This window comes from Gouania willdenowi, chromosome 13 (assembly GCF_900634775.1).
Source record: "Gouania willdenowi chromosome 13, fGouWil2.1, whole genome shotgun sequence".
Classification (NCBI taxonomy): Eukaryota; Metazoa; Chordata; class Actinopteri; order Blenniiformes; family Gobiesocidae; genus Gouania; species Gouania willdenowi.
In genome coordinates, this window is record NC_041056.1 from 30,592,571 (window position 1) to 30,664,659 (window position 72,089).

Below are 72,089 nucleotides of genomic sequence, written 5' to 3' on the forward strand. Positions count from 1 at the left end.
GTCTATTATTCCTTATATGGAGTGGTTAGCATTAGCTCTGTGTGTCGGTGGGTTAGCTTAGCATAGTTAGCTTTAGTTGAGTTTCCAGTTTGTAATCGTTGCTACAGGTTCATCTCTGTCCCCGTGTTTGTGGAACTTTGAGTGGATCTGATGGAGGAATTTGAATCACTTCACTTTGTTGGATGGTTGTCTGGTTAAAAGCAGACCCGTGGAACACGTTTTTTGGGGGCATTCTTGGCTAAATTGAGGGACAAATGGCCCGTGGCCCTTGCTAATTTCCAACATGGGAATTTATTGTTTATATTGTGGGATGGCAAATTCTTTCCGGTGAGAATATTTCTGACGATAAATCATAAACAATAAAATATTGCACATTCCTAGTTCATAGGACAGCTGACTACCCTTTCCATTTTCCATCCATCCATTTTCAGACCATTTTGTCCTATTTCAGGGTGGCGGGGGTCTGCTGGTGCCTATCTCCAGCTCAGAAGGTACCAGTCCATCGCAGGGCAACACATAGACTAACAACCACTCACACTTACTCCTACGGGCAATTTAGAGACTCCTATCAACTTAACAGTCATGTTTGTGGATTGTGGGAGGAAGCCCACGCAGCACGGGGAGAACATGCAAACTCCACACAGAAAGTGTCCACTCCAGGGCTTGAACTTCTTGCTGTGAGGTGGACATGCTAACCACTAATCCACTGTGTGCCCCGTTTCCATTTTTTTTTTTAACATAAAAATTAAATATCCTACTGTGGTGAGCACTTGGGGACTGTTCTCTCACCCAAGTGGTCGATGGGGAGGAGGTGTGGTTTTACGCCCTATAATGTGTTGGCGCGCTTTGTATCTTGATTCGTGTGATGCTGCTGAACTGATAAAAAGCTGTTCTAGCCTCCACCGTTCCTTCATCCTGCCACACTACCACGTTTCTAAAACATCTATTACCAAATTATGAACCCATTACTTAAAATTCTCCATAAATTAAAAGAAAACTTTTATTTTAAGATATTGAATGGGATCTACCTGTCTAGTGCTCTGTTGAAGTAATGATTTGATTTTGAAACAAATAATTATATATTTTGTTGTGAAGAAACCGCTGAACATCTCTTCTAAATGCATTTTAAGAAAAGGATATTATCTTTGGTCTTATGAATAATTCACATCATGACTTCCTTAACAACAATATTACGAGCAAAATATTTTTAAAAAAATCAAACCTCATTTCACTGCCTTTCACAATTAATTTTTACAATATTTTAAATCCCTTAAAATGCTGAATAACAAATTAAGCAAAAAACTCAAACATTAAAGAATTGACATTGACAGAAAAACCATAGCACCCTTTAAATATCTTTCCTACTGTACCATTGAATTATCCCCTTTAAAAGCCCTTATGTATACAATATTTGTTTTATTTTATTTATTTTCTTTGTGTGTTTTGTTTGTTGCTTTATTCTGTTCCTCCTGTGTAGATTGAAGTTGTGGTATTGGTTTTAAAATGCTATATATTTAATGTTCTATTGATCATTGTACGTACAGTATGTATATGACATTTGCAAGTGCTTTGTTATTTATATATGTACTGTGCACTTTTACTCGATATTAAAAAAAATTATGATAACAAAATTCTGTTTCCGTTTCCTGTATTTGTTAATAAATCTAACATCTAGCACACTGTAACTAATGGATCCACTAAATGTTTTTTTTAATAAGTAAAATAATCTATATATCTATAAAGCAAGGAATCTCTGTGTGTGATCAAGCTCAGATTGCCATGAGACTTTCACAAAACAGGGCTTCGGTTTTTCTTTACCAAGGATGTGTAGCTACCTTTGTGTTTTGCTTCTTCTCACATAAGTACTATACTGTATATGTATGTTGAAGTCGGCTAAATCATGTGTTTTGTTTCTACTAATGTAGAACTTCTCAGAAAGAAGAGGAGGTTACACCTGAAGCAGAGATAGGAAATCTTACATCTCCAAGTTGTTGTTGTTTAGTCTCATGGTGTCTTGTTTAAACTAGTGACTGGTGATCGTTTCCGTTACTGATTACTCTATCATTTAAAACCTCATATAATTACACCTAAATTCCTGTTTTGGTACCCACGGTGGTGTCTGATCCAGCTATTTATTATACGATCCCAGTATTTTAGTAATTTGAAAGAGAACTGAAACAAAAACATCACAACTTCATTTAGTTAAACGCCCCTTTTTAAAAGGAGGATACTTGCAAAAAATGATAAACAGCATGTAAAGGACTAATTTCTTCACATTACATCAGTGTTTCCCAGTTTAGTGAGTTTATCTCTGCAGGAAAAGTCGGACAACAGCAGTGAAGACGAGGCTACAGGAGACACAGAAAGTACGTGAATGCACCCCTCTGCTTTAATGCATTATTTTTAGTGAAAACCTGTGGCCATACCAGCCTGTCATTACCCGATCCTGTTAGATCTCGGAAGCTAAGCAGGTCTGGGCCTGGTTAGTAGTTGACTGTTAGTAGTGACTGTCCCCCACTGTGGCACCTGGCCACAGTGGGGGACAGTCACCCCAGTGGTATCTGTCATTGTGTCCTTGGGCAAGGCACTTCATCCACATAGCCTGGCATGAACGTAGTGTGTGAGTGAATGTTGGTGGTGGTCAGAGGGGCGCAATGGCGCACTATGGCAGCCTCGCTTCCGTCAGTCTGCCCCAGGGCAGATGTGGCTACAATCATAGTTTACCACCACTAAGTGTGGAGTGAAAGAATAATCCCTTAATTCTGTAAAGCAACTTTAAGTATTGTCTATGAGAAAGCGCTATATAAAACTGATGATTTGTTAATTTTATGTGACCTTACACATGTTTTAAAGACAATCCTATATTAATTCCTACATAATATTTGTCCAACCAATCTGTATTACTCCAAATTCTTAGATACAGACAATAAATGTAATTTTTTAAATAATGAACCAGAACTTTTACACATTTACTTTATTACTGTACATTCATTCAATCAATTTTTGAGCGCAAATTGAAAATTTCTTACAGCACAGAATTACTAATATTCAATGTAATTGTAAATGTATTATTATGTACTTTGAACATAAGAAAAACAAAGCTGATTTCATTGTAAACGTGTTAATTTTATATGGTAAATTCAACAAATGTTCTACCCTGTTTGTAAGCTTTATGTGTGAATTTAAAGAATATATCAAGATTTAGTCCCTTATTCATACAAAAAAAAGCATCAAAACTGTGACAATACATTACATTTTTGATACACATTTTTGAAGTGGAATAATAACTGATTTACCCTTTTTATTTTTTATTTCAATTGTGTATGTATGTATATGTGTTTATTGCTTGCTTGTCCCCTTTATGTATCTTTTTATAGACTCAAATATCTGACACAAACATTATATTTTATTTTTTATGTGACCTGCAACACAAGTCCGACCACATAGCATACAGTGATATTTATTGTAATATTCACTTTATTTGAAAGCCTTCATCTGTCGGACAGCATAAAAAATGCTGTTTCGCTGCAATCAAATAACTTGATAATAGGATTTCTGTTGGATGTGTCTGTAGTTTCTAATCAGAAAGTTTACCTACATTTTAAACATGGTATACATTATGACTACCTGCTTCGTGTTGGTAAAGCATGTTTACACTGACAAACACTAATAATAGCTTATTCTACTCAATGACCAAAAACATCAGGGACATATATTTTAAACTAAGTAGGATCATTAAGATGCCTCCCTTATGGATTTATATGGATAAACATTTGCCTGCGTGTTATTCCAGCAGTGAGGACATCGTTATATGCAGAGTTGTAAATATTTAAGCTCATGTTTGTTCATTTCTGCCTCCTTTAGTGGACTTCCTACGCAACCTCTTCTCCAGATTTCTGGGTTTTCACCTGCTACAATGGCTGTTAGTAAATAGTAAAATGCTAACCAATTAGCGTCTTTGTTTTTTGTAACCTGCCTGTGGATGCTGCTATAATTTTACATATTTACATCAATTGCTGTCTAAGTAGATGTTCAACAAATAAATGAAGAGAAATACAGCGATTACCTATGATTATATTAAAAAGTGTTTAAAGTATGGATAAATGTTTTCATTGTTTAAATCAGTGACTTGTTGGGATAGAAGGTAACACACTGTGCATGCTTATGGTGGGAGCTTCTCCTGCTTCATGGTCAGTTGTAATTTTACTGTGTGTGACAAAAACAAGCTAACAGGTTCTGTTTGGAGTGGTTTGGCTGCCAACATTCTTTCACCAAATCAAATGAAATATATTTTAGAGCACAGTATACACATGTGTGGTCGGCTGTATTGGACGCAACTTTTTTTTTAAAGCAGAGGCTTTTTTTTCACTGAGTGTTGTTCTTAGATCACGGCAAGCTTTTGCATCATTTTTTAAACTCTACCGGTATTTCATCAAAAGATGTTCACTACTAATGCCAGTGTGACTCCAAAAACTCTGTCAAAGGGACAATTCACGGTCTTTCATGAATTGAAAGTTGTGGACAGATGTTGATATTTTGGCCTTCCACGGAGACACCCAAAACCTGAGTTACGTCATTATCATGGGGAACACGATAAACAATCAGAACAAAAATGACGTCAAGCGAATCATTATGAAAAGGTTATTTCACACATTTTGTTCAGGGGACAGGTACATCAGAGTTCAGGTTATCTAGCAAACACATGAAGACAAACACCTGCAAACTGTTTAGCTTGCAAGGAACAGGAACATTTATTTTTCAACGTTTTGTTAGATGCCTTGACACAAACACTGTGCGAGTGTTTGTCTTCGTATGGAAATCTTGCTGACCTGGCAAGAGCCAGATTAATGTGTAGCCCTCCCTCTAACTCAAGTTCTCCTCATCGATCTCGGTCTGTGTCTGGTAAATCCTTTCGGAAGCAGGGAGGGACATGAACACAATACTTGAAGCTGATTGGGTGAAGCGCCTGTCCACCATGATTTGATTTAGCCAATCACACGGTAAGAAATGATAATGGCGTCATCGGTACGAAAAAAAAGCACAAACGTCTTTAACGTCCAAAAATCCACAAAGCTCCTCTTGCTGTTGCTCTTTCAAAAAGGAAATGCTGGATTCTTTTAAAACTGAGTTTATAGCTGCTTTGACACGTTCATCCTCCTGTGTCGACATCTTTCTCTTTTGATTCAGAGCCCAGCTAGTTCCGCTCCCCGCAACTCCGCACGCGCCAGTTTTGCTTCAGCGCTAAACCACAACACTGCCTCGTGATTGGTTCGAATCGGTTCGGGTTTGAAAGGCAAAGGTGGGAACAGCACAAGATGGATTCTGGTGTTTGTGAACACCAGGAAAATCCATCTTGCTGGCAAAGTTCAAATATTGCACCCTTAAGATGAACTGTTAAGAAACACGTCCATCATCTTCAACAACTTTCATTTAACATCACTGGTTCAGAACAAGATTAGCTTCGACTTCGGCCGTCTCAGTCATTCACCTTCTTAAAACAACAGCACCCTCTTAAATTTCACGTTTTCACTTTAAGTTTCAACATGCAACACTTTATTTCTCCTACTTTTGTTTGATTTTCATTGCGTTTCACAGAAAATGATCTTGTTTTTATTTTACTAGTCACTAACAATTTTAAATAATTGTAAAACATGTAACGTGTGTGACAATTTAACTATTATGTCATATTTTAATGAAAATCCACTTAAAAATAAAATTGTAATAATCTTATCACAACCCATATACAAATTTGTGACACTTGAAAGCGTTTGGCACAATATTTCAGTGAAAATAAACATTTAAAGATGGTTCATTTAAAGGAGCATAGGGCAGAATTTAGAAATCAGACTCCATAGTGACACCACGGTGGTTAGTGTAACTGCAGCCATCAGCCAAGCCTTCGCGGGGGCACGCATCGACTGTTTTGCTCCTGGGCACAGCTGATCGTGTCGTTTGCGCGCAGCGTTCTTCCTTTCTTGCTACAGTAGCCACATCTGCTGTAGCCCTGAAGAATGCAGCAAGAGTAACAATGAGAGCAGGATTCTAATTGTGTCCCCTTCTACATGATTTTAGGCGTTTCTTTCAACACTTATGCTGCGTTCACTCCGGAAGTGTCACAAAGTGTTGGCGTGACCAGACTACAGGCAAAGTCAATGGGATAGACGGACCAAGAGGCAAATTCTTCTCCTGTGCAGCGGCGCAGCTAGAGCGTTGGCCGCAGCAGGCGTGCTCCCGATTTTTCGTGATATTCTTCATCCGCTTGAGTTGAAAATATTGAACTCTTGCGACTGTTGTTGTCAATGACGTCAGTCCGTCAACGCGGAAACCGGTCTATTCAACTATGGAGAAGAAGCTGATTGTGACGGTGTGAGACCACCTGGAGCTGTATGACACGGCCTTTTACTTTTTACTGGGAACGGTGTCGTGAACTGAGTTCACATTGTACTGAGATTGTATATGCGCATATATGCCAGCACATGCACACTACCGGAAATGTAGTTTTTGCTAAGAGAAAAATAATTTATTTTTGATTATTTTTGTTTTCAAAGTGAACAGACACGTGTTTTATTTGTTTATTTGAATAGGTTATGGTTAGGGTTAGGGTTATAATCTCAGTAAGGCGTTAAACTCAGTACGTGACACCGGACCAGGAAGGATTTGATATGGACTGGAGGTGAATCAGTGAGGAGGTGGGAGGAGCAGGTAAATGTTCTCTCTGTAGTTTTCATCTTTGAAAGTCGGCAATGAGCAAGGATAGCATGAGCTAATGATAGCATTAGCCGCTGTGTCATCGCACCTGCTTTTTTCACTAGGGGTTTATGTTTATGAGAGGAGAAAAAGGGTCATCCACGGTGAAAATACTCTACGGTCATGTCTTTCCTCGACCCCTTCGTTTCAACTAGAGAGTCGAGCAGCAACATGGTGCAGGGGGTGTTTGCTGATCAGTGCAGACATATAGAAACATATACCAGGGTAATATTCAGGCCTCTATGCACCACGAGGCTTCTTCTAGTGTCATGATTTAATGTAATGTGTTTCATATCTGGTGTTTGCTGTCACTCAGAGGTAAACAATGAAATGAGTGAGTGAGAAGGAGAGAGAGAGGGAGCAGAAGGTGAAGGTGGAGAGGATGCTGATGCTGAAGATGGTGCTGGTGATGTTGGTGCTGCAGCAGCATCTCCTGCAGGAACAAGTGCAGCCAAACCATCTGATATGAACATGACAGAAGTTGTTTTGCATTCTGTTAAAAATAAAACATATCTATAAATGCTTGGTATATTAGTGATGCCTATATTGATCATTACCTCATTTAATGTTTAATTAAAATATATCTATGAACAGTGACTTCATAAGATATTAATATATATAATGAGTTTGTTTTTTTTAAGGAAAAAGAGCAAAGAAGAGGCCCAGCCAAGGCCCTCCAAGTGAAGTGGAGCAAGTTATACTGCAGGCCCTCAGGAGACCTCCTCCTCCTCCTCCTCCTCCTCCTCCTCCTCCTCCTCCTCCAGAGCCAGCAGTGGCAGTAGTTTTTGTTTTTTTTTTTTAAATCTTTTTTTAATTTTTTTTACTGGCCCTAATCCTCTTCCGTAATAACCTCAGTTTGGCATGTAAATATAAATGTGAATGTAAATGCACGGACTGAGCTTTTGACGGACAACAACACGGAACTACGTCATCAGTTGCTCTGTGGCTGAAGGGTGTTTAAAAGGCTGAACATTTAAGAGTTTACTCGGTTATCAGTTGACCGTGGTGGTTTATCGATCACATTAGACGGATAAATGTCTGAAGCTTCAGGTGGGGTTACTGTCACATCTGTCCAGTGTCGCATAGATCACAAAACAGGGCTTCGGTTTTGTTTTGTTTTTATACCGAGGATGTGTAGCTACCTTTGCGTTTAGCTTCCTTTCACATAAGTACTATTAATGCGTGTTGAAGTCGACTAAATCATGTGTTTTGTTTCTACTGTTGTAGAACTTCCTCAGAAAGAAGAGGAGGAGGTTACACCTGAAGCAGAGGTAGGGAATCCTACGTCTCTCAGCTGTTGTTTTGTCTCGTGGTGTCTTGTTTAAACTGGTGACCATCGTAACTGGTGATCGTTTCCGTTACCGATTACTCTATCATTAAAAAGCTCATATAATTATACTAAATGGATGTATTGGTACATGTGGTGGTGTTTAGATTCAGCTATTTATTGTAAGATACAAGTCTTTTAGTAATATTAAAGTAAAGTTGTTTCATTTATTTGCAATCAGGAAGTTGGGTTGTCACTAGTGAAGACGGTCGCAACTTCAATCAGAACACGGATTTGCTAGATGCTATTGTGAAAGTTAAAAGCCACTTTTTTCAAAGAAAGATAACAGCAGAAAATGATTTAATGATTTAATGGACTCATTATTTCACATTACATCAGTGTTTCTCAGTTTAATGAGTTTATTTCTGCAGGAACAGTCGGACAACAGCAGTGAAGACGAGGCTACAGGAGACACAGAGAGTACGTGAACGCACCATTTTTAATAAAAAACTGGCTTTTATTAATTTGATATGACAAGCAAAACCAAGCACAAAGCATACAGTGATATTTATTGTAATATACTCTTTATTAGAAAGCCTTCATCTGTCGGACAGCATAAAAACTTGATTATAGGATATCTGTTTTAGGGATCGACCGATATGGATTTTTTTTAGGGCCGATGCCGATACGGATTTTTGTTTTTCCATCAGCCTTAGCTGATAACCGATACTGACCGACGATTTAATTGACCAATACTACTTTTGGTCCCTCAATTTACGTCATAAAAATTACACGATGATAACAATGATACAAGTCTCAATTTTTTTTAAAAAAGGATCATTTATTGAAATGAACAAAGGTGAGGTAGAACAAGAACAAGTAAAACATATTTAACAGATATTAAAAAAAACAACTGATGTAGAACAACTAAAAATAAATATGTCAACATAATACATTCTGAAAATAAATATTTAAGCATAAATAAAATAATGACACACACTATTGCGCATAGTAACTAAAATAATCTCTATGATCAGATCAAACTCTTGAGTCTTTACCCCACACAGCGAGATTTAAAGATATTATTGGTGTTTTAGGAAAAGAGAAATGTAACAGATCACCAAATAACTTTGTGTTTTTAAAGTAGTACTTGTGATGTTGAATGTATAAGTGAGTTTAGTCTCCTGCTGATCAGTGTAACCAAAACAGAGTTCGGTCATTTTCACACACCCCTTACTGAAAACTTAATACTCCCAGTTTAGGAGCTGCAGGTTATAGTGGAGGAAACATGTTTTTCCGTCAGCCTGTTCTTCTTTTTTTCATATATCTGGCCGACCTCGCTGAATACACTTTCTCTGGGAACAGAGGACAGTTTCTCAAAGTTTTCAAAGCTCTCCTTCAGTCAACGCAGTGCTCTCATGTGTCGCTGTGATGTGTGTGTGTCCCAGTGAGTGAGACGCAGAGAGGGAGGGAGAAACACACACACATGCGCTTTTATGGACTATTGAGATGCCTCCCCTATGGAATTATATGATGGATAGACATTTGCCTGTGGGTTATTACAGCAGTGAAGACATCATTATATACAGAGTTGTAAATATTCAAGTTGATGTTTGTTTATTTCTGCCTCCTTTAGTGGACTTCCTGCGCAACCTCTTCTCCAGATTTCTGGGTCTTGGATCAGGTGAAAAGGTTTTGGATGAGCTGACGTTGGATGGAGTGGCACAATACATGAAGAGTGGAAAATGTGAGTTTGCTTGTACTCTGCTTATCTATAATAGTGGGTGACTGTGTAAGTTAATACCAGTTATTGTTTAATTCACTTGGTTTTGTGTAAAATCACAGGTAAAAACATCCTGTGCATGGTTGGAGCAGGAATATCCACATGTGAGTATTTCAGCTGTAATATGAATGATTGTTTGTTTTTTTGGTTTTTTTTAAACTTTGTTTTTAATGTATTTCAGCCAACACAGTACAGTTAGAAAATGTAGAGTTTCTCTACTACATAGCCTTCCTTGAATCTGTCAACTTCAGGTGAAATAAAAATAAAAACAAAGCAGACAAAAACAAAGAAGCAATTTAGTGTAGCAATACATAAAACAACAATAACAACATAGTAAGCACCCAAGAGGTTAAACCAGAAAATATACCAAAATGATCAAATGTTAGCAATGGAAAATATTGTAGTTAGTCTTTAAGACGCATACAATGACATGTATATATGTCCACCATATATTGATAACATATAAATTCCCTATAGAGTCATATATAAAGATACAAGTTTAAACAAAAATCTTAAGTACCAATGACAAACAACAAAAACAGCAGAACCAAAAGGAAGTACACCACAAATCCTCTTCATCCAAAACTCAGACACATGGTGCATAGTCAGATTCCAGGAATACAGGTATAGTACATGGTGCAAACACTCAAAGCATAAGAGGAGGCATTACCAACTACAGCAGAAAAACGGGCAGAGCGGGTCTCCATCTCGCATTGAAAACATCTTAATAAGTATGTCATTTCCTACATAGATGTCTTGGACTTTTTGACTGTTTGTCCTATTTTTGACATTATTTCTGGAGTTCTAAAGAAACGAATAATCATTTTCCATTTGAATTCTCTCCACGTATTTGAGTATGACCGAGTCAGCTTCCATGCAAATATCTTCCCAGGTATCCTGTGCTATGTTTATTCAAATGTATATTCAAATCTCATTCGTTCTAATGTTTGGAATAAGTATTTCCATAATATACGATCAAAGGCTTTTTGAGCGTCTAATGAAATTATCAATGATTCCGATTTTGCGTTCTTTTGATGTGATTTTATATTTAGCAGGCGATGTAAGTTATCGCCATAATATCTATCAGTTATAAAGCCAGTTTGGTCTGGGTGAACAACTTCACCAATTAATAAATTAACTTTTTTTAGCTAAAATTGCTGTTAATATGCGCAGGTCAGCATTTAACAAGGATATTGGTCTATAGGACTGGCACTATAGTCTTATGAATCATTGTTTGAAACGGTTACATGTGTTTAAGTGTTTGAAATCGATTCAGAATGAATAATTATTTCCTCACAGCTGCTGGGATTCCAGATTTCCGATCACCAGAAACTGGCTTGTATGCAAACCTGCAAAAGTATAACCTGCCGTACCCAGAGGCCATCTTTCAGATGGATTACTTCAAGGTGGGTAAAGGATAATAGTGATTAAAGTTCCCTTTTACACCTAAAATACACAATTCCCATACTCTTACACTGTTCTTTTATTTTCTCATATGTTTAAACACCACATACTGTATTCTAAACTTTCACTCCCTCAAATATAAATTAAGTTCAAAGAAAAGGCAGTATGAAAATATCTGAGCTTGTGCATATTGTCATTTTGTGTTCATAACACAGTAACAAAATTGATCAAAAGCTAATTTCAGAGAAATAAAGTATCCAAGGTCGCCAACAATTTGTAATATACAACAAGAAAAAGGTTGGGAACCACTGGTCTAGAGCCTTTTTTTTATGATTTGGATTTGCATAAGTGAAATAAACTTCTCAGGTTTGTCTTAGAAGTGGTACATTATTGTTGCTCAGTCTGTGATATTTCCAATAAGAATATAATTTTGTATAATTTTTTCAACCATTAATGACTTTTTGTGTCACATTGCAGGAACACCCAGAGCCGTTCTTTGCTTTAGCTAAGGAGCTTTATCCTGGACAGTTTAAGGTAGGACATAATACATAATATGCTGTCCTAATGGAGGAAGGGGATCTGCTTCACTGTTGTTTCTTTTTCTCACGTTAACGACACTCAGCCAACGATCTGTCATTACTTTATGAAGCTGTTGAAGGACAAAGGCTTGTTGAGACGCTGCTACACACAGGTGGAAGAAAACATACTTTCCTCACACTGATCACAGCCAAATATATAACTGCATATATAGAAATATATATGACTATATCTGTAGTTATGTTTTCCATATTGGGACAGAATATTGACACACTGGAGCGGGTGGCTGGGCTCGAGGCAGACGACCTGATCGAAGCTCACGGGACGTTCTACACGTCTCACTGTTTTAGCTTCAGCTGCAGGAAAGAGTACAACCTGGACTGGATGAAAGGTAGCTCCGCCCCCTCATCCACTTAATTTTGGTGTTTGATTATTGATAAGAAGGCATTCTCTAACTCTGTCCCTTTCACCTGGAACAACCTACAACCAGATCTAAAATCGTCCAGTTTTATTCCATTTGGGCATTTTAAGCATTGATTTTTAAAAAACTCACTGTCAACCTGTTCCTGTTTTTAGTATTTGAATCTGTTCAACTAGAACCTGACTTTGTTTGTATTTTTTCTCCACTTACAGTGGGGCAAAAAAGTATTTAGTCAGCTGTCAATTGTGCAAGTTCTCCCACTTAAAAAGATGAGAGGCCTGTAATTTTCATCATAGGTATGTCCTCAACTATGAGAGGACAAAATGAGAAAAATATATACAGAAAATCACATTGTAGGATTTTAATGAATTTATTTGCAAATTATGATGGAAAATAAATATTTGGTCAATAACAAAAGTTAATCTCAATACTTAGTAATGTACCGTTTGTTGGCAATGACAGAGGTCAAACGTTTTCTGTACATTTTTACAAGGTTCTCACACACTGTTGCTGGTATGTTGGCCGATTCTTCTATGCAGATCTCCTCTAAAGCAGTGGTGTTCTGGGGCTGTCGTTGGTCAACACGGTCTTTCAACTCCCTCCAAAGATTTTCTATGGGGTTGAGATTTGGAGACTGGCTAGGCCACTCCAGGACCTTGAAATGCTTCTCACGAAGCCACTCCTTTGATTTACCAATTAATTCATTAGAAATCCTACAATGTGATTTTCTGGATTTTATAATCTCATTTTGTCTCTCATAGTTGAGGTATAACTATGATAAAATTACAGGCCAATCTCATCTTTTTAAGTGGAAGAACTTGCACAATTGATGACTGACTAAATACTTTTTTGCCCCACTGTATCTTGTCCAGCTGTAGCTCTTAAATGTTATGTTTTAAATCATTAATATGTTGTCTCACCTATAAATGAGACTGCGTCGTCTCAATGGGACATAACTATATAAATAAAGGTTTTAAATAATTTTTTTAAAAAAAGAATAAATAACCATAACTATATACATTTTTCCATCTTGTAGAGAAAATCTTTTCTGATGATATTCCCAAGTGTGAGAAGTGTCAGAGTGTGGTGAAACCAGGTGGGTCAGTCAGATTTTTATTGTTAGTATTATTTTAATATCTGCTTGCAGCTGATATTATTTCAAGCTCCACTACATGAAACTGCTCAGTGTTTGTATAATTTTTTTCACGCAGACATCGTCTTCTTCGGAGAGAACCTTCCTGATCGATTCTTCACATTAATGAAAACTGTGAGTGTGAGAATACCTTTGCCTATTTGCCTGTTGATGTCTGATCTGAACAAACACCATGTTGTTTTCCCTGTCAGGATTTTCCACAATGTGATCTTCTGATCATCATGGGAACATCACTGCAGGTCCAACCATTTGCGAGCCTTGTTAGCAGGTACATGTGTTCAGGATACTCCCCACATAGCGTCTGATGTAATAACTTGCAACAATAACACTGCATTTTAAAGCAGCCAGACTTTGTTGAAATGCTTTAAAACTTTCCCCTGCAGTTACAATCTTCTGATGCATGAAGACATTCATCCGTTTGTGTTTTATTTGGACTTAGGGTTTCAAAAAGCTGCCCCAGGTTGCTTATAAACATGGAGAAGGCAGGGCAGGTGAGTCTTCACACCACCAGCAGTTTGGTTTTCTCACCCTCACTTTTACTGCTCCTGTAAATGTATTTTCGCGAGGTAATTTTGTGACGTTTGTTGTTGGTTTTTGCTCTTTTTTGTAGTCTGGGATAATGGACTTTGGAGGAGGGATGGACTTTGACTCCGACAAGGCTTACAGGTGACATTAATAAACTTTCCTCTTTATTTATTATATTTACCTAAACACTATCCTACTGGAAAATCTAACACTGTGGACACTGACTGAGGTCTAAATAGCGATCAATAGATCAAAGTTGAGTAAAGGTATCCCCAATACTCTCTCCTGCGCGTATTGTCCGGTCCAGGTTCCTGACACGCCCACTCTGCGTAAGGAGACCAAAAGCGCATAGTCTGTGAATGAAGGCGGTCTGAAGCTAAGGAGGCAGACTGGGCCATGATGTCGTTTTTTGGGGACTGTCTACAAATTATGGAACATGGAGTTTTCCCAACGCTTGTAGTCCTCCCTCTCACTCTAATGTCACCAACGCTTTCGCCTTGCCACCCCCATCCTCCCCTTCACCCACCTCCACTCCACCACCCACCCAAAGGCCATTTACTCTGCATCTTCTTCTATGTCTCGCATAGTTTCCATAAGTTATCCACACCAAACATCTTCCACACTGTCTCCTCCCATCCACCGCCCTCTCACCCCCCGTACATGTCAGTTCATGAATCACTCTCGCACCTTCCGTTTCCACACTCATTCCACATATCCCACACTCAAATCTCACTCTCTCCTCAACCACTCCATGCATACGCTTCCGATGGTTGGTCAGGCCTGCCTTACTTCGGCAGACCTTCCCGCACCCCTCATACCTACACACTAAGTCAATTACTCTCCTTCTTTTCCACTCTAAATTCACTGTCACCCCACACATACTCATGTCCTTTCTGGCACTCCCATTTGTACAAATGCTCCATTCTCTCCCCCACCCTAATCTTCCAATTTTTCCTGTCACCGCACAACCACTCCACATCAGTCCAGTCAAATCCCGCCTCATTCATCATTCTCTTCCAATGCAGAACCGTTTTCTTCTTTTGCCCCTTCTTCTCGCATCCTTCCAACTTAGTATACCAACTTAACACCATTGCTTTCGTCATTCTATCTTTCCCCATTCGTATCACGACCCACTCGCTCCAGCATTCACTTCTCAATCTTCTACCTTATAGACTTCCCTCCCAGTCGCTTTCTTACATTCCACATCTTCACCCCTCTCGATTGCATTTGTCTCAACGGCGCACCATAGCTGTTTTTTTCCATACAAACCTGTAGCACTTGTTCATCCATCTCTGTAACCTATTCGTGTCTCTCACTTACCACACTCGCGCCTGACAATCATACAGCAAACTGCTCTCCACGTGCACCTCCACCACTCTCGCCTGACACCTCTTTGACATTCTCAACCCGTTCAACCATCCTTTCACTCTCCACCACAAACCACCTGCTCGCCTTATCCTCCATTCACCACCTCTTTGAATACATTCAGTTCTTCCTCATACCTCTCACTTGTCACCCTTTGTAAATGCTCTTTATATTCATTTACCATTATATACGCACTCGCCGGAGCCTTACATCCTTTACTCCCAATCTTTCTCAAGCACTTATACATCTCACCCACCCTACCAGTCTCACGCATTCACTCTCGCTTCCGCCATCTCGCCCTCCATTCTCTCCGTCACTTGTCCATCTCTCCTTGGTCTCAGCCTCCTTCTGTTATTTACCAGTTGTACCCTATCTCATTCCTCCTTCTCACCACCAATCTTATTCTCTCATTCATCACATTCAACTCCTCTTCATGTCCATTCGTCCATGGTTTTGTACCCCCTTTTCATGTAGTCCACACCCCTTTTTTCGCTACCTCCGTCATCACCTCGGAAAGTACTTCCCATTCCTTCCTTCATCTCCTTGTGCATTCACCTCTTCCATCAGTTCTTTCCTCATGCTCCTCTCCCTTCTCCTGCTGTTTCAACAACTCCCGTCAAATTTTGGTACTCCTCTTTGTCTCCCACCTGGCACTCTCCATCTCCCCCCATTCACCCTCACAGTCATCACTTTCGGTTTGTGGTCCGAACACATACTCCGAACACATACTCTTCACCCGTTCTCATTTTTCGCACCATCGAATGTCTGTCTCTCCTCCTCATAATAAAACCATCCAATTCTTACCACTTTCCATGCATCACATTGAACCGCGTTCCTCTCCTCTTATGCCTTATGTAACTGTACTGTAATTCTCTCCACATCAGACTGTCGTGAGCAGTGTTTGGAATAACAGCATTTAGAATAACAACGTTAGGTAACGGCATCATGTTTCATGGTAGCCAATCAGAGCTAGGGTTTTTACACAGGTGCCAGCATGAGGAGGTGGGTTAAAAACCAGGTGAGCGATTATGATTGGCTCAGGCGGCGTCATGTTTCATGGTAGCCAATCAGAGCCAGTGTTTTTACACATGTGCCAGCATACGTGCCACACACACAACTCCTACAGATTTGATGAAGAAGCAGAGATGGCGAGTGTGGAGCACTCCGATGAAAAGTTGGCATTTTTAAGGTGGCGATACAAACAATACTTTAAATTAATTGTGGTCAAAGGCAAGAACATGCATGTGAAGTGTACATTATATCCAGGAGTGAAGACTTTGTCGACATTCGTTGTAAGCAACTCGAATTTAATGAAGCACCTCACGGCATACGCATCTAAAAAATCTAAATTCTTTGACATATAGCAACTGTTTTTTAACAGTAACGCATATAGTTACTTTCCTTTGTAATGAGTGACTTTTATTATAGAGTAACTCAATTACTAACTCTTTTTGGAACAAGTAGTAACTATAACTAATTACTTTTTTAAAGTAACGTTTCCAACACTGGTTGTGATACAGGTTAGTTTTACCCTACTGATGATGTGTTGTTGCAATAGTAACCTTGCTTGGTGGGAAGCCAAGAGGGACTCGACCGGGCAGCTTGCTGCCTTGGTGCGAAAAAAGAGCCACCAGGGGGCAGGGGGCAATATGGGGTCAAACCGTGAGGGGAGATGCCCAGCAACCCTCCGCCCACAACAGAGGGGGAAGGAGCCAGCCGACTCAGAACCCTCTTTAAAAACCTTTCAAGGCGAGGGGCCCCCGGGGATACGCACTGGTGCATTCAGAAATGATCAGCACGCATTAATCATCATCATCATCATCATAATCATCATCTGTCATCAATGTTTCACTTATTTACTTTTGTAGTGGATGAAACTGTGGCTTTACATTGTACACAGTGTTAAAATAGTTGGACAACAGTCTGACATCTGTCAGAGATTCATTGTAACGAGCTTCTGCAGCTGAAGTGCGCACCACAGCACACAGCTGTTTAGCTCCGTGACGCACCCCTTCCAGGACAAGGAGACTTTTTCCTGTCTAGAACTGGTAAATATGAACATATTAGAAATGCTGATGGTCTATCATTTGGCGTGCTTGTGTGACTCTCCCCCCACCCCTGTGACAGTGTTACAGTGTCACTTTGGATAGATTCTTTTTGGGAGTCTCTTCTGCAATATTATAAGTCTATGTGGCTTAAATTGTAACTAAGTCCAAACTTCTAGTGCAATATAATGTTTCACCTTATCGGGGCGCTGCACTTATTCCAGGTTCAGAAGCACGTAAGAGGAAAATAACTTAAAGGAGACATATTATGGTTTTAAATCCCTCCTTTTTTACATATAAATCATACAGTTGTGGTCTATATAAAGCGGAACTGCAATGCTTGGGTCTGAATTCCTCATTATTATAGCTCCACAGGCCCCTTTTCTATCCCTTTTCTGATGTGCTTCTGAGAGCAACTCGTTTGGTGCGGACTCTTTAAATGCAAATGAGACACTTCATACCCCGCCCCCTCCTCAGGTGACACTCGGTTTCAACTCCACCCTGGTCGGCCATTTTTGTAGTTTGATAGAAGAGATAAGGCTATGTAGCGGCGCATAAACTTTTTATTCAGAGGTTATTTACAAAATGTCAACAACGGAAGAGTTGTCCATCCAGCCTTACATGTTTGAGCCAGAGTCGGACCCGGCGGAGCGAGATCCTTCTTTATTCTGGCGGAGGTTGCAGAAGCAGTCATCCTTGAAGTGCTTCGAGCACACAAAAATGACCTTACCCACAGATGTGGGTACATTCCATAAAAAATAAAAACTCAACCATGCCTACTTCGAAAAGGTTCTGATGCTGGGAGACGGTGTAATGAAGCGTGTGGGTTACTACATCCAACAACCGAACATTTTGATTAACTTCGGCATCCTTGAGCTTGGACTACAAAATCGCAGGGAGAAATAAAAATGGCGGATTGCTCGAAGTATTGGGCCTGGAGTCGATGTCCTAATTTGGCAGTTCTGCTGCAAATACTGTGATGTAATAGTTCAAAAAAACGTAATAGAGAATAGAAAAATCGAAACAGATTGAAAAAAATGACCAAAACAGAATATAAAGATATCTACGGAGCACCTGAAGCGACTAATTTGATTTTTTCTGTACTTCTAAGCACTCTAAATATACAACAAAATGCATTTAAGGGCTAAAAAAGTGGATTTAGCATGATATGTCCCCTTTAAGCCGGGAGAATGTGCGTAAGGCCAGATATGAATGAGAACGCCCACATTTCAGGGTCGCCCCACCCAGAGTGTGTAACTGGGATGGAGGCACGCAGTGACGGACTTATGTACAGGGAGAGGATAGCGCACTTCCCTGCATGACCAACTCTACATAACCAGTAAGAACATGCAAACTCAAACTGTAAGGCAGTAATGATCCTGTTACAATGGCTGTTAGTAAATAGTAAAATGCGAACCAATTAGCGTCTTTGTTTTTTGTTGCTTGACGGATGCTGCTATAATTTTACATAATTAATGTGCACTGTCTCTGTCCAATTAACAAATAATTAATAAAAAATATCTTTACCTGTGATTTTATCAGAATGTGTTTAAAGTATGAAAACTCATCTTTTAGATGAGTGTAAACATGACACAATAATGTCTATTTTAAGTTTAAGAACCATTGGAGAAAAAAAAGATGTTTTGTTTTTGTTTATAGACAACAGCTTAAAAGTGAGTTTACTGTAATATTGTTCTAAGCTATGGTACTATTCTGCCCCTCAGGGATGTAGCTTACATCAGTACATGTGACGACGGCTGCCTGGCTCTTGCTGACTTGTTGGGATGGAAGGTAACACACTGTGCATGCTTATGGTGGGAGCTTCTCCTGCTTTATGTGTCGAGCACATTATGCAACACAAGTTTATTGTGTACAAGTCAGCATCAGGTGTTTAACAAAAACAAGTTGACAGATTCTGTTTGGCTGCCAACATTCTTAGGAGGCTCTTTCACCAAATCAAATGTAACATGTTTTAGAGCACTGAATACAAAGATAAACACCTGTGTAGCGCCAGGGCTGGCCCTACACATCTTAGGGCCCTATGCGGGATACCGTTTGCACACCTCACGCTGCCAACTATGGACAGTTGAGAACCTAAAGCCGCGTACCCCGAGGGGTAAGTGAGCACATTGCATAGGGGAAAAATTAGGAATTTATTTCTAAGATGATAAAAAAACATTTTTCAGGCATTTCATAAGTCCCTCAATAAATGGCATGTGTGCGCTATGACTTGTTTTTAAAGTTTAAATGCCTGTTTAAAGGGGACATATTCAAAGAAGCTCATTTTGTGGAAAATGTCATAAAAGTTATATATAACATAGGCAGGCTAATGTTTGATTTGTATTTATTTATTTATATTACTTATTATTTATATTTATTCTTATTTTTTTATTTCAACTTTGTTATTTTTTTTTAATGTAATCATAATATATTAGTATCAATCATACAGTATTACTAATACAAACGTTCACTATAAAATCATTTCTTATATTTATCATTTTTATTGCTTTGATGGCAACATCATTTTATGTTTAATTTGCGTTAAATAAGAAGATAATGCCTGGATATTAATTGTTCAATTTAAGAAGATGAAATAAATAAGTTGAAGTGTTGAATATTCACTTGTGTTATGTTCTACTCTTAGAGAATCATTAACACGTATGAGTGAGGTGGTACGTCGTGGTATGATAAAAAGGCTCAAGGGGTACACAAGACAAGAAAGGTTGGGAACCATTGCCGTATTCTTTTATAAACCAATTTAATTGCATTTTGCTCTCTATGAACATTATGGCCATAGTTTACTAATCGCTCCTCTACTGTCTGAATGATCCTTATTGTCAAACATCAACTCTAATGATCCACTTTAACCTTGAGGGTAAAATAAATATATGTAAAGCCACTCTAATGGAAGATAAATAAATACAACAAATTAAGTAAGTACATTTTTATTTATATTGTGCTTTTCACAGATAAAATCACAAAGTGCTGTACAGAGAAAGGTGAAACTAAAACAACAGCACCAACACCACAAAAGGATGATAAAACTAAAGAGAATTTAAACAATAGGAGGAAAATCATAAAAAAGATAATACAATTAAAAGAAATTTAACCAAAAGTTTTCTGAATAGCGGCGGTCCATGAAGGGCCAACTGTGTAGGTTATTCCAGAGTCTTGGTGCTACTGCCTGGAATGCCAGATCACCCCGGGTTTTAAAATTAGTTTTTGGGATCATAAGGAGACCCTGGCCTGAGGACCAAAGGGTGCGCCCTGAAGTGTAGGGACACAACAAGTCAGTGATGTATTGAGGGGCCTGACCATGCATCGCACGGAAAGTCAGGACTAGAATTTTGAACTCATTACAAAAATTGACTGGAAGCCAATGAAGACCCAATAGAATGGGGGTGATGTGGGCTTTTCTGGGAACACCGGTCAAAAGTCTGGCAGCAGCATTTTGAACGATCTGAGTCGACTTGTGAAAACTGAATTAGAAGTAGTCAGTGCGTGATGAGATGAATGATGATATGATCATTTCGAGATCTGATATGGACAACAAATTCCTCACTTTGGAGATATTTCTCAGATGATAAAAACAGTTATTTGTCAGTATGACGACAGTGTCACTCCAAACACATTGACTTATCAAAAACAACCCCAATGTTTCTGAGACTGTGCCCAGTGCACCATGGGAGTTCTTGATCAATGGGATCTTTTTATCCAGAGCAATGATCAGAGTTTCTGTTTTGCCAGAATTTATCTGCAGATAATTTGATGTCAACCAGTTTTTGATAGAAGATACACATTCCAGGAATTCAGATAAGAAGTGAAACTCAGTCATTGAAAGAGTAATACAGCTGAATATCATCTGCATAGAAATGATGGGACACATTTTTAAAACCACGGATCATCCAACCAAGAGGCATCAGGTACAATAAAATAAAAAAGACCCCAGAATAGAGCTCTGGGCTACTCCACATGACATTAGACGTTACAGAAGGTTAAAGCCTTATTTTAAATCTATTCATAAATTATCATTTTCAAAAAGCCAATAATAATGTATTTGCATAAGGAATTCCTGCAAATACACTTTCAACTCTGAACTATTCTACTTAGCAGAAACACAAACAAGGTAAGAACTGCAAAAACACATTTTTCTTTAAAACAAATAAAGTTAAACATGAAAACAAATATAAATAGAAAAACAAAAAACACTCATTGCAACAAAATAAATATGAATAGTATTTTTAAAGTGATAAATGTAATTGTTTATATAAAAAAAGGAGCCTCAAAAGAAATGTTGAAAAAGTCTAAACATCCAAACAAAAAATAAATTAAAATATTGTTTAGAACTTAAAAGAAAAAAAAATCTAAAATGAATTCTAAAATGGCTGGGAGAAGTCTACCTGTGCCTGTTAACGAGTCTTTTTGCAGCAATACCTGCGCGATGCTCTCCAGATCCAGGCAAAAAGGGGTTACAGTATGTTAAATATATTGAAATAAACAACGAATGGGACATTACAACTTTTGAAGTGAAAGCATACCACTTAATGCAATGAGCACAGCTTGTGGTAGTCATGCTCCTGCACTGCTGGGTAAGTTTTCTTATATTATATTGTTCGTATTGATAGTAATATGGTGGTTGCTAATAACTGTACACTCCAGTCGTTGCAGACGTCGTTGCTTCCCCCCCCACCTTCACTAGGTATATGAATGTATAGTTTTGTCAAGGCACTGTTATATCTTTAACACCTCATGTAATCAAAATCAAATCAAGCATTATTGTCATTTTGATGAATATACATATTAATGACACAATGAGATAATGTTTATGTTAACATACACATCTCCCATACTACACATACACGCATACTGACATACACACATCCCTGAGATGTTTTCATAGTTAAATAGTCTACAGCAGCAGCCAGAGTGCATGTATAAAACAGCAGTTAAAGTGACCTTGTGTATACAGTAGCAGTAGACAAGGCAAGGCAAATGTATTGTATAGCGCATTTCATACACAAGGCAACTCAATGTGCTTTACATAATAAAACATTCAATTGTTTAAAATCAATAAGAACATTTAAAAACATCAGTAAAAATCAATTAAAATCATCAGTAAAGTCAATTAAAATCATCAGTAAAATCAATTAAAATCATAAGTAAAATCAATTAAAATCATCAACAAACACATTACATCAACAACATGACCAAAAATCTCTCTCTCAATCATACACAGTAGAGAAAAAAAGTGCCTTTAACTTTGATTTAAAAATGTTCACATTAGATGCTGACTTCAGCTCTGCTGCAGTTTGTTCCACTTCTTTGCAGCATAACAACTAAACGCAGCATCACCATGTTTACTGTGAGCTCTGGGCTCCACTATCTGACCTGTGTCCATAGATCTGAGAGACCTGCTGGGTTCATACCTGACTAACATGTCACTGATGTATTCTGGACCAAACCCATTCACAGATTTATACACCAGCAGCAGAACTTTAAAGTCTATTCTGAGGCTGACTGGGAGCCAGTGTAAAGACTTTAAAACTGGAGTAATGTGTTCTGACCTCTTTGTTCTGGTTAAGACCCGAGCTGCAGCATTCTGAACCAGCTGTAGCTGTTTGATGCTCTTTTGGGGGATTCCTGTCAGAAGACCATTACAATAGTCCAGTCTGCTGGAGGTAAAAGCATGGACCAGTTTCTCCTGATCTTTCTGAGTCATTAAACCTTTCACTCTGGAGATGTTCTTTAGGTGGTAGAAGGCTGTTTTTGTGATAGATTTGATCTGACTGCTGAATGTCAGATCTGAGTCAATCAGAACACCAAGGTTTTTGACTTGGTCTTTAGCTTTTAAAGATCGAGACTCAAGATAATTGCTGACAGCAGTCCTCTTTTACTTGTTACCAAAGAAAATCACCTCCATTTTGTCATGGTTTAGTTGAAGGAAGTTTTCACTCATCCAGCAGTTTACTTTTTCTAAGCAGTCACACAACACCTCAATGGGACCATAGTCATCTGGGTTCAGTGACAGATATAGTTGTGTGTCATCTGCGTAGCTCTGATAATCAACCTTACAGTTCTGTAAAATTTGTCCTAAAGGAAGCATATAAAGGCTAAACAGAAGAGGTCCAAGAACAGAGCCCTGAGGAACCCCACAGGACATTGGTAATCTGTCAGATTCAAAGTTTCCAATGCTTACAAAATACAGTAACTTCGCTCCTCCAAGTATGACTTAAACCATTGCATTACTTTTCCATTTAGTCCAACCCATGTTTGCAATCTGTGCAACAAAATTGTATGATCTACAGTGTCAAATGCAGCTCTTAGATCCAATAGAATGAGAACAGACACTTTTCTGGAACCAGTGTTCAACCTTATGTCATTGATCACTTTGATCAGAGCAGTTTCAGTGCTGTGATGAGAACGAAAACCTGACTGAAATTTATCAAATATTTTGTTGATTGTTAAGAATTGACTCAGTTGGTTGAAGACCACCTTCTCAATGATCTTGGCCATGAATGGAAGGTTGCTGATTGGTCTATAGTTAGCCAGTATAGAGGCATCCAGTGTTCTCTTTTTTAACAGAGGTTTCACAGCAGCTACTTTCAGGGATTTTGGTACGGTGCCTGATTGGAATGAGCAGTTAATTATCTGACACAAATCAGTGACAATTGACTTTACAACAGTTTTAAACAAGTTTTTGGGTTCACTGTAATAAACTCTGTAATAAGCTCTTCTACAGTCAGATTTCAATTTCTGCATTATCTCAGTCCTCCTCCAAGGTGTTTTCTGTGTGTTTGGTTTTCACTTAGTTTTGATTGGAGCCACCACATCTATGACATGACAGACTTTTGTATTAAACTCATCCAAAAGATCATCAACTGTCTCACCACTCAATGTTGGTGTCATTGCTATGGCTTTCATAAACTGTGCACTTGTGTTGTCATTTATGTACCTTTTCTTTAAACACACATAACTAGGGGGAACAGATGTTACAGTCTCTAGGTCAAAAAAGACACAGAAATGATCAGATAGAGCTAAGTCTCTTACATCAACAGCAGAGATATCAACACCTTTAGAGATAACCAGATCCAAAGTGTGACCTTTTGTGTGTGTCGGACCAGTCACATGTTGTGTAAGACCAAAAGTATTCATTAAAGCGTGCAGTTCTTTGGCAGTATTGTCCATGTTATTGTCTACATGAATATTTAAGTCACCTGTTATTATTAAAAAGTTGTATTCAGTGCATACAACTGACAGCAGTTCAGCAAACTCATCCATGAATTCTCCAGAATATTTTGGGGGTCTATAAACGACTAAAAACAGAACTCTTGAATCACCCTTCAGTAAGAATGACATATATTCAAAGGAGATAAAATCACCAAATGTTATTTCTTTGCACTGAAATATTGATTTAAAAATGGCAGCAACTCCACCACCTTTCCTGCAAGTACGACACTTATTTAAATAAATAAAATCTTGTGGTGCACTTTCATTGAGAATAGTATTACTGATACCATCATTCAACCACGTTTCATTAAGAAATAAAAAGTCCAAGTGATGTGTCAAAATAATATCATTAATTAGTAGTGACTTGTTAACAAGAGATCTAACATTAAGAAGAGCTCATTTTAAAGACTTTACTGGAGACACTGGTGGACTTTTTGGATGACATGTTATAGGAGTCAAATTTTTATCTCTATAAAGCTTTTTGTTTTTCTTTAATTTCACAATTTTACCTGTGGTACCTGTCACCACAGAAATTAAAGAAGCTGCATTAACTCCATAAGGCCCTGACTTTTTCTGGTTGTTCCTACAAATAGAGCTATTGCAGTCCGGACCCAGCACACATCAGACCTGTGTCGCTCCAATTTGAACACAGCTGGCCTGAGGAGAAGAGTGATCATCAGGAACATTACTGTCATTAGGTTGATTGACAAAAGCAACTCATACTCACTGCAAATAGCCTTTCCAAAACAAATACCTAATTCTACTTCTAATTTAAATCAGTTCACCAGGTTTTTTCTCACATATTGTGGGCCTTAAGCACACCCTGGACTTGTCCCGTGCCAGAAGTGATGACATCTCCTCCACAAGCCAGCCCCAGCAGTGGCACAAAGCCAGGGGTACAAAAATTACTGGACAACCTGTGAACAGTGTTGTGGTAGCCAAGGCAAAGTCAACCACAAGTGAAAACCCATCGTGTCAAGTTATATCCACACTAACAGAGAATTAATGTGCCAATAAAGGAACTGATCCACTGTATGAACATGTATTTATTCTATCATTTAACACAATAGAGGGATAACGGGAGCAGTCAGGCTATTCCACTTTTGTTACAAGTATTATTTGAAAAATTTTAATTTAAAATACTGTCAGTAACATGCTGTTGAGTCTTTTCTGCATCATCAGTACTGGGGGTGGGGCTGGAGGCTTCCTGCACACTTTGATTTGCATCTGTACACATTGGACATGAATTCACAGTACCTCATTTCTATTACATTGTACAGTATATGCCATTTGTCATTAACCTTTATTTAACCAGCGAGTAAGTATAAAACATAATTACAGTGTCAGCAGCGTTATGACATGTACTAACAGGTTAGTTTATTTTGAACACATAAAGAACACAAACAAATAATCATACACTATTTTGACTGATATAATTACAAAAAAGCACAAATTATTGTATTGAACACACATTGTAAACCAATCACTACATACAGTGCCTTACGAAAGTATTCGACCCCCTTGAACTTTTCGACCTTTTGCCACATTTCAGGCTTCAAACATAAAGATATAAAACTGTAATTTTGTGAAGAATCAACAACAAGTGGGACACAATCATGAAGTGAAACGAAATTTATTGGATATTTCAAACATTTTTAACAAATAAAAAACTGAAAAATTGGGCGTGCAAAATTATTCAGCCCCTTTACTTTCAGTGCAGCAAACTCTCTCCAAAAGTTCAGTGAGGATCTCTGAATAATCCAATGTTGACCTAAATGACTAATGATGTTAAATAGAATCCACCTGTGTGTAATCAAGTCTTCGTATAAATGCACCTGCTCTGTGATAGTCTCAGAGGTCAGTTTAAAGCGCAGAGAGCATCATGAAGACCAAGGAACACACCAGGCAGGTCCGAGATACTGTTGTGGAGAAGTTTAAAGCTGGATTTGGATACAAAAAGATTTCCCAAGCTTTAAACATCCCAAGGAGCACTGTGCAAGCAATAATATTGAAATGGAAGGAGTATCAGACCACTGCAAATCTACAAAGACCTGGCCGTCTCTCTAAACTTTCAGCTCATACAAGGAGAAAACTGATCAGAGATGCTGCCAAGAGACCCATGATCACTCTGGATGAACTGCAGAAATGTACAGCTGAGGTGGGAGAATCTGTCCACGGGACAACAATCAGTCGTATACTGCACAACTCTGGCCTTTATGGAAGAGTGGCAAGAAGAAAGCCATTTCTTAAAGATATCCATAAAAAGTGTCGTTTAAAGTTTGCCACAAGCCACCTGGGAGACACACCAAACATGTGGAAGAAGGTGCTCTGGTCGGACGAAACCAAAATCAAACTTTTTGGCAACAATGCAAAACGTTATGTTTGGCGTAAACGCAACACAGCTCATCACCCTGAACACACCATCCCCACTGTCAAACATGGTGGTGGCAGCATCATGGTTTGGGCCTGCTTTTCTTCAGCAGGGACAGGGAAGATGGTTAAAATTGATGGGAAGATGGATGGAGCCAAATACAGGACCATTCTGGAAGAAAACCTGATGGAGTCTGCAAAAGACCTGAGACTGGGACGGAGATTTGTCTTCCAACAAGACAATGATCCAAAACATAAAGCAAAATCTACAATGGAGTGGTTCACAAATAAACATATCCAGGTGTTAGAATGGACAAGTCAAAGTCCAGACCTGAATCCAATCGAGAATCTGTGGAAACAACTGAAAACTGCTGTTCACAAACGCTGTCCATCCAACGTCACTGAGCTAGAGCTGTTTTGCAAGGAGGAATGGGCAAATATTCCAGTCTCTCAATGTGCAAAACTGATAGAGACATACCCCAAGCGACTTACAGCAGTTATCGCAGCAAAAGGTGGCGCTACAAAGTATTAACTTGAGGGGGCTGAATAATTTTGCACGCCCAATTTTTCAGTTTTTTATTTGTTAAAAATGTTTGAAATATCCAATAAATTTCGTTTCACTTCATGATTGTGTCCCACTTGTTGTTGATTCTTCACAAAAAATTACAGTTTTATATCTTTAAGTTTAAAGGCTGAAATGTGGCAAAAGGTCGAAAAGTTCAAGGCGGCCGAATACTTTCGCAAGGCACTGTATATTTGAAAAAGAGCAGGATAAATGTATATATTCCAATTAGTTTACAATATCTATAGAAATTAATGTACCTTCCCATTGATATTTTACTATTATTATGATTATCATTATTGTTATTATTATTGGCTGTATCGTTATTATTATTATTATAAAGTATTCTAGTTACACAACAAAACACATTACAAAATACAAAGCAATAAAATACTAAATAGATAAGCATTACTCATACACAAGCAAAGATAACACAATACATAAATGTACTTGTATCATTCAAGACACTGCTTAAAGAATGGATTATTAGTCACCAAAGTTGTGATCACTAAATATGCATAAACTTAAATAAATACATTCATATATAAATAATTTATTCTTCATGCACTAGTATAAGTGTGTGTGAGTGTATCTTGTTATAGTGAACAGGCTTAGGCATTTTAATCGAGCATTTAAATAGGATGATTGTATTTGTATAATGTATGTCTGCTGTGTTTGTATTTTTTACAACACTGTCACTGTGTATTGTCATTATGTTGTAGAGTTGTGTCTGTTTAGCTTTTTATATTTTGTATCTGCTTCTACCCCGTGCACCATAGGACTACGGATGGAAATTAGCGTTCAGCTAAATTTGGTGTATTTACAACTTTGGCTGTACATTAATACACACTGTCCCACTCAAATAAACAAATAAATGAAATAAACAACAGAGAAAAAGACAAATCAGTTGAAAATAGAGCTGAATACTGTAATTAAAATCAATTGGGTGGCTTTCGACAGCCTCCGAGCTGCTCCCTATTCAGGTTCTGCACTTTTACAGCAAGCACAGGGTTGGAATACTCGGGAGTAGGCTGTCCATTCACAAAATGCCTCATAAAGATGAAAATAAAAAAGTTTAAATCACCCGTTGGAGCGCTATGTTCAACTTTAATGTAAACTGACGGTACAGTTTGACAGCTACGGCATTAGCCTAGCCTTACCTTAGAGCAGACGTATTTATGCTTGTTTACCTTTGTGATATTTAGCTAGGAGTGGGGCCTTCCACAGTTTGATCCATTGCAGACATTGCTCCAGTTGTGTTTTCGGCTTTGAGAACTGAAAGAACACGACTCCCCCAGCCAACTCTTAGGGTACCTGAGCACATCACTTCACTATTGTGCCTGCTCTGAGAATGTCAGATCCTGTTTACATAGTAACGGTTGCTCGGACGTATGATTGGACAATGGCTGTATGTGGGTGGGGTTTTGCGAAAAGTCAATTGGCATGCTGACTACAGGAATGGACAACAAACACAGGTGCATTTTATTGATGGCATTTTTAATGCACAGAAATACCGTGACAAGATCCTGAGGCCCATTGTTGTGCCATTCATCCACGACCATCACATCATGTTGCAGCATGATAATGCACAGCCCCATGTTGCAAGGATCTGTACACAATTCCTGGAAGTTGAAAACATCCCAGTTCTTGAATGGCCAGCATACTCACTGCACATGTCACCCATTGAGCATGTTTGGGATGCTCTGGATTGGCGTATACGACGGCGTATTCCAGTGTTTATATTTTTGTTTAGTGTAAATCACTCCTCTATTAATTTTAATCTTCATAGTAATTCTTTCTCATCTCAATTCTATTCCTAATGGAATATGTATATTTGTTTTTCCTTTATCTCGTTCAGGGCTTCTGAGTTCAGGAAGTGTGAAAATGCAGCCAAAGCAGAAATGTATTCATGTTTCCTGTGTGAAGGTTTTGTTGTCTGATGGTGATTGGACATTCAAAAACACGGGTCAAGTTTATTTCCTTGTATCATTGTTCACTACTTTCTCTCCACATATGCATCTGTTGCTCCACAGGCAGAGCTGGAGGAGCTGGTGAAGAAGGAGCACGCTAGGATCGACAGTGAGGACCAGGAAGAGAAAAACACTGGGAGCAAAGCAGCTGCAGCTGCAGCCGAGGCCAAAGCCGAGGAATAACTGAGTGAAAAATAGAGAGTTTTTCACATGAATCCCCTGCAGTGATGGCAGTGGTGTTGGAGCTGCTCCTTTTCTCTCAGAATGGGATGACTGTGGCTTTGGACTGGAGATGAAAATTTGACTGTCAGTCACTTTCTTTTTCTAATGCAGAAATCAAATGATCCAGAAGTTCAAAAAAACAACCAAAAATCACCTTTATTCACCAAACATTCTTCATTTATTCCAGTCCCAGCACTTTATTGACATTTGTACCATTGGTATATATTTCACATTCACTGTAACTTGCATCAATCTACTGGTTTTCAAAGATTCGCTTGTATTACTCCAGCTGCTTTGAAGGGGTTTGCATCCTTTGAGATAACATTCTGTATTTCCAAATGCAATAATGGGTTAATGTGTTACTTTGAACTAATAACGTTCATCTAATAATGTCTTTTTTTTTTAAAGCATGTTTAAACTAACATCTAAGGAACAATACAGTTGTGATATAGAAACAATCAACAGATCTCCACACTTAAAAAAAAAAAAAAAGCCCGAACGCTTCCTACATCACCTCTGTATGAATGCAGATGTTTAAGAGCTTTTACTGTTTGTTTGTATTATGTTTTGATCACGGAGCAACATCAGCATCTATTTAAAATAATCTAGAGCTACTTTAAATAGATAGAGCATTAGTAACAGTTTTTAACCCCTGATTAGATGATTAACACAGGCTTGTTTACACAAAGCAATAGCTTCAGACGTTTATTGATACATTTAACAGCAGTTTATTGCTACATATTGTCTGTCATGATTTTTGTTCTATTGTTCAATGTTTGTTTTATTGTTACTAAAAGAGCCTGTGATTATCCTATTGGATATTTCTTGTTGAAGTCATGAAAAATATCTTGGGCAAGAACTCATTGATGCAATGAAAAAAAAAAAAGTAAAATCTACAGTTGAGAAATGTGGTGCAATACCTGTTTTCTGCATTAAATGTAACCTTTGCAAATCAAATAAGATTCACTCTTGTTTTCAGTCGGTATTGGACATGGCTTACACAGATCACTGTGATATACACTATGTAAATACATATTATTTACTTGGTCGTTATTGTGATTGTTTTGTGAAAGACTGAACAGGAAATGTCTAAAGCAGAACTTGTGAAACTTACTCAGATCAGCATCAATGTTGATGCCACGGAAGTGTTGGCCAACTACCAAGGGCAGCTTTAGTGCTCTGTGTACATAAGAGTCAACCACAGAAGGGCTCCGTTCACACAACAGGACTTAATGCTCAAATCCTTTTATTTTGCCCCTGTGCGACCTGTATCTGATCTTTTAATAGCAGTCTGAACGACCCAAATTCGATTTTTTAAAATACGACCTAGGTCACTTAGATACAGTATGTAGTCCTAAATCTGATACGTATCTGATCTTTTGCAGTGTGAACAGCCAGGTCGCATTTATCCATGACCAACGTGGATTTAATGCGCGTTTGAAACGTTAACGTCATTAATAACAGCTGCAGGCTGTGCGCTGGCCTCTGCTCACCATGTATCAGAGAGGGACAGGCTTTAAGCATCCACTGTTGAATCAATCCCTTTTCTGCACTAGAACATGGATTATCCTTATATTTGATACATAGATTATATAAATAGATCCACTGTCTCTTGCACGCACTGCGCACCTGTTTGTGTTTGACATGCGCTTGTTACCCTGTGCGCTGATCTGTTCTGTTGACATTAACAGTTGTTTATTTGGTAATTGAGCATTAAGGCTTTTTGGGTTTTTTGGCCGTGCATAACAATTGAACATCTTTATTTTTAGAACATTACTGAATCATCTCTGTGAAGACATCTTGTACCTCCTGGTGATTTAAGGCTTTTTTTTTTAACGTCCCCATTGTTTCCGAGCAGAGTTCCCCAGCGTTCACACAGATGGGTTAACCACAGGCCAACTCGACGAGGAGGGGAGGCTGAAGTATAGGTGCTGTTAACCTCCACACACAAAGTGAAACTGCATTAAATAGCAGGAGGTAGTCAGACACATCACAGCTGTACAAGAAATGCCTGAGGTCTAAGAATTCAGTGCATTACACTGAGAAGCATCTGGATGACGTGACTATGAGCTTCCTTTTTCAGCCCTGATGCTGCAGGAGTGAACTTAGGTAACGGTTTATACTCGTCAAAAGGAAGAACAGCAAAGAACCCAATGAAGACGAAGATACGTGGACGTGAACTGACTTAAGAAGCAAAACTAATGTGAGTATTGCCTCTATTAAAAAAAACAGCCTATAAGAGGGGTCACTTTTCTGAAACTGAGCTACTTCAAAGGTACTGAATAATCCGAGGGGCTACCAGTTTGATATACACTTGTTAATACAAAATGTTCACGGTTTCACTTATAAATAAAGGGTAAAATAATAAGGAAAACTGGCAGTAACTTAAAAAGGTTAGAAATGTTTCAACATGCAACGATTTTTTTTCGTAATTTATGCAATTGTTTCATTTCATTACATTCCACAGGAAATCTTTATGTTTCTATTAACTAGCCACTAACTAGCAACTTTTTAACTATTTATAAAACATATAGAATTTGTTTAACATTTTTTGTAATATTTTAGGAAAATCTACTTTAAAAAAAAAAAAAAAAATATTATCACAATTTGTAGCTTCTTTAACTTCTTAAACAAAATCCTATCTGCAACACAAATTTGCTTCAATGTCTCAGTGAAAATAAACATTTAAAAATTGTAAATTTTATACAAAAGCTTATCAAGTGCAGCTTGTACTCTAGTAAAGCTCAGACTACATCTGTCACCATTATTTATCTCTGTGAGTTTGAAGCATGGTACGTAAATGAGATTTGGGACAAAGCTTATTGGTTAATAGTGGTCTTGTAGAAGAGGCCTGAGGGCACTTTTTATGGTCCATGTTGGTGACCCCTGGCCTATAGTGTGAATTTCTTTATTAGACTGTGAGTCTCTGTACTTTGATAGTTGGAACATTACAGAAGCTTAACTTGCTGAGCGTAACATCTTAGTGAAGAACACCTCACCAGTCTTAGTGTAATCTGCATGTTTGGATGTGCTTTTTCCAGGGCGGTGCACAGTCCAGTGAATGGGACAAAGTCCATCCCATGGAGGGGCAGGAGCAGGCGGAGGTTGTCTCTGGTGGAGCAGATCAGGAGCTGTCAGGAAGCCTGGTGTCCCGGCGCACCCTGGGACAGAGACAGGGCCCACGCCGCTGTTCATGGGACTGCAGCAGGGGTGAGATCATGTCTCTGATGAAAGGAGTCACCATTTGTTAAACATGCCCTGATTCAAACATTAACCATGACAAACATATATGGCCTTTATTAAAATAAGTACAAAATCATAAAAAAAAAAAGTATAGATTTCGGTAAATTTGGGTTTATTTCTCTACTCAAATACTATTCGTTGGATATCTTCTTATAGTAGCATTTTTAGAATTAAGACAATTAATTTGACCTGCTTTACTTATTTATCAAACGTCTTATCATATGGGGTGCCAAATGTAAAAACTCGGTCACTTGTTCATAGCCGACATATTTTGAATATTTAGCTCACTTTCCTCACATTTAGCTCATTTTTCTTTCATTTGAGACAGAAATTCATGCAAAATAGCATCTTCTTTATCCTTGTTAAAAAAAGAGAAGACATGAAATCTAAATCTATCATCATCATTATTATCATTATGCAATATATTATAAATAGGCAGGTTAGCGCAACATTTAGATTTGCATTTAACATTTAGATTTGCATTTAACATTTACATTAAACATTATATTTGACTTTTACATTGAGATTTACATTTAGATTTAACATTTACGTTTAGATTTATTTTTCATGTTTACATATGTTGAACAATGTAATAGAACATGCTGTTTTAAATGAATTTGTGTCTCAAAATAGAGAAGAATGAGCTAAATGTTCAAAATATGTTGCCTATGTAACAGTGACCAAGCTTTTATATTCGGCACCCCATATTATCAGTGATTTTTAATTCAGAATCAGAATCAGAAATGTTTAATGGCCAAGTACAGTTTTAAGGACTGTACAAGGAATTTGTCTTGGTAGATGGTGCACGAAACAAAAAAAAAACAAAGAAAACAAGGACAAAGAAACAACCCAGCAACAATAATAATAATAGTGATAAATATAAAGGATGAGGGATAAATAAAGGATAGATAGAGAATAAGGATAAATATATAACCGAGTCAAATTCCTCGTGTGTACAACATACACTTGGCCAATAAAGATGATTCTGATTCTGATTCTGATATATATATATACAGTGCAGCAGATAATGTCATCATGGAGGTGGTGATCGGGTGGGGGGGTTCAGTGGGTGACTGGTTGTTTTTGTGTCTGGAGGTTCTGGTCCTGATGGACTGAAACCTCCTTCCAGAGGGGAGAGATTGAAATAGTTTCTGACCGGGGTGGGAGGGGTCGGCCACAATCTTTCCTGCACGCCTCAGAATCCTGGAGGTATACAGGTCCTGGAGGGAGTGCAGATTGCAGTTAATTGATTAAAAGCATGGAGATGAAAAGATAATATTTATCCATCAAACATCAACTTCTGGTTAAAAACTTTTTGTACAGGTACATTTTGTATTATTTCATGATCTGAACACATTTAATTATTAACCAAAAAAGAAAACACCTCCAGTCCTTTCATTCTGGCAAATCTGAGAAACTTTAAATTACATTTTAAATAACCACGACCAGAGAGCGCAAACCATCAAGTGCCAAATGTCCTCGTTGCCAGATATTAGCAGTTATCTGGATCAATGATCCTGATCATTAACACTTTAAAGGTCTTATATCATGCAAATCAACTTTTTTGAGCTTTTAACCTTGTTACAATGTTAATTTCTCATCAAAAACACCCACAAAGTATTATTGGGATTCCTTCCTGCATCTTTAAGAAATCCTCAATAATCCTGCTCTCTGAGCTGCTTCTCTGCCCTCTTCTGAAAAACCAGCAGTTCAAATGCTAGTGATGTCACTAGCATTCTGAACCGCCCCCTCCTGGAAGTGCCTGCTGCCGGTGCCACGCCTCCATGGTGAACACTGCAGTGTAGGCACCCAGGGAGCAGACATCGTATCACCTGTACTGCATTCACAGGCAGTGATATCACCAAGTTTATCATTTTACCAGTTGTTAAAGCTACTATCTTTACCAGGGAGGAACTATTTGTTCCTGGTGATTGTTTTCCAGAGTTTTACTGGGTTTTTTACCGATGATTAGCTCCTATCTCAACTCCTGCTCCACGGTCCAAACTGAAACCATGCGTTATTGTCGAGCTGCTGCTTCAAAACTACAATCAAAATAAAGGTGAAAACAATTCTCATGTGTGGTGTTCTGTGTTATAGTCGACAATAAAAGGTTTGTTTGTGTTTCTCCCGATAGATGTGATACATTGTGTTCAATCAGAGCCTTCCCAACCCCCAGACCTAAAGTGGAATTATCTAAAGCGGAATAAACCAGTTTTCCATGTAAATCTCAGTTCGGGAATTACTATTACCATGTAAACACGAAGCAGAACACTTTAATACCGAATGATTTAATTCGGAATAACTACCGTATTTTTCAGACTACAAGGCGCACTATCAATGAATGGCTCTGACCGGGTCTATTTTCATACTGTACATAAGGCACACCGGACTATAAGGTGCACCGGTTTGTTGTTGTTATTATTATTATTATTATTATTATTATTATTATTATTATTATTATTATTATTATTATTATTATTATTATGATTATTAAGGCTCATCAAGCGAAACAAAATAGTCAGATAAGTCAAACTTTATTCAACTCATTAACAGTAATTCTCAACATTGTTCAGGTTTAACACATAAAATACAGAACAATACACTCACTTTTTCAGTTCAGCATGTTGAAGCACAGTACTGGTACATATCACTCCACAAGGCGCCTGACTACGGTAGCCTTGAAGCACCAAAAATACATCAAGAGGTGCAGCTTCATAGTTTACCAAAGTTGTACTAAAACATTTTGACATATTCATTTCATACATAAGGCGCACGTGATTATAAGGCGCACTGTCGATTTTTGAGAAAATTAAAGGATTTTAAGTGCGCCTTATAGTCCAAAAAATACGGTAATTTCAAATTAAAAAACATCATGTAACCGTGGCCATTGTATAGACACGCCCACTCATTCATGAATATTCATAAGCAGGCAGCAAACAGCCCGTTGGTCAGAAAGTCACTTTTTAGAGGGCTAAAACTCTGGAAAACAGGCAAGTTTGTGGGAAAAAAAACCTTAAATACTATGTTTTTGGGGTTCTTGGAACAAATGAAGATAGGAGAAAAATGCATGATATGAGACCTTTAACGAAATGTATGAACACCACCATTTTTTCAGAAAATTTTGATAAAATGTACAATGTGAATACAACCCAGACAAAACTCAGTGGAGTAATTAAGAAACCAACTCAATATAAGTGAGTCAAATTTCATAAAGATCGGTCAATTATAACTAAGATATGAATTTTTTTAATTTTGCCAAAGATGAGAGATGGGGAATTTTCCATTTTTTGAACTGACCCAGAATCAGTACATTGATCCAGATTCCTTCCAAAATGTAATGGAATATTCTATGGCATGAGGTGTATCTTTGCTAACAAACAAATAAACAAACACAGGTTAAAATGTTACCTCCTCACTTTATTTCCCTCCAGTTCTTGACTTCACCTCATGGTTTATTTGTAACTGTTCCTCCGGGTGTTAAAACCAGGTATCTAGAGCTGGGCCTCAAATGGAAATGCAGCATTGATGTTTTTGCTGCCACATTTGATCAGACAACCTGCCTCCTCTGCTGAATGCAGAAGTAGTGCTGAATAAAAAGTGTGTATCAAGGAACTGGAACACACACTGAATAGACAAGCTGTGCAGGGAGAATGTGAGTAACACACCACATTTACATTTCTGTGTTTTTATGATTGTTGGAAGACGAGCAGCAACTGATCTTCTTTTACTAAATAATTCTAAGGAGTGTTTAACATTAGGGTGTGGTTATCTGGTTGTTGTTTTAGTAAATAACATGGCTGCTGTTGAAGCTCACTGACCCACTCACTGTCTGTTATAGGGTTAAAAGTGTTGTTAAGTGCAGTCTTTCTGCACTCCGAGTCTGAAAGCCACTTCCTCTCTGAGTATTAAAAAAAGCACAAAAGTATGTGTGAGTTCCATGACTGAGACCTCAACTATAAGGTTGAACACTATATGCTCCAGTCTTAGTCTGCTCTTTTAACCTTTTTGAGTCACTGGCTGATGTAGAAATAAGCAGCTTTAAATCATGTAGCACAAAGCATAATTTAAACTTCTAAAAAGCAGTGAATATTAGGAATGTTAGTATATGAGATAAATGAAGAATAAACGACAGTATGCATAAAAAAACACCGTGAATATTTTTAAAAAATAAATAAATAAATGGAAATTAGTAAAGTGCCCGTCGAAATTATGTACTAATGTGGGAGCTTAAGTAGAGTTGTCAAATATGGCCAAATGAGTATGTGTTTGAAGGTTGGATGTACAAAGAGGTGTACACACTGTACTCTGCTGTGTTAAAAAAAAGGGTATATTTGTGGGTGCAAAGTAAAATAGCGTGTTTGATTTCCATGGTTAATTTTTCTATGAGACATGTGCATGATAAACTGATGAATAAAGTTTGTACCAACGCGGCGGTTTAGGTAGAATCTGATAAATGTGTGTGCGTGTGTGTGTGTGCGTGTGCATGCTGTATGTGTGAGAAATTATGGTTAGTGCTGTTTATGTGTTAATGTGCTGTTACAACCTTTCCTCTTTGTGGTTGTGGTACCGTCCATCTCTCCTCCGTGGGCTCAGCCTGACACACACGCACATGCACCCACTTGTCTGGGATCATGTGGTCAACACATGCTAATTGCTAATTTCTTGCCACACATAAAGCATGCATATTTAACCGGCATATTGGCAAATAAATGTATTTGTCCCCACACAAATACAATCTCATTTTTTTCCCAGAATAGTGTTTTTGTTGGTTTAGTTTTCTTACCAGTAGGAATAGGATGAACAATTATCTTTTAAACGAATAATCTAGCGATTAATTTTTTGATGCATCGATTAATTTAACAATTAATTTTTCCAGCGTCATTCGATTCAACTCGATTCGATTATCGACTATCTCCCCAATAATTCTCTAAAAACTAATTTATTCATGTTGGTTTTTTGATGCAATATATGTTTATTGCTCTTCAACTCACAACTCCAAAATAAAGTTTAAGTAAAAATATAAAAGTAGAAAATAATGCATTCAGAGTCAGAAGTAGCATTCAATAAAAAATCAGAAGGCAGTGGGAGCCAGCAGTCTGTCATGATGTCCTTCCTGAACCAACAGAATGTAAGATGTATGATGAAAACCCATAGACCTAGCTTACTGATAGAAGTGCATCTTTTAATTCTTCATTCACATGAAAATAACAACAGCTTAAAGTAATACACTCTGCCACTCACATTTTTCTTAAACTCAAAAATGTGTGCGTGCATGCGTGTGTGCGTGTGTGTGTGTGTGTCACTACCTGTCCATCTGTCCTCCGTGGGCGCATAGCCTCACACACACGCACACGCATCAGCCGCCCCCTGCACCCACTCCTCACATCAGTTTGTGTATTACGCCCAATGCGTGAGACTTGAGAGCTTTGCTAGTATATCAGTATGAGTGCGGCTGGTCAGATGCCCCTCCCCCCCTTCGGTATAACCGTCCATCTGGTGTAACCAGCGTTGATTCAAAATAAGATGAAAATAAACGTTTTGAAACGTAATCAGCAAAGTGACAGATGCACACACTCGGTCAGGTCGAACAGACACTGCGTCAGGGAGATATTTGCTCTACACAGACAGACATACAGACAGACAGACAGACAGACAGACAGACAGACAGACAGTCCTTGCTTTAATAGAAGGATAAAAATCAGTGAACAACAAAAAAGACACTCACGTCTTGTTATGCGTTCTTTCCTAAACTGGGATCCAAACACCTCTCAGGCTAGTTTCATCTGCTTTATCGTGATGTCTATGGGAGGATAAAAATATGACATTAAGTAATATTACAGTAAATCAGAATCAGAAGTACTTTGTTTATCTCAGGGCGAAATTACTTTTGTCAAAGAGGCAAAGAAAGAAAGAAAATGTACATAATTAAGTAAAAGACTGTTAATTAAATAAGGATCAAATACAAGTTCACACATCACAGTAGAAAAAATAAAATGAGATCCAAATAAAAATAATAAAAAATATATACAAATGTACAAAAAATATCAATAGCATGGAAGAATATTTAACGTTAATGTTTTCTCAAAACTAACTTTTTCTTAGTTAATCTATACCATCTGACTCCTTTTGTGATATTTTTTTAACTTTTATTTCTGGTGTTTATTTGACACCAGATCAGTGAGACTAATAATGCAGTTATGTTAAATGGAGGTCTGAGCAAAAGTGAAAATCAGCATGAAAGCCACAGCACTGACTGCACTCAGCCAACAGGCTCAACTGTATGGAAAGTTAAAAGCTGTCTCTGCTTCATTTTAGACTGGAATTAATTACGTGTTTTATTGATTAAATTGTTGTTTTTTTACTGGCTTTTATTGCCTCACCTGAGTTTGACAGCACATGACTGTTCAAAGTCAATGGAACCCATTCACATGGATAACCAGTAATCTCACAGGACGGTAGATTAATTTACTAGTAAAACATCATCAAAGCAGGTAAACTTCAACTTGTACAAATAACAGGAGGGTTTAGCAGCATTTTTTGTAGACCTCAAAGTGTTTTTAGGCAGGATCGTTTGAGAATTTAGGAAATTTTCAAGCAAAACAGAAATCTCTGGTAAACCTGGTTGAAAAAGGGGTGATGATACAATTAGAGAAATAATCCTTCATTGTCATTGAACAATAAAACTTTACAATTCAGTTGTTAACTTATTTTCAGCCGCAACTTGATCAAATAGAAGCAAAAATAAGTAAAAACAGAAGAACAATTTTAATTTTACAGATGTTTAAATACAGGGTAAAAAATAAATAATTATATATATTGAGGTTGCTTGGATATGTACCTGGAGTGCAAATGGTACAGATCTAGAGGGATGGAGGCCACAATGTGCTTGTTGAGTAGAGGTTTGGAGTTCTTTTAAACAGGTTTCTTGTGTTAGTGTTTTCACCCTCACGTGCAACATTGAATGCTTAATTGTGACGTCATAGTCTGGCACCTGGCCACTGAACGCCCAGGTGCCAAATGCACAACCTCAACCCACAGATAGAGGAAGTTCACTTAAAGCAGTCTAAATTAAACTAAAAAAGGAACTAAAACTAAACAGGATCTGACACCAAACAAGTACTAAACATGGTGGTGGTGTAATGGTTAAGGAAGCGGACTTGTAATCAGACTATGGGATCTTAAGCAACTCCCTAACTCTAACGTTGCTTTGGATAAAAGCAACTAGTAAATGAAATTATAATCTTGTATTTGTAAAAAACAGAGCCACTCCCCAGACACTGACGCTGAAGATTCAAATCGGCTATTATATTGTGTATATTGTGCCTAATATTGGCACACGTGACATACTTTTTAACTTTATTATAGGTCAGTGTTATCTATACATGTGTGGTAACTTCCTTTCCTTTCATTGATTTATTCATTTGAGCAGCATATTTCAAACTTTTTTTACATAATAACAAAACTCAAAGGAGCAGGAAGAAGTTTAAAAAAACCTACCCCTCATTTCTCATGCATCTAAATCATCACCAGACAAACTTTCAGCGTAGACTTGTGCAAACAACACATGCACGAGTCTATGCTTGTACATTTTTAACAATCGTTTATGGTCGTACAATCAAAGGAAAAAGAAAAGCACAATTTAAAGTCATGCAAATAACAAAGCACATATCATACTTCCTGTTTATGGTCGTACAAAGTGTTCAAATAAGGATTTATCATTTATAGTTATACAAAAATAAATACAATGTATCTTTACACATTCTTTTAAAGTGTCCTACTTTTTGGCTTCTTATAGTCTCTTTATCCAACTCATTCCACAGAGTTATTCCAACTTGGGAGATACACATACTTTTAAGGGTGGTGTGAACGCAATGTTTTCTCATCACAAATTCTTCACTTAAATCATAATTTCCTTCTCTACTTTTAAACATTTTTTGAATGTTTACAGGGAGAAGATTACAACTTTCTTTATAAATTACAACAAGATTTTTATTTCATTTATTTAAAGGGCCCATGTTAAGCTAAATCAACTTTTCTGAGCTTTAAACATCATAAAAGTCCTATATGGGCTTCATACACATGCCCAAAATGTTTTTTTCATTGATTCCCTCAATTGTTAGTTAGAGAGTGATTTTGATGACGCGTTCCCACTTTGATGACGAATTTGAGGCGGCACTGAGCTGGAGAAGCCGCGCCTCCAGGAAGCTCTCTGCCGTGATTGACATGTAAACAGACACGCCCACAAAAGTGAGCATTTCAGCGTCCTTTGTGCAGTGCTATGTATGTTTTTTCTGGTCTATATATGTACCGGTGAACGCCCCGCCCCCACGCTCTGTCTCATGTTTATAAAGCAGCATGAGCTCGGCTACGGAGTGGGTGGGAGGAGGGCGGGCCATCCTCTGGCCCTACGTCAACGTGCGGTGAGGAGGAAGTCAGTGTTCCGTTTATTGGCACGCCCACTCACGAGTATGCATAAGTAGGCCACAAATCAGCCTGTTTGTTTAGAGTTGATCAGAAAGTGACTTTTTAGAGTTTGGGAAAATAAACCTCAAATACTGTGTTTTTGGGGTTGTTAGAACTAATGGAGATGGGTGAAAACTAGCATGACATGGGACCTTTAACGAAATGTATGAACACCACCATTTTTTCAGAATTTTTTTATTATGTGAGATGTTAAAAACAGCACTTTTTTGGTATGATCCCTAAATCCTACATTATGAACAATTCTTATGGCTTTTTTCTGAAGTTTGTAAAGTGGATCTAAATTCATTTCATAAATAAAATAGAATATTTTTATGCTGAAGACAATAAAGGAATTTCCAAATTAGCTTTTCAGAAAAATAAGCATGGTGTGGTTTGAACATGTATTTAACATTTCTGAGCTTAAACCCTTGAGCGATGCTTCAGACGAACTTCCAACATGTTGTGTGTGTGTTTCTGCAGAGCTTCCTCATCGTGTGCGACTCGTCCACCTCTCGGCCAGGCCTGCTGTGTGTTTGCACAGGGGAGCAGGATGGGGAAGTTCTTGACTTCATGATTCGATGTACAGACACAGGTATGGACCAATGCAAACTGTGCAGTGTTGGTGTTTTTTTTTTTTAAATGAGTGTTTTTACTAATGTGTGAATGCTGTTACACAGGGATTACATGATTTACATTCAGTAACATTGGCTTGGGGTCAATCATAATTATAATCGTGTAATTGATAATTAATTACAATTATGGCATAATTGTAATTTAAAAAATCTGTTGCCGTTGCTGTCGTAATCGTAATTGAATTGTAATTTTGTTTAGATAATTGACTATTTAATTGTAATTGTCATGAAAATTTGATAAAAATTGTCAATTATAATTTAAACCAAAACTGGGGAACTGTACATAGAACTGTAACCAGTTCTATGTACAGTTCTACACATATGTAGTTAACAATTATTAAAATATGTTTCATATTAAGCTTTCCCACATTTTACCATTTACAAAAACTATAAATCTAGGTGTACACAGACACAACAAAGCCTCAGATGCCCACATTAAAAACATTAAAACCTATATTTTTATTGATTAGGAAGCCTAACAAGGCAACCAATAGATAGGAAAGAAATTAGATGATAGATATTTGTTTTTAGTGTATTTTGCAGCTGATTTAGGACCGGTTATCTATATATATATATATATATATATATATATATATAAGAAATGCTAACAGAAGAGAAAAGTTAACTTGTATTAGGGTATTTATTTCAGGCTCAGTCACTGTGATTAATTGTAATTAGGGTTGGCCATCGTTTGGATTTTAACGATTCTGATTCTAATTCCGATTCTGATTCTGTATTTTGATTCCTTTTCTAAACAATTCAGATTCTTTGAGTTGTGCAGGTCAACAGGTCACAGATTTCCCAGGATATTTTTTTTCATCTGAAAAAGCCTTTACACAGGCCATTTTTATTAATTCACTTAGTTGATACAGTTTAATTTGTTTGCTGTACTGTAAGTAGGATATTCAATTACAAAGGTCTCCAACTGTAACTGTAAAACTGAAACTTGCTGAAATAAAACTACAAACAAGTTGTCAGCAGTCTAAAAAACAAAGAGCTACAGCCCAGCTAGATGTGAAACTTAATAAAACAAACTCAAACACTGGAGCAGTCATGTGACAAACCAATCAACAGTTCTAGTTGAGAAAGATTAAGTTAATTTGGGTCGTTTTGCGCTTGCACTACTTGCGGCAATGACGCGCTGGTGATGACATAATCCAAGATGGCGGCGGCCCGGACTCCAGCCGAGACTATTTAATAAGAGCCTTAGAATACATGGATATAATGAAAAGAGTGGATGGACAGAAGCATAAACATGCAGACTTTCACACGGACACACACGGACTTATTAAACACGCACGGACCTCGGTAAACGCGGTAAATGGAACAGGCCTCACCGGTCAGCTGGCACTAGGACCCGGAGGTGGAGTAATTGCATCCCAGTACAGTAGAATCACCACTTTATCATTTTACCAGTTGTTAGAGCTACTATCTTTACCAGGGAACAACTATTTATTCCTGGTGATTGTTTTCTGTAGTTTTACTGGGCTTGCTACTGGTGATTAGTTCCTATCTCACTTCCGCTCCGCGGTACAAATTGATACCGTTGCCAGACACATACACTCAAACACACACAGACTGCAGTCGCGTTCTGAACACATCTTATACAAACCCCTCGTAAACAAACAGAGCAAGCCGCGGAAACAAACTAGTGCGGGCATTTAGGAATCGAAAAAAACAAATAAAAATTCAAACATCTTCGTAACGGTTCCGGAACTGTATGTTGGGAACCGGTTCCTTATTGGAACTGGTATTCGGTGCCCAACCCCTAATTGTTATTTAAGTTTAATTATTTACAACATAATTGTAATTGATTTTCTGAGGACAAAAAATAATTGTAAAAAATAAAAAATATCTTGAATAATCACCAGATATCATTAAAATGAAATTAAATAAACCCTTAACTTTAGTTTGCATGACAATAAAAAATGTTTTGAATGTGATTTAAAGGATGAAATAGTCCCGTTGAGGTCTTCCTGTTAATACGTGATTACATTTATCCGCCATTAGAACATTTAGGAGTGAGACTAAACTTTTCCTGTGTCCATGTAAAAGTCTTTCAGCTGTCCCAGTCCCATCTTTGTTTCTCTGACCTGGCTCAGCTGGTGCTGTTTTATTCTCTGACTCGGTAAGGATAAATTGGATTGTTATTATTATTAAAATATTTGTTATACTTGGTTTTTGCTGGAATTTTATTTTATTGATATTTATTTTGACTTTATTGACTTTTCTTTTCAGGGACGTGCTGCCTGTTTGTCTCTCCGTTCCTCCGTGGGTTCACAGTGTAAATGAAATGAACGGAGATCACCTCGAGCCCAGTGAGTTGTGTGTATTTGTGTTCTTCCTCTTTGTTGGGTTTTTGTATAAAACTAAGCAAAGCCCTGTGTATTTCCTCCCTGTGGTAGGTATGTGGCTTATTTCGGAGCAAGAGGCTGAGGGTGGGACCCACAGGGAGCCGGTGAACGTGATGTGCTCCACACTGGTATGTACTGTATATACTGTAGCTATAGGAGAATAATAAAGAAAAACAATTAAAGCAGGAAAAACCATGTTTGATGTGTTTCAGCAAGATAATCCTTAAAGTTTGCTTCATTTTTAATGTCTCAAAGATTAATTGAGCTTTGTACCATGTTTGACTCATTCTATAAGCGTTAGAATGAACTTCCTAGTGTTTGTCAGATATTGTTTCTCCATTAAACCATAAAACCACAGACCACAGGGCACTAGAATACAGCAGTAATAGTTTTTTTTTAAGCAACAAAACTCTCACGCAATAGTTGCATTCCAGGTTAGGGGTCAATTATAATTGTAATAGCATAATTGGTTATTAATTACAATTATGACGTAAATATAATCGTAATTGGAAAAAAAATCTGTTGCTGTTGTAATTGTAATTGAAATGTATTTGAGTTCAGATAACTGACTTTGTAATTGTAATTGGCATGAACATTTGATAAAAACTTTAAATTTACAATTTAATTTAATGCAAAACCTGCTAACCATGTTACAGTTCTATGGCTTACACATAGGCATAAGTAGTTAACAAGTATTAAAATATGTTTCATATCAAGTTTACCTGTTAGTTCTGTTGAGGATCATTTTATCATTTAAAAAATAATTCAAATCTTGGGGTATACTGACTCAAAAAAAGTCAACTTCTTTTGAATAATTTTGATTACGCTTCACAGGAAATCATCATGTTTCTACTTTACTTGCCGCTAACAATTTTAAATAATCATAAAGCATGTAAGATGTGTGACAGTTTAATTATTCTGCCATATGTTAATGAAAATCCACTTTAAAAAAATCATCTTATTGCAACACATATACAAATCTGTCACACTTGAAAACATTTGGCACAATATTCCAGTGAAAATAAACATTGAAAGATGGTTGATTTAAAGGAGCATAGGGCAGGATTTAGAAATCAGACTCCATAGTGACACCACGGTAGTTAGTGTAACTGCAGCCATCAGAGCGCGCATCGACTGTTTGCACTGCACAGCTGATCGTGTCGTTTGCGCTCAGCGTTCTTCCTTTCCTGCTGCAGCAGCCACAGCAGCTGTAGCCCTGAAGAATGCAGCTTTAACTGTAACAGTGAGAGCAGGATTCACAGTGGAGGGAGAATGGAGCAGAGGGGGACGATTGTAAAGGAATACACCAGTGAAACATGGATTCTCCTTATCTTTGATACCAGGATTACGTAAATAGGTCCGATGGGTCTCTTGCGTGCACTGTGTCCCTGCTTACTCGTGCACTGATCTGATGTTGACATTAACAGTTATTTATTTATAAAATCGGTGCTTACCACTAAAACAAACGTAAATATGTAATTTCTTTAAGAAAAAAATGAGGTTTTCACTGTTGGGTCAGACTCAGACGAGAAAATGCATCTCGATCTACACTCCAACTGTGACAGGGTTATTTATTTACTCCCTGTTCATGAGACCGTTTACTGCAAGACCTGTGCACATGCCTCTGCATGCATCTGTGGAATCAAACAGTAGTTTAGTCCACTGTGCTTGTCTTCTTTCAGTCTCCAAACCGTCTTCTTCTCATTTTTTTTATTTACCCTATTGGGCCGCCTCTCCAAGCTGTCGAGAACGTGCATCAGCGTCATTTGACGTCACGTCTGCAGAACTGCGCAGGAAATTTGTACCAGCAGTACAAAATGTATCACACAATCTGTTCAAGGCAATAAGGAGAAATGTGTGCTTATTCTCTTTGGTTTTGAGCGCTTCATCAACCATTAGGTCATTCGGTGTCCTAGGCAAGCGTGGACTTTTACATGCAGTGATTGTAAAGGTTGTGTTTCACGTTTATTATACCTTTTTAAATTATTATTTAGAAAATAAAAAGCTGATGGCGTCCTAGGTGGGCCGCCTGTGTTGCCTGTCGGGTAGGCCGGCCCTGACCATTAGCATTTAAAGACTTAAAAGTCTAAGTCTAAGTTTAATACAAAAAACATATAGAATGTAATTCTGCTAAGGCATTGACTATATCTGACATTTGTGTTTGTCTGTGTGGGTTTTAATCCTGTCAGGTAAATCAGATTTTAGTTGGAGCTCATTGGTGACAAGACGAGAGAGGGCACCTCACATGGTCCATGCAGGCTACCTGGTGACCACTGTTTTATGGGGTTATTTATTAAAGGCTCACTAATTGTAATTGAACTTTAGTAACTGAGAATGTAATTGTAATTGACATTCAGGGGGAAAATAATAATTGTAATTTTAGTTATAATTAGAAAAAATGCCTAAACGTAATTGAGTTGTAATTGAACATCGATAATTAAAGTCGTAATTGTAATTTATAAATGTAATTCATCCCAACCCCATTGCTTTTACTCTAAATGGCAACCTGGTAGAACCTGTAACATACCATAATAGGTAGGAGGGTCAGCCAACACTGCTAGTATCAGTTGTAGGCTTGGCCTCTGCTTCAGTGTTGAAATAACAAACCTAGTGACATCACTGTGTTTAGAAAAGTTTGGAAATAGGAGTGAGATTGACAGTGCACAAACGCCCACTCGACTCAGATTCCCCACTGATGCATTCTGGGGCCTGGGTCACACACAATTATCAGAAGACATTAAGAAGGTGTAGCAGCGACTGCATAAACAAACGCTCTCTGACATCAGACTGGACAAACAAGCCTGACAAGACAGGTTAGAGTCCACATGCTCCACACTTTCCTCACCAGTCATTCTGTTTAACTGGGTGTGATTCCAGCTGACTTCCACCAACGGGGCCCTGTGTGTCATCAACCCTTTGTATCTCAGAGAACATGAAGACGAGTGGCTGATCCCCAGGGCAGCTTCTCAACAAAGCCCCATGCAGATGTCTGTTTTGAGGAGAGAGCGACGCCTCAGCACCACTCGATCATGGGCAGGGTCAGCGCTGCGGAAAAACAGATCTGTGTCCATGGATGGGGAACCCACTGCTTCCAGTTCAGAGAACTCAGGTCAGATTTCATCTCATATCCTTATTCTCACCTGTCACATCCATATTATATTTCAACTGTATTTTGGTTTTTACATCACTACAATAGAAAGAGTGTTTCAAATGGAAACTGTGCTATATGCATTACCTTCAACAACTGTATCAGGTGACAGTATTTAGCACTATAAGGCCCGAGGCAACTGCAGCAATTCTCAAAGTATGGGTAGTGGCTTCACCTTGGCCTTAAAGGTCTGGCCGGTTGAATTATACAATATAATACACATAGATGTTTTATACATTATTTTGTTTAAAGGAGATAAAAGTGAGTATATTTAGTAAGTATATTGTTTGTTATTCTAAGCTAGAATCTGGAAGTTTAGTGTTGGGTGAGCCACTAAAAGTGCAATGAATTTTAGGTGACATTCAGCCATTATCATGCTGGACAATCCAAACAAACCCACTCAAACTGGTATTATTAAAGACTCCTAGTCAAAACACTTATTCATAACACTTGGAAATATCAAGATGATTCACCAGGAAATGGAAGTATCAGTGATAAAGACAGGAATTTAAAAAAGATGAAATCACCAAAGTTCATGCTAAATGTTCTCCAGAGGCAACGTACGGCGCTTTTTGTCCATAAGTGGGTTGGTGTAGAAAGAACCTGTCAATATTCTTTTTTATTTACAATTGAAATAGCTCTCCATTGAAATGATAGCTTAAAGTAATGTTCAATGATTTTATTGTAAATTTTATGTTACAACGTCAATCTGTTGGCCATATTGGATGCTCTGATGCTCAATTGGGGGTACGTGTACCCCTAGGGATACACGATGGAACTATAGGGTGTACTTGAGAGAAAGTGGAAAACTAAAAAATGAAAGCATTTTAAATACGAGGTTTTATAATGTTTTTTTTGTTTGTTGTCATAATCAAAATATTGATGGAAATTATCTTCATTAGAAAAGAAACTGAAAATACAAGGGTTAGCCTCAGTCACGAACCAGGTGGGAGATGACTGGAAATGATGAATACTGTTTCATTCCACTTAATTACAAAATGAGATTCTTTAAAATGTGTGTAATTATTGCTCATTAATTCCATCATGATGCTCTATAGTTGTTTTTGAGCAAACGTTTTGTTCTCTGAGCAAAATGATGTAGTCAGACAAAGGGGGTTACTTAGATTTAGGAATAAAAGAAAGGGGGTACTTCAGCCAAAAACGTTTAAGAACGAATGATCTAAAGAGTCTGTGAGCTCTTGAAAGACATCCTATCCAAACGACTCAAAGGTGTAAAAGCATGGGCAAGTATAAAATGGATTTACAGTGGATGTTCTGCATAGGGAATAGGTTTGATCAACCACAGTGTTGGTCTTCTGTTTCTCTTGATCCAGGTGTGATCAGTTCCACATCAGATGATCCAAGCCTTCTAACAGACGATGGAGTTGTCCTGAGAAGGCTCAGCAAAGAATCTGCCATGAGTATCGGACACAGCACAGAAAGTCTTTCTCTGTCTTTTCCACCTACATCTGGAAGCTCTACACCGGAGCTGCAGCGTCACAACAGTCCAGTCCCTCAATCTCCTCACAGAGTGTCCTGGATTGAAGATGGGATCTGGCTTCCTCCACCCAGGCTTTCATCACCGCTGCATCTTCCTTCGCTGGAGCTCGACTCGTTGTCAGTTAGCAGCATCGAGGAGGAGCAGGAGCCCCAAATGCAAAACCATGGTTGTAACCACCCCTCGGCGCACCGTCTAGCTGGCAAGGTCATGCATCGGCTGTCGGCCGTGGGCCAGGCGCTGGGCGGGCTGGTGAGTCAGAAGAAGAAGCTGACCAACCGTGTGGTGGAGTTGAGTGAGCGTAAAGATGGAGCTTTTGCAGAATCTGTGAAAGACTTTTTGGACTTGGTGCTGAAGAAAGGGGCAAACCCAAATGGTGTTATGGGATCAGAGTTCTTACAGGAAGTGAGGTCAATGCTCACATCACTGAGAGAGACTTTGTTTGACTATCCAGAAATCCTGGCGATCCTGGAGGGCTTCACAGATTTGAACGAATCAGAGATTGGTGAGTGAGAACAGCTGAGTGTGAACAATTTCAGACATACTGACAACTCAGGGTTTTGTCTTTTAATCATCCCTCAGACTCCCTGGTGGAAGTTTCCCTTCATAAAGTGACTTTAAAACCCGTCTCCACCCACATCTACACCTGCATTCATACCTCCAGGACCAGTGATGGCACACTTGATTATCTCCAGAGCAACCAGTGTGCCCTGCAGTTAAATGCTGTGGATGAACTCGGAGGGTCGGCAGACGTTGGTATTCCTGACTCCGTCACTCTGGAGCGGATCCAGCAGAAATGGACGAGCATGCATGAAACATACTCGCCCAACAAGAAAGTCCAGATCATGCTCAAAGTCTGCAAGAGCATCTATCACAGCATGACAGCTAATACTAGCTCAGGTAGCCTGCTAATAATCACTTTATAATAATCATCCTTTTTCACTGTTCTGTTTGAGTGACAACAGTAAATAAGAGGACTCCGTTAAAGTGTAACCATTCTCTCTCCAACAGTGAAAGTGTTTGGAGCAGACGACTTCCTGCCCTGCTTGACGTGGGTGCTTCTCCGCAGTGACCTGATCACCTTACAGATAGACACAGACTACATGATGGAGCTACTGGACCCTACACAGCTACAGGGAGAAGGTGAGGTTATTTGGCATCCTGGAACGCCCCCTTATGGCTTTATACAGAAACTCTACACACGTCACACACTGAGAGGTTTCTATTAATGACACAAATCAAACTATTTTAAAGGAAAACCAGAGATTTCTACTTTCAAAATAAATCACTGACGTACACCAATAAGATAAGGTAGCTGCTGTCTAAGGGGACGTTTTAGAAAGAGGAACAACTAGTAGCTGTATGAAATTGGAATAGTTTAAAATGGTCAAAGTGTGATGACTCGATAATAAATTAAGATATTTTCTGGGGTGATTTTTAAAGCCTAATGCTGTATCTTTTATAACACAGTGTAGCACATATTGTAGACTGAGAGACGCTAGTTTTCACCCATCTCCATTTGTTATAAGAACTCTAAAAACATAATATTTGAGGTTTATTTTCCCAACCTCTCCTGTTTTCCAGAGTTTTAGCCTCTAAAAATTCACTTTCAGAGCAACTCTACACAAACAGGCTGATTTGCAGCCTTCTTATGCATATTGATGAGTCCTCTGGCCCCGCACGGTGGCGTAGGGCCAGAGGACGACTCGCCCTCCTCCCACCCACTCCGTAGCCGAGCTCATGCTGCTTTATAAACACGAGACAGAGCATAGGGGCGGGGTGTTTGCCGGTACATACATAGACTAGAAAATACATATATAGCACTGCACGAAGGACGCTGAAATTCTCACCTTCGTGGGAGTGTCTGTTTACATGTTAATCAGAGCAGAGAACTTCCTGGAGGCGCGGCTTCTCCAGCTCGGTGCCGCATCAAATTCGTCATCAAACTGGGAACGCGTCATCAAATTGAAGCAAGGTGTTTAGGCTCGCCCTGCAGTAAGAAAGGAGAAAATCACCCTCTAACTAACGATTGAGGGAATCAATGAAAAAAACACTTTGGCCATGTGTATGAAGCCCAAATAGAACTTTTATAATGTTTAAAGCACAGAAAAGATAATTTAGCGTAACATGGGTCCTTTAACCCCACAATATGTTGATAATGTGCTCATGCATATCAGAACTGAACAATGTAGCATTAGATTAGAATGACTGTGTTTGGTGAGACACTTTTTCCTTTGTCATCACGGAATTATTGAGTGCATGTTTTTTCTGACCTGGGAAACCAACAAACACTGTATGTGATGCTCAGCACAACACTACAATTAAGGAAAATAATAAATAATAAACTCGGAACCCGGAAAGATGCGGGACATAAATTTTGACCTCCGAGGTAAATGCGTTTCATTCAGTAAGCTCGGAAAACATGATCGGCCACACTTAGCTGATGTTTGTTTTGATATTTTTTTATGTGCAAAAATGCTTACTGAGGAAATATATTAGCTACTTGAGGGGGAGAGAGTGAGATAAACGTCATATAGTGTAGGTATAACTTGAAAGCTCCAGTAAGGGAAATCCTGCATTGAACCATAACTGTAGAAAGAATGCATCGAACTATACAGGCATCACTACTTACGCAGAGCAGCGTTCAAATAAACAGAGAGGAATGGAACTTGGGCTGCTTGGATCCTGCCCTAATTAGGGTTGGTAAAAAGTTTTCATTACAGTTTTACCAATTTTTAATATAACTTACACCATAGAAAAATATTTTAAGTGCCAAAAAACATAGTGACTAGGAAATAATAAAAATGGCGATATAAAATTTAAAGGTTCACAAAATAAAACCAGGTAAAAAAGTGGCCGATGACATTTGACCCTTCTTTTTCCCGTAGTAGCTGAGAGCTTTGTTAACAACATGGAGGACACCGCGGGTGCAAATGCGAATTGCGGAGTAACGTTGTTGGACATTTAAAGGGGAAATATCATGCTAAATCCACTTTTTTAGCCCTTAAAAGCATTTTGATGTATATTTAGAGTGTTTAGAAGTACAGAAAAGTTCAAATTAATCTCTTCAGGTGCTCCGTTGATATCTTTATATTCTGTTTTGGTCATATTTTTCAATCTGTTTCGATTTTTCGATTCTCTATTATGTTTTTTGAACAATAACGTCAGCGGAACTGCCAAACTAGGACATCAACTCCAGGCCCAACACTTCGAGCAATCCGCCATTTTTATTTCTCGCTTTTATTTTGTAGTCCAAGCTCCAGGATGCAGAAGTTACGAGAGGAGAAATCAAAATGTTTGGTTGTTGGATGTCGTAACCCACACGCTTCATTACACCGTCTCCCAGCATCAGAACCTTTTCAAAGTGCCTGGTTGAGTTTTATTTTTCACAGAAATGTACCCACATCTGTGGGTAAGGTCATTTTTGTGTACGCGAAGCACTTCAAGGATGACTGCTTCAACAACCTCAGCCAGTATAAAGAAGGATTTGCCGAAAGACTTTGTCTGATTGAGGGTTCAATTCCTTCTATCTTTGGAGACGACGAACAGAGAAGTTCGGTAAATGGTAAAATAGGTAAATGGACTTGATTTATATAGCGCTTTATAACCACACTGAAGCAGTCCCAAAGCGCTTAACATATCAGCTCATTCACCCAATCACTCTCACATTCACACACCAGTGGGACAGGACTGCCATGCAAGGCGCTAGTCGACCACTGGGAACAACTTAGGGTTCAGTGTCTTGCCCAAGGACACTTCGACACATAGTCAGGTACTGGGATCAAACCCCCAACCTCTCGATCAGAAGACGACCCTCTACCACTTTAGCTGTAAATAACGCTAAAAAGTGTGATAAGACACCCCTGTCATTGTTTTGTTAGCATTAGCAGTTGCACCGTCTTCATATGTTAGCGCTGTGTGTTCGTTTTAGATCCTTGATGATATGGCCTACGTGATTTAATTTAAGTCTAAAGTTTTCATTAGTCATTTCATTTTGCCGTTTTTGTCTCCGAAAAGACTGTATTAAAATGCATTTTGTGACGTTAGCTTGGCGCTAGCGTTAGCTCGCTGCTTGTGTTAGCTCACTTGTTAGGGTTCTACAGGTTCATCATCTTCATTTTCATCTCGCTCTGGCTCAAACATGTAAAGCTGGATGGACAAGTATTCCGTTGTTGACATTGTGACATTGTGTAAATAACGTGTGAATAAACTTTTTCTGTGCCGCTACATAGCCATATCTCTTCTATCAAACTACAAAAATGGCCGGGCAGGGTGGAGTTGAACCTGAAGAGGGGGCGGGGTATGAAGTGTCTCATTTGTATTTAAAGAGACCGCACCAAAACGAGTTGCTCTTAGAAGCACATCAGAAAAGCGGTAGAAAAGGGGTCTGGGGAGCTATAATAATGAGGAATTCAGACCCAAGCAGTGCAGTTCTGCTTTATATAGACCACAACTGTATGATTTATATCTAAAAAGGAAGGATTTAAAACCATGATATGTCCTCTTTAAATGCTTTTAATCCATATGCATCCTTTTATTCTCTCCTACCTGTTGTCTAACTTAGTGATTTACGACTGACAGCAAGTCTATCCCTCCATTTTAAAGTGTATCTCCCATATTAAAGCACATGTATGGAGTGTTGTATGATATATCATGTAGAACATAATAAATAATAACCCTGCTTAATTTGAGCAACTTTACTCTCTACTTCTTTAAGTTACAGTGGGGGCTGAACATTTCAAGCTGCATTTTGGATTTATTTTGACAGGTCCATAATACAGCTTTAGAAACTTATGTTACAGAAATGATAATAATAAAAACAGTTTGATTGGTACCTTTGTTTTCATTCCTTATTTGTGAAGTGAAACTTGAGATGAGTCATCCCATCTTAATTATTCTATAGTATGGTTTAACCAGTTCCTCAAACTGCCTGTCAGGCGTTTTGCACAAGCAGTCAGCATAATGAAAAAAAAAAGTTGACATTGATTTTCAACTTTGTTCTTGAAGTGCATGATTTTTTTTATTTTTTTCAGTGGCCCTAAAAATGTCTACATTGATTTTCGACTTTTTTTTTTTACCTCCAAAAAAAAATCTCGACTTTGATTTTCAACTTTTTTGTGAAGTGCATTTTTTAGCCTTCACTTCATTTTTTTCTTCTGTGGCCCTAATACTCTTCCATACAAACTCTGCCTACGCTAAGAGTTGCTGGCTCAGCCTCTAAGTCCCCACACCTTAAATGATTAAAGCCTCAGTGGGATATGTAGGACAGATCAATCAATACAGGCAACGCCTTCAACTTACTAACCTTGGTTCCATGTGCCTTCATGTGGTCATATATACTGTATATATATATATGCAGTATATAAAGTTTCATGATAAGGGTTAACATCACGGATCACATTCAAATACAATACAGGAATGACATTGGTGCAGAGCAACAAATATGAGTGATAAAAAGCAATATTAATAAATGTTCTTCTCTTTTTTTAAGGCTGTAAATATTTAGCAAGTATCTGCAGTGATGACAGATTTTGTAGATCAGAAGACTTTTTCATTGTTCTGCTCACTTTATGATGTCATCTTTACGATCCTCAGATTTATCTGCTATTAAAACTGTATGAGAAGTAGATGGTATCCGAGCCTCTTCCACCACTACAGCTGATGCTCTGCTGTGAATAATTTAAGTGAGTCATAACCAAACCATCAAATTTATGAGTTGATTTTTTAAAAATATGGAGACACGGGAGAATGACTTACTCCGTCTGCAGATAATGAATTTAAATGATGACAGCTGACTGTAAAAAGGTGATTAGCCAGTCCTGGTGTGGGATATAGTGTCATATGATTTTACTCACTAATGGCTTTTTCAGACTCCTTGAAAACACTGCATTAGTACAAACATGGCTACAGTCAGATTGTAAATGAAACTTTTGAACAGGAGGAAGAGTTAGAACTATTCAGTTTTTGCTGTGTCACTGACACTAACTAGTCTATGTTAAGATACACCACTGATCCCCAAACTAACAAAGACTTTAAATCAACGGTCACAACATTCCGGAAACTATGAGCTACTTCAAAGGTACTGAATATTGTTTTTTTTTACTATTTTTTATCCAAATTCTAATGTTTAATACTCTATTAATTAATCCCTACCTTTTCTTCTTTGTTTTTTTTTCTTATTTGTCCTCTTTTTAATTATAATTATTATATATAATAATATTAATATTATATTGCTTATTTATACAGTATATATAAATGTAAAGTATTTATTTAATGAAATTAATTCTGTGTGATTTGTCTCTTAACCTTTTTTTTTATCATTTTAGCTTTTGTCAATCATTTTTGTAAAACCCTGCTAAGCACTTTGTACTGCTATTAAATTAGTTTGAAAGCTGCTCTATGAATAAAGTTTGATTGAAAAACATATCCTATCACAATCTAAACACCAAAATCTGCAGCTTCAAATCCGATCTACGACACTTAAAAAAAAAACATTTGTCCCAATGTTTCAGTGAAAATAAATATTTGATGGTTAATTTAATACAAAAACCTGTCGAATCCAGCAGTGTTTAACTCTAACAAGGCTTTGACTACATCTGCCATCTATACTTATCTTTGTGAGTTTGACGCCTGGCGAGTAAATCATATTTTAGATGGAGCTCATTGGTGACTAGTGCTGCTATTAGAACATGGTCCATGAGGACTACCTGGTGCCTGCATGAACCGTGTTGGTGACCCTTGATCCAAAGGCTTTCTAAAGGATTAGCTCAATTATCAGCTTAAATATGTTTCACGTGCATGACTCTCAATGAAGGAAATCAAATACTGATCAATGGCAGACCAGTATGTGTGGTACATCCTAGGTTCCCAAAGTTGGGGTTATGCAAATTGTCATGGGGGAACTTGAAAAAGAACTGGAATATAAATAGAGCAGCAGTCAGGAGCCTCCATGCATTGTCACAAATTACACATTGGACTCTGTAAGGCTACGCTCTACTGGTGACTAGACAATCTCATCAAAAATACACAAATATGACAAGAGAAACATTTGCTCTATTTGCTCTAGCCAAATGTGCTGTAAAGACTTTGATGCTTTTGTAACCATATACTTGTGTAAAAGTGGATTTTCAGCTTTGACAAACATGAAAACAAAGTATACTGTAGAACAAAACTTTGCGTGGAGAACAATTTAAGACTCTGAAATTCAGCCAAACATTATTATGAGTAATGTGCATCCTCTCAACCTCACCCTTCTCATTAAAGTTGTAGTAGTGAGTTGTATTTTACAGTTTCAGGCTGAATATGTTGTTTTACTGCTATGTGTTCAATCAACAAATGTTTGGTAGTTTTCTTTTTCACAAAATAAGAGATTGTTTCTCACTGAAAATGCCAGTAGGCTAAATAATTAAATAAATAGACCAAGTCTGAATAAAATGATTTCTCGTGTGCTTACAAATCATTATTTTTTATTATATATTATTCCTCAACAGGATAGGTAAAATTCAGGGACACATTTCACTGTAAGGCTATATTGTATTTGATATTAAAGTATTATGATTTTTAAGTGTGCAGGAGTAGGGGTTATTCGGCTTCAAGTTAAATGTCTGTAGGGGTACGGGACTGTGAAATGTTTGGGAACAACTAGGGATGTCCCCATACAACTTTTTCATTTCTGATATGATACCAATAATGCAGCCTTGCATATCGGCCAATACCGATATTGATTTGATATCAGCATGAATCATACATCCTTTTTTTCTTTGTTTGATTTTTTTTCCCCCTCTCTTTTCTTTAATAAAAAAACAATAATTACTTATTTTCTAGTGTGGGGAATGTTTGAAAAGACTTGATCAAGTGATGTTTCTGAAACAGAGAACAATAGTCAGCAACAGTAGGTATGAGAAAAACTGACCCATTTATTATCAACCAATTGGTTACATAATTTTTAATCTTCAACATAATATCTACAGTATTCTACAATCAAATTAAATAAATAAAAAATTACTTTAAAAAAAAAAAAATTTGGAAAATCCTGAAATTTGAATCCGATATCTGATATTAGTTTTCAGGCTAATATCCGACCGATATCCGATATTGATATCGGATCGGGACACCCCTAGGAACAACAGCAGTAAATTTTTTTCCCAGTACACCAGCATGTCCCTGTAAAAATTAAGAACATTTGTTCATTTGTAACTCTTCTGTTTACCGTAACGTGTGCAAATAAAATGACACCTTCCTCATGTCTGCAGGTGGCTACTACCTCACCACCCTGTACGCCGCCCTCTTCTACATCAGCAGCTTCCGGCCACGACTGGCCACCCGTCAGCTCAGCGTGGAGGCCCAACAATCTCTCAACCAGTGGCATCGGAGACGCACCCTCCACTATAACCAGTCACGTCAGAACAAGAACAGGCGCACCATCCGGGGACAGGGGAGAAGCTCTGTGAACTCCAGCACCAAGACTGCAGAGGGAGGTTCTGACGAGTGTCAGCAGCAGAAAGAGGACGACAGCAGCACAGACGCTCTGCACACGCTCAGAGAGGAGCCACAGAGAGTCAGAACACAGACACCAGACCATCAACCAGAAACAACACTGAATGCAATGGACAGGGCAAAAGGAGATACACATAGCTTCCACACAACAGGAACAGAGGAAAGAGAGGAAGACCTTTGAAGAACGTGGCCTCACAACCATTTTTAGTCATCTGTAAAGGTTTTAAAAGTCATGGAAACATTTCTGTTTGCATTTCTTCTGCCCTATAGTAGCATCCATCATGTCACCATTAGTAGGAACACATTTAACACTCCTGCTGTAGAAGTAAGACAAGTTCATGAAACAAAGGCCGAGCTGACAGAAAAAGATCTGTTTGCTGCCCAATGATGTATCATAGCAAGTGTTTATAGAACGTGATTAATGGATTGAGTTTATATATTATTTAATACTGCAAAAGTTCTGTTTCTGCTTGCGTCAATACTTGATCTTGTTCTTTTTAATTGTATAGAAATTCACACGTTATAACACTGCATTCATTATATCAGTAAGAGGCTTCTACTAATGCGACCAATGAATGTATAATGATATGAAAATGTGTAGATATCTAGTCACATTGTGCTGTTTTATTGTGAGTTCTGCAGCTTTCTTCCTTTTCAGCCACTAGGAGGCAGCATTGGACCTTCTCTGAAATATACAGTAGTGTTTAGGGTTGACCTGTTCCTGTTTTTAACATTTGTTGGTCACACACACACACACACACACATCAAACTGCATTAGATACATTAATTATACAAACGTAAATAAGCTTGTTCTTCAAATTAAAGCAGATAACCAATAATAAGATGGTGAGCTGACAGTGATGAAGATGAACCCAATTTAATTATTCATCTACATCTATCAAAACATTGATTGAAGTTTGCTGTATATGATAAGATAAGCTAGCATCATGAACCAGAAAGTTGTGTAACAAAAGTTAACTATACTATATTTTATATGTATTATTTATTATAGTTATAATAAACAGTAATTACTAAAATAATCAATGAAACCAAAAAAGCTATAGTGTAAAAAGTTGCTGATATACATACATAAGATGATTTAAATATAGATCAAGCACTAAAATAATGAAAGATGAAGATCTAATAAGCAGCTGGTGAAGAAGCAATGGAAGAAGGTGAAGTGACCATTAAAGGAGAAGGTTAATGAGTATTAAGTAGCTGTATTTTAAAGCACATATAGCAGATGAAGTGACTGCAGGGGATGAAATACTTCAGATATAAGTTTGTCCTTGACTTTAAGATGGAGCGATACATAAATATTTAGGATAGTGAATACTTTCAGTTCATGTTCAGTAACACCTGCAGCATGTTTAGGCAATGAATGGTTCTTTAGCAGCACAGCTGTAGTACCATCCATCCATTCATCCAACCATCTATCAGTCTATCCATCTTTTCGCCCATCCATTCATCCGTCCATTCATCCAACCATCTATCAGTCTATCCATCTTTCCGTCCATCCATTCATCCAACCATCTATCAGTCTATCCATTTTTCCATCCATCCATTCATCCGTCCATTCATCCAATCATCTATCAGTCCAACCATCTTTCCATCAATCCATCCATTCATCCAACCATCTATCAGTCCATCCATCTGACCATCCATACATTCATCTTTCCATCCATCTATCCGTCCATCCATTCATCCATCCATCCATCCGTAATTCCATCTATCCATCCATCTGTCCGTCCATCCATCCATCCATCATCCATCCATCCATCCATCTGTCCATCTATACATCCATCTGCCCATCCATACATCCAATCCATCCATCCATGTATCCATCCGCCCATCTATCTTTCCGTCCATCCATCCATCCATCCATCCATCCATTCATCCCTCTATCCATCCATCCATCTGTTCATCCATCCATCCATCAATCTTTCCGTCCATCCATCCATTCGTCCACCCAAACTTTTTCTGTTAATGGTCACTTGTTCTGAATCCATCCCTCCTTTCCTACTGAAGAAGGAATGCTACATCCTTGATTTGGAAAGATAATTTAATTGTGATAATCAAATGATAATAGGATTACAATATTAGGATGTAACTTTAAACAAAATAGCGCAATGTTGCCCAGCATTTTGAGTTTAAAAAGTAGCCTAGTGCATTAAAAGTGTTAAATGTAGTATAAATCTTGGGTTTTGGAATGAAAACAATAATCCGATAATACTGCCAACACTGAATGATGGAGTGTGTAGATGAGAGGAGCGGTGCACTGATTTAAAGCTTGTGTTCTGTTTAAAAGGCGTCACCTCCACCTCTCCTTAACTCATCGTCACCCGTACGTTAGCAACATGTTCTCTTATCATGTTCAGAAATGTCCTTTTCTCATTCTCCTCTGCAGATGCACTCAATGCTTTACAGAAGTCCTGGCTGTTGTTTTTTTAGATGATGTCACCTTTTATAAAGTTAAGCCATTGCAATTGACATTTTTAATTAAATTGATAAAAAGAAATCATGAAAACCCATGTTGAAACGTTTGACAAGAGTTGGGAGGATTGAATATTACTGTCAGATTTCTGACTTACATGTTGTATTCCTGTAACTTTGTCATTCTTTTCTGTAGTTAACAGCTTTTCATTTCAAATGCAAGAACAACAGTTAATGAATGCACATGCATCCAGTGTGCACACATGTAAATAATTATGCAGGAGGGGCTTATGTAAATGTAAACACACAGCTTCATGTACACATGAACACACATATGGGACCATCTCATTGCTGCATTCTAAATGACCCAGCCAATCAAATTTGCCTAATGAGACATCTGGCACTATGCCTGCATGTGGATGTGAAGCCAAGAAACAGCTGGGCCTGCATGCACACACACACACGCACACACACACACACACACTTGTTCTGATCCTCTTCTATTACTTCATCAGTTTGGTAATACAAAGTGAAAAGCTGACAATTAAAGCCTACACACAAAATAAGTTCATTGGACAGGTGAACATCAGACACGTACACACACGTACACACACACAGATACAAACACACACACACACAAACACACGCACACGCAGGCATATTCAATGAGGAGTTGAGGAAAGAGCTGCAGTCCAAACTGTAATGGCCAGCACATAATGTCACACACTGACTCCCTCACATATGTGATGTATTATGCATACACGAGTGTGTGTTACACACTCACCACATCCATAAATTAGATATATGGCAGTAGAGGAGATGTGTGTGTGTGTGTGTGTGTGTGTGTAGCTGCAGTACCTCCACTGCCTCAGGCCACAGCCATCTGTGCCCTCCCCTCCTTCTTTCTGATTCTCAATCGTTCTTTCTTACACACACTAACATGAACACAGGATGTAGTGATATAAAGCTCTTCTTATTCACAGCTACAAACACATACAGGAGAATAAAAGGACCCTATTGTGCTGATACAGTTAAACAACTACAGTTTGGTGTAAACGTGTGTGCATGTGAACACATCAGCGTCAGCCCTGAATATACCTGAACGCTCAGATATTATTAATATTATGCAAATGTGTCATTTTGTAAGAAATCACAAATAAAAAGATTGTATTTTAAAGTTTTGTGGAGAAATCTAAATTTGTCTAAAAATAGGACTTGTCAAGGATACCACTGGGATAGTAATTTACATGTTTTTGTTGCCCATGGTGACCAAATGTCCACATTTCTTCAGTCATGTCATCAGTATTTTAATGTTTTCCTGAGCATTAGGGTGATATCATCCTGGGATTCTCCCAGTCAGCCTGAGTCTGAGCAGATTTACAGCTGAGTACAGTCGAAGGGGTTAAAGCACTTTCCCTGAAAGAACTGTAAATATGGTTTTAAATTACTTACACTTCATTATTGTGTGAGATATAGTTTCAAACATTTGATGAGCATGATCAATTTGTGATATAAGACAGACAAAAAAAATTCTTCAAATCTTGTCTAATTTCAAAGAGGTTGTTTTAGTGCCATTAAGACTTGATGATCTTTAATTAAGAAATAAAGAAGCATGTTTGATGTTGGTGCTTGTTGTGATGAATATGAGAGAGTAAAGCTTTAGGGTTGCTGGTCAGATGCGGACACAGTTTATTTGGTCAAAGGTTCTGGTATTCAGAGGTGAACTTGCTTTCAACCATAAGCGGAGTGTGATAGTCTTGAATTAAATATAACGTTTTGAGGTTTGCAGCAACCGCAATGTGTAACATATACAATAATACAAAAACGATTAGTAACATAATTGATAATGTTGATTATAAAACATTACATCAACATAGATGAACCGCTGAAATCCAAAATGCAGCCTGAAATGTTCAGCACCTCCTGTAACTTAAAGAATGAGTCAGTAAAGTTGCTCAAATTAAGCAATGTTATTATTTATGATGTTCTACATGATATATCATACAACACTTGATACGTGTGCTTTCATATGTGAGATACGCTACAACATGGAGGGACACACTTTCAGTTGTAAATCACTAAGTTAATCAATAGGTAGGGCAAAATAAAGAGATACATAAAGATGAGCAGCATTTAAAAGTCCAACAATGTAGATTATGGCGTTAAAAGTCTCTATCAACGTTGGCCTTCGCTGAACGCTGAATGCATGCGCACTCCAGTGGCCAGGGGATGCTGGCTCTGTCAGGGAGGGGGAGTAGATTGGAAGAGCACCGCTCAATCCACCACTTTGTATCCAGACAAGCGCGCACTGAGCGGGCTATTTGCTAATTCACTGTTCCAGACAGCTTGTTTTCTCAGTGCATCACTAAAAACAACAGACTTAGGTGTCCACCATGTGGTAAACAAAGCTCTGAGCTTTTTTACTTGATTTTATTTTGTGAACCTTTGAATTTTATATCCCCATTTTTTATTTCCTTGTCACCGTGTATTTTTGCACATAAAATATTTGCATATTATGTACATTATATTAAGAATTGGGAAAACTGTTATGAAAACTTTTGACCATAACCCCCATCCCCACCCCCCACCTTCAAACTTTGCGTATGGTTTCAGTGAGTCTGCTGTTGTTATGTGTGTTATGTATGTTGTTGATAGTAGTAGCCAAAACATAGCAGGGCCTCCTCAGGCAGAGACCTTGTTGAATGCTATCAGTATATGGCCTGCTCAGGGCAGTCTGACCAGAAGTGACCAGGATAGAGTTCCGTAATTACATGTCCATCCCCTCCTTTCTTAAAAACAACACATTATTTTTAACACAAATATATGAATTACAGAATCACTAGAAAGAGACCAACACCAGCCACGGACACCCACACTTACTGACACGAACCTATTCCCAGCATCTGTGGTCAATTCCATTTCCTATTTTATTCTATAATTCTAACGACCCTTTACAGTCAATCACTGTCTTCCCAACACGTATGTCATAAAAACGGTAAAAACCTGCAAAGACCAGGAAGCCAAAACAACCGCTGGACACTAAGCAGGGGCCCAAAAGACTTATTACTAATTACATATCAGTGCTTATGTTATATTTTAATAAGAATGCATAGGCAAGGCAAGGGAAATGTATTTATATAGCGCATTTCATACACAAGGCAACGCAATGTGCTTTACATGATCAAAAAGTGCAACAGGAAATATTCAACAGCTTAAAAATCTATAAAAACATTAAATTCAGCAGCAAAAACATTTAATATCATCAGTAAAACATTTGAAATCAACAACTTGACCAAAATTTGATTTAAAAATGTTCACATTGGGTGCTGACTTCAGCTCTGCTGCAGTTTGTTCCACTTCTTTGTAGCATAGCATAGTATCTATGACACCTTGTTATTAACTCTAAATAATCTCATCCTTACATTGCATACAGTGATGCTGTGTTTACTGTATAATTAGTTCAGATGGATGGTGGTATATTTGACTGCACATCTGCAGGCCGTCCCTCCTCTTGTCCTCGCTGTCACTCACCACTCTTTATTATACGTGTAGAAACCTTTGTCTTTGCTGCGTCTTTTCACCTTCCAACAGCTTTCCTCTGTCACTGCTCACACACCCACAGTAAGACTTTCACCCTTTTCTCTTCAACCAGCATCCCAGAGCTCCTCCCCCCCCCCCCCTCCCCCTGCATTCCTCCCAGAGCTCCTCCCCCCTCCCCCCTCCCCCTTCCTCCTGCTCTGTCCTACTTGTCTGAACTCTGACAGGTGTGTAATTGAATGATTAATGACCCTCTGCTATCCCACCTCCCACACACACACACACACACACACACTCTCTCTCTGGGACACACACTTTACCCTAAAATGGAATTGTACATATTTATGAACACGCGTACACATATTGATTTAGAGACGCCCACAAACACACTAATACAGGTGCACCATTTTTCACCCCACACATGCACGTGTTTTCATTTTTGCTTCAGTTGCACAAATGGTGAAACCAGCAGGAACCTGGGATAGAAAGAACACCATTAGGACTGTAACACAATGAAACCTGTGTGAGAAGATGTTCAGAGCTGCAGTGAAGCTCTCTCCACATGACAATAACACATAAAAATTCATTTTTACATAAAATGCAACAATTTGAAGTAAATACAGCAGATACTGTATCTTCATTCTGATGGTTTTATATCCAACTTCAGTCCACATTCAAACATTAGGAAGACACTCATTCCTGTGTCCCTTATTCATAGCATTTGTCCTAAGGCAGAATGACTGAAAGTGACAGCCGTCGATCTGTGTTGGTGAGAAGATTCCCAGAGAAAGATTAAAGTGTGCATTATTGACTCTCCTTTTATGTTTTGGGCATAAATGTTAAAAGCATGACGTCAATAGACTGCATGTGCAGCTTTTTATTATAAAACGCTAAGTGGCAGTCTGTTTGGCTCAATTTAAGTTTTCATGATTCATAGTTTAATAATTCTATATACTAATGGTGTCATGATACAACTTTTTTACTTCCGATTTGATATCGATATTGCCGCCTTGGATGAGCAATATTGATCCAATATGATATTAGCCAGTGACGTGGAGTCAGGGTAGGCAAGGTAGGCAGTGCCTACCCAAGGGTGAATTGATATTTTGATTATTTGTTTTAATTATAATATAATTATAAATGATTTATAAGTAAGTTTGAAAGTGTCAGCATTTTGTGCTTTTCATAACCCAAATCGCTAAACATCGCTATTTCCTAACCGCTGTAAGGCAGGAGGAGGCCACACCCCTTCTCAAAGGCACGTTGCTGCTCTCTGCCTCTGTTCCCATAGCGTGTTTTTATGTTTGCGCATGTGCAAGATGACAACCACCGTGTTATGCTAAATGCTATACCTAAGTTCACAGTGCATTAGTGAATTGATATCACAAGACAGCTGCTGCTAAGTTCTGTAGCTAGTGGGCGGGATAACACTACAGGCAGGAACTTTTTTTTTAGGAAAAACAACAGCTTTTAAAAGATGGGAGACCAACACCTGAGCTACCAGACCTTCAGCAAAAGTAAAGTCAGAAAATTGTTCTTATTTTCTACAGTAAATGGTACAAAAGGAAGTATTGGCTTTGTGGATGTGTCTCACTGAGGCTGATCTGAGTTGTTGTTGTTGTTGTTGTCATTTTCTTTGTGTTCCTGTGTTTCCAACACAAACAACGGATGCGCTGCCGTGTCATGAGATATATCTTGTTGGGAGAAAATGGAGGCTATATTAAATAATTGTTTATGTTTCTTTAATGGTGTTTTACGACGTTGATTTTGTTAGATGGCTAAATACTTGTTCATGTGGATCTTGTTGGTTTTTTTCTTTGTTATGAATTTTATATTTTGATAAGCGCATTGAGATGACTTTATTGTAAATTGTGCTACAGTATACAAATACAGCTGAATTGAATTGAATTGAATTGAATTAACACTTGCCAGCAGAAACGGATGAAATTGTCATTGGTGTTGACATTGGTGGTCTCGATTTGGAACGCCCTGCCTACCCAACCCTAGTGGTTACGGCACGTCACTCATATTAGCAAAGATCATACAATCTTTATTGCCTTTATTAACAGAACTTGGACCCCAGTTTGCTGATAATATAGGCTTTATTGGTTTACAGTTTCAGATGTTCTAAACTTAGTTATTAAGGACCTGTCATTGTTATAGATTCACCATTTGCTTCCTGTTTCTTATCTCTTCTATCACAAAGGAAACTGTGCCAGTGATTATATCTACAGTAGTGCCTAAAGGAAAAAGGTTTATTTACTGATTAAATAAGCCTGAGTAATAAGGGCTAGACAAACAGACCTTTGGTTTATCTTGGCTGCATTTGTCCAGACATCCTAAATCTGAATAATCTGTTCCAGGAAGCTGGATAACTCATTAGCTGTGTTTGAACTGACATTTCAAACACAGACATTTCAAAGTTTGCACTACAAACTGAATGAGTATATACTGTCTACTATATACTATAAGTATGTTTGGGATGATGACCAATGATGAGCGTTCCCACTGAAGTATACTTTTAAGTTTCCCAAGATGCATTTCGAACCTACAACGACAAAAACCTGAAGCACACTGAAGGTAAATATCTCCTTTAATTCTCCACCTTTGAAAGTTCTCAAAGCATTTTAAGCAAGAAAGTGACCAAGTAGAATATCAACATGTGGTCATTTGATCCATAAAACTCACAGAAACACATTTTATGCCGAAATTGACAAGATTTTCGGAGACCCTCCGTTGTGCTACTGACTAAACTTCTGGTTCACTTCAAAACAAGAGCCTTATTTACCAAAAGGCTGAAAACTAATGGAAGACAAGAAGAGATGCTTTTGTTTTGAAAAGGGGATGTTTGACTTTGTCATGACTCCCCCAGGTAATTTTAGCTTGAAGCTGGTGTCACGTACTGAGTTTACCTCCGTATTGAGATTATAACCCTAACCTAACTCTAACCCAGTGATGTGCAGTTAGGGTAGGCAAGGTAGGCGGTGCCTACCCAAGGGTGAATTGATATTTTGATTATTTGTTTTAATTATAATATAATTATAAATTGTTTATTTTTCTATTTCCTATAGCCTACAGTACCTGTAAGTTTGAAAGTGTCAGCATTTTGTGCTTTTCATAGCTCAAATGACTAAACATCGCTTTTTCCTGGTATGGCAGAGATGTTGCACAGTCACACCCCGCTGTAAGGCAGGAGGAGGAGCAAGGAAGAGGCCACACCCTTTCCCAAAAGCACATTGCTGCTCTGCCTCTGTTCCCATAGCGTGTTTTTGTGTTTGCGCATGTGCAGTCAGTTCCCCAATATGAAAACCATTTACGCAAAAAGGAAGATCGCTACCTTTGGACGTAACCGAGCTATGCTAAATGCTATACGTACGTTCACAGTGCATTAGTGAATTGATACAGCGTGGTTGCTAGGGATGTCACGATTAATCATAAGGCAGTTAAAAATCGATTCATAGGTAATACGGTTCGCATCGATATTCTGAAAATTGAATCGCAGTACATTTTTGAAACAGCAGAGGGCGCAGAAGGCTGCAGGTGGAATCTGCTACTACTTTCTTTCTGCCCGCCTTCTACTCTTAAACATGTTCATAAATGATTCCTTACCCCTTTATCACCGAAAGAATATCTGTAATATTACGTGAATATCTGTAAAAGTCACGTTTTTCTATTAGCTCTGTGTACTAGCATAGCATCTCTTCTTCACTGCTAGAATAACACTGGGTTACCAGCACCCTCTGCTGGTCCAAACAAATATCTGACGTAAATACAATGCAATGACTGTTTTTTAAATTTTTTTAAAGTCCAATTGTTAAGGCACAAAATACATTTTCAGTTGCACTTTTAAAAAGAAAAAGACCTACTATGCAGTTTTGCATTGTTTACTACAGAATTTGTATTATTCCTTTATTTGTTTCATTCAAGATTTATTTTTAGTTAAATTGCATTATTTTGAATAGTTTATCAAAGGATTCTTTGGACAATGAAAAATAAAAGAAAAATGGTACAGCATTTTCTAAAAAAATAAAGGAATACTTTTCAGTCATTATTTGTCTACAGTCCCATTTTATAAAATAAATCATGAGAGAATCGTATCGTGCATTGAGTGAATCGTTACATCCCTCGAGGCCACTGCTACGTTCTCTAGCTAGTGGGCAGGTTAACAATACAGTCAGGATGACAGCCCTAGATACAATAAAGAAACTTTCTTTTGAGGAAAAACGACAGCTTTTAAAAGATGGGAGACCAACACCTGAGTTACCAGACCTTCAGCAAAGGTAAGGTCAGAAAATTGTTCATACTTTCCACAGTGAATGGTAGGATTGGCTTTGTGGATGCGCCTCACTGAAGCTGTTCAGAGTTGTTGTTGTTGTTGTTGTTGTTGTTGTTGTTGTTGACATTTTCTCTGTGTTTCTGTGTTTCCAACACAAACAACGGATGCTCTGCTGTGTCATGAGATATATCTTGTATCTTGCTGGGAGAACATGGAGGCTGCTGTTGAATAAATGTTTATGTTTTCTTAATGGTGATGTTGTGCATATACAATCTGAGTATGATGTGCACTCCCAGAATGATTTTACATTCCGTCCGCAATGCATCATGGAGTGCATACTTAAAAAATGTCTCGATATAGTATACATCCAGGTATTAATTGCGTACCCAATATTTCTATACTATCTAATATGAACGCACTACATACTCATTTAGACGCCAGACTTAGTATGAGTAATACGTCAGTATGCGATTTCGAACACAGCCATTATTTTAATGTGAGATTTCCTTCCTGGATCGCTGCGTGTTCACAGAATAATGTGAGAGATCTGATTGGTCAGATCAGTCTGTTACACCTGCTGAACCTGTACATCACTTACTCTAGAGAAGGTGAGGGGTTTAGCCTTAGTTACCATGGCAACTTACTGCTGTGAAATGTTTTTCTAATAATATCAAGAACTTTAGTAAATAAACTTTTTCAATTATTGGGGTATCGTATTGATAATGCCAATGTTACCAAAGCCCATACAAATCATTCTCTCTATAATTAGGTCTAACAGACTCTTCTACTAAATGTCAAACTAAGACAAATGTAAAAAAGCTGTGATTGTCCTTTTTCCCACAGTGGTCTTTGTGTAGGCCTGAGTGCAGTTTTTATTTGAGCAGGTCATGCTGAGACAAAGACTTCTGCCCCGCTCTACATGAGTGTGTAGGAAAAACCATCAGCAGCAAAGCAGCCTGGAAGGAGGTGAAAGAGTAAAAGTGAGGGGCCCATCCTGACCAACATGGCCGAGGACTTAGTGCATTATGGGACAAAGAGAAAGGAGGAGTGGAGGGGTGCTGGGGTCAGGACCTGTGTGCCAGGGAAAACTGCCATTTCCTGTTGACCCCAGTGTGAACTCTGGCCCCTGGACCCCCCACAACCCCCCCTGCTGCCCGGGGCCACAGCGGGGTAGCCTAAGTGTTGGGTGCTTAATGTTTGTTTCGTGCTTGGGATGCTGTGGTGGATGTACAGGGGGGGACACTGGGAATCATGTGTGGATGTTTGATGGTTCAAAGGAAGCAGAGCAGAGGAGGGAACAGCTCATCTCAACCTGTGAGGGCCAACTTTAGAGTCAAACTACAGAGTTTGTTTAGGCTGCACTCCATGACTTACAGTCGTCTTTTTCTTGAAGTGATAAATGTAGAGGAGGAGGAGGAGAATGTGGCTCATGCCTGAGCTATAAAGCATGTAAAGATATTGGTCTCCTCGCTGTGATCTTCCAGCCTGTGACAGATCACTGCAGCTGCAGCCTAGGGCCTCAGTCTGAGATAAACACATAGTCAGTGAGAGGATGGAGTGACATGATGCATTACTGCAGAGGAGAAGAAAAATGACGATATTCTTCAACAGAAAGCTCTCTATAAAACAAGCAGAAGCAAAGATGAGACATTCATCCAGACAGTATGAATATCTCACGTGTCAGCAGTATTCAATACAGATACAATTGGGTTGATTATCATCATTTTTGTCCTTCATGTTGGTTCTTTTACCTTTTTCAGAATCAGATAACATAGTGTTTCTTTTCAATCTACAGATGGTACAAAAAGAGGTAAAAGTAACAAATTACAAGTACTCAAGTTACTGTAATTGAGTTGCATTTGTGTATATAAAGTATCTTCTTTTTTATTTTATTTTATTTTATTTTATTTTATTTATCTGCTGCTGAAACTGTGCAAATTTCCCCTTGTGGGACTAATAAAGGTTATCTTATCTTTTCTTGTCTTATCTCATGGGTACTTGTACTTTTTTGAGTATATTTCTAAATCAGTACTTGTACTTAAGTAAGTTTTAAAATAAGTAAAGTAATCCGTTACACCCAAACATTATTGAATAAATTATTAATTTTTGTTTTAAAATGATCAACGGACATTGTGAAACTACAAAAAACTATTTGGATTTGAAGTGGAACCATGACAAGATTTATTACTAGTAACTTTACTTTTACTTTGAGTACTATTTACTGTATACTTTTTAATTGTACTTGAGTATTTTATGTATGACTTACTTGTAATTGTGCTTGAGTACAATTTTTATCAAGTAACAGTACTTGAGTAGGAGATATCATAACTCTTTACACCTCTGTGTACAAATGGTTTTAATTACTGTTTTTAGTTTTGACAGTTATTACAATTACTCTGTTTGCACACCAGTTGGATGAATTACCTCAAATTGAAAAGACAGGTTAGAAAAATGTTTTTCAACCTTTGGGTCGCCTGAAATGTCGAGTAATTGGTAAAAAAAACAACAACAGGGTTTTAAAATTCTTCTTCTTTTTCAAATACACGTCACACACAATAAATATCAAATAGCTCTATCCAATATTTAAAAGTTCTCATTTATAAATCTATTTCAATTGAAATACAGTATAAAAAATATATGAGGTGGCACACTTGTCACTTTGTTAATAATCCTAGCTCCTCATTTTTTGTAGCACGCTTTAATAAACATGATCAAAAACTAATTCTAGAAAAAAAATCAAATGTCTCTCAGGTCGCTGGACATTTGTAATATCAAAATGGGGTCACGACCCGAAAAAGGTTGCGGGAATGGGAACCACTGGTTATTTTATTTTATTATTTAGTTTAAATGTATGCATTCAAAATATTTTTTTTGGGCAATGAATCAAAGGGTTATTATTGTTTGCGTTCATGTTGATGTGGGAAGAGGTCCAAGTTTTAATATATGAAGCTCTTTGTGCTATTTCTTTTTTTTCTTGTATGAAAATTGCCATATAAAGTGAATAAAAGTGTGTGTTTTTCTGCATCTGCGACTTCATCCTTTGATGTCTGACAACTGGTCAAGCATGCAGCCAGAGAAGCAGACAGTGAAATATTATACAGACTATGGTGATAAATTATGGCAGATATTAATCTATACTTTGTTTTGTTTATTTTCTTGAAAATTCACATGATAACAGTGAGAAAAAAACTATATGTATTATCTATAATACAGATCTCAAGTAGAGTTTACATGCTGGTATATAGATCTCTTTTAATAACTATGAATAACATGTAACATGTTCAATAATATGTAGATAATTATGGAATTCATCATGTAGGAAAAATTCATCTGTGCATATCTTAAATCCTGTCGGACATGTTGAACCTATGGACATCACCAGACGCTGGGTTTCCTCCTTCAGTTGCTGTTTGTTTGTGGGTCTTTCTTTCTGAAGATTAATCTTTAAAGGGATTGTAATGTTTTCAATAAAACATCTGAGAAGACTCTTTGTTGGCAAGCTCCGCTATTTAAAGCTGGGGTACTCAAATTATTTTCTTTCATTAAAAAAAAGATTCTTCTTAGCATCATATAGTATATCGTAAAAGTAATCATTTCTGAAAAAAATTGTACGACTGCGTGCTGTCTGTGCCTTATAATTAAGTATTTTCGTTAATAAAACCCCAGAAGACAAAGTCTTAGCGGTGACCCCCTCCAGCTCCAATCACAGGAGCCTCCTCATTGGCTGCCGCGATATATAGTGAAGCGCGTGCACGCTGCAAACTTGTTTTCAGTAAAGCATGGCTGTCAAAAACCACCAGGAAAGATCACTATACCTGCACTTGCTGTTACTACATATACTGCTAAATAACCCAAAAAGAGAAAATTAGAGGAAGAAAAGAAAATACGTTCAGCATTTGTGCGCGACTTTGTGAACTTCCAGAGGAGGAGACTGGGAGGGATTATCAGAGTGGGGGGTGGGATTTACAGTTCAAATTCAGCCATGCCCCTCTGTCATGGTTCAAGATTCAGGTAGTGCAGCTTTAATGTATACAGCCACACGTCATATACATTCTTCTTCTAGGCCCTTACTCCTGTGTGTCGATACAATATAACTGTGCAACACAATTAGAACTCAGGGCTAGACTGTCAGCTAGTGGATGGGAGATCTAATGGCTCCTATCACCGCATCCCTCTTTCTTTAGAAGTTAACTTCACAAACCTATTATTCATCCAGTATTCAGAGTGCAAAACAGAATCTAACATGGACAACTTGATCCTGCAAAACACATTGTTAGCAATCAACAAACAAGACATTTTCTCTTCTAACAATACAGTTCATTTCTTGATCAAAGGTTTAGTATGTCAGGTGCAGTAACACGTTGATGTACAGATGATGTATTGGTCTGTTCAGCTGATACATTGCTATCTT

At 38.0% G+C, this 72,089-nt stretch overlaps 2 protein-coding genes across 5 annotated transcripts; both read left to right on the forward strand.

Annotated features, from left to right (window-relative positions):
• Positions 1-7,615: 7,615 nt before the first annotated feature.
• sirt2 (sirtuin 2 (silent mating type information regulation 2, homolog) 2 (S. cerevisiae)) lies at positions 7,616-30,090 on the forward strand. The gene is made up of 16 exons (XM_028464469.1): positions 7,616-7,797; positions 7,975-8,018; positions 8,446-8,494; positions 9,651-9,761; positions 9,860-9,901; positions 11,097-11,203; positions 11,679-11,735; positions 11,824-11,892; positions 12,000-12,129; positions 13,196-13,255; positions 13,371-13,426; positions 13,504-13,580; positions 13,752-13,803; positions 13,923-13,978; positions 18,972-19,038; positions 29,440-30,090. Exons 1-16 carry the CDS (start codon positions 7,782-7,784, stop codon positions 29,557-29,559), a joined length of 1,113 nt encoding a protein of 370 aa, XP_028320270.1. The 5' UTR covers positions 7,616-7,781; the 3' UTR covers positions 29,560-30,090.
• Positions 30,091-30,243: 153 nt separating this feature from the next.
• rinl (Ras and Rab interactor-like) lies at positions 30,244-58,144 on the forward strand. Of its 4 annotated transcripts, none has more exons than XR_003675355.1 (12): positions 30,244-31,801; positions 32,640-32,808; positions 41,785-41,896; positions 43,992-44,064; positions 44,175-44,254; positions 44,342-44,418; positions 47,168-47,399; positions 48,773-49,441; positions 49,519-49,836; positions 49,948-50,079; positions 54,532-54,620; positions 57,189-57,315. XR_003675355.1 is itself a non-coding variant. In XM_028464467.1 (12 exons), coding segments are annotated over exons 2-12 (2,289 nt in total). In that variant the 5' UTR covers positions 30,932-31,575; positions 31,682-31,799; the 3' UTR covers positions 57,614-58,144. The 4 variants fall into 4 exon arrangements, 3 of the variants coding, with proteins under 3 accessions (XP_028320268.1, XP_028320267.1, XP_028320269.1); XM_028464467.1 differs by lacking the exon at positions 54,532-54,620 and having other exon boundaries at positions 30,932-31,575; positions 31,682-31,801; positions 57,189-58,144; XM_028464466.1 differs by lacking the exon at positions 54,532-54,620 and having other exon boundaries at positions 30,933-31,801; positions 57,189-58,144.
• Positions 58,145-72,089: the final 13,945 nt, after the last annotated feature.

Excerpts from the sequence above, each read along its gene's own strand:
- sirt2 (XM_028464469.1), top strand. Across the intron at positions 9,902-11,096 it reads TGGAGCAGGAATATCCACAT|CTGCTGGGATTCCAGATTTC; the intron begins GTGAGTATTTCA and ends ATTTCCTCACAG. Across the intron at positions 11,736-11,823 it reads TTTATCCTGGACAGTTTAAG|CCAACGATCTGTCATTACTT; the intron begins GTAGGACATAAT and ends AACGACACTCAG.
- rinl (XM_028464467.1), top strand. Across the intron at positions 32,809-41,784 it reads TTCATGGGACTGCAGCAGGG|AGCTTCCTCATCGTGTGCGA; the intron begins GTGAGATCATGT and ends GTGTTTCTGCAG. Across the intron at positions 44,255-44,341 it reads CGGAGATCACCTCGAGCCCA|GTATGTGGCTTATTTCGGAG; the intron begins GTGAGTTGTGTG and ends TCCCTGTGGTAG.